Here is a 72,089-nt window from a genome sequence, read left to right as displayed (position 1 = left end):
GTTGAGACAAATTCCAGTAATGTTACATGAGAAAAAAGAAAACTCTTTGTTTAAGTCACTCTAGTAGAGGGTGCTGCTACTTGAAGCTAACAAAATTTCTAATTAATGCAACATGGATGCAACTAGAGATTATCATACTAAGTGAGGTAAGTCAGAAAGAGAAAGACAAATACCATATGATATCATGTATATGTGGAATCTAAAATATGACACAAATGAACCTATCTATGAAACAGGATCATGGACGCAGAGAACAGACTGGTGTTTGTTTCCCACTCAGCGATGGAGTGGGAGGTTGCAGTTAGCAGATGTAAGCTTTTATATATAAAATGGATAAACAACAAGGTCCTACTGTATAGCACAGAGAACTATATTCAATATCCTACAATAAACCATAGTGGAAAAGAATATAAAAAAAGAATGTAGATATATATATATATATATATATATGTATGTGTAACTGAATCACTTTACTGTACAGCAGTAATTAACACAATATTGTAAATCAACTACACTTGAAAAATGAATATTTGACATAGTAAACCCTACAAATATGTGCTAAGAACCAATGCAACAACAGAAAAGCCAAATTAACAAGTTATTCCAGACTCTTCCTAGATGCCTGTAGAACTCATATTCATAATTCCAGCCCCACTTCATTCTATTTCCTTGCAGGCTGAATGAATACATTCCTTGGGCAGGAACCACTAGCTCAAGCCAAACTCAGCTACCCAAGGTCCAATCCTAAGTTGATATATGTCAGCCTTACTTAATTTAGACCATTTTACTTGGTGTTCTGGGTGACATGAGCCTTTATGAACTAAGGAGGAAGCTTTCTAGAGTTGGTCCAAACAAATGAATTCCCTCTTCCTGAAAAAACCCAGGTTCACAACTTGTACAGGTTAGCAACTATATTATGAATAGTAAAAAAACAGGGAGACTTGTGCTTTCATTAGCCTGAATGAAAAGAGGTAAATAATCAAGACTTCCCCTAAGACTCCTAGTCTGTCCTGGGTATCCCAACGGGATTTCTGACCCCTTTCACTGGGCAGAGGATGGGATCTGTGACTCCGGGTTAATCAATGCCTGTTTCTAACAGCCGCCATTGTACTCAGTTGATTGAATCAAGATACTCATGTTCACAACTCCATGGGGGGTCCTGAGGCTGGTGGGGAGGGAAGGCACTGTGCTTATTCATATTTGTGTTGTAGCACTTAGCCCAGAATCTGGTACTCCATAGAAGTTTGCTAAATACTGAATAAATGGTGTCATTTCTATTAACAGTGAGTTGGTAATTCAGATCTCATTGCTGTACTCTAACTGTATTATACTTGCAGAAAATCATCTTAGTGACTAATGATTTAGGTTATATAAACATTCAATAGTGCAGTCCCCTATAATTATGTTTATCTTTGATTAGGACAGCTTCAATTTGTGCCTGCCCATTTAATTTGTTTTAGTAGAATACATATTACGAGTAAACTTGGAATGTCATCCCAGTTAAAACAATTTTCTTATTGAGTTTTAGAATCTGTTTTTCTAGTGGAAACCGGATAATGCAGCCCAAAAGGTTTCAGGTCTCTTTTCTCTGTTTGACAATTTTTATATTCTATTTCACAGAAATAAAACTCTGAATCATAACTCCTCATTGTATACATACATAGCACTATTTTTCTTCACTTACAATGATACTGGCGATCATTTAAAGAATGTTCCAGAGTGTGCTACAGAAAATAAAACTTAGAGCCCTTGGTGACCCAAGTGGAAGTGAACAGATTCTTTAAAATACATGTTTATAAATTGAACAACTGATTTATCAAGCACCTACAATACACCTGGCATTGGGGTTGTTGCTGTACAAAATTTACTTAAGCCTCATATAGACATTGAAGGGGATCAGGATATGCCATCCCCAAATATGCCCTCTGACATAAGGATCACTTTGAACTGAAGGCAATTAAGAAACAACAGATACAAGAAGAGTTCTTTGCCCTTTTCTTATCTGCCTAAAAACAGGGCGTAAATTTCCCCTTTTCCTGCACTAGGAAGAGAGCTGGCACTGAGATGAGTCTCCACAAACAAATCTTACTAAAATAACCCTTATCTTCCATTAATTCCCCTAGATGTTTCCTAGTTACTTCTCTGCAGTTTTTCATTTCTTGAAGCCCAAACCCTCTTTCCTGTGTTAAAAAGGATATATAAGCTCCTGAGTCTTAACCACTTCGAGTTTCACTTTTTTTCTGTGAACTCCCATGCATGAAAAATATTAATACATTTATATTTCTTTTCTCCTGTCAATCAGTCTTTTGTCAGTTGAATTTACACGCCCCAGGAAAGAACCTAAGAGGGTAGAGGGAAAGGTTTTACTCCCCAACAGCATTATTACCCCTCTCTTAGATAACCAAGGAATATGAGGCTCAGAGAGATGAAGTACCTTATTTTTGGTTCCCTGACCTGTAAGAGGTAGTACCTGGAGGCAAACCCAGCCCTCATGTTCCCCCGAGCCATGGTGCCTGGAGTGTTATGAGGAAGCCTCTCCACCAGGCACTGCTCTGCATTTTGAGGATGAGAGATCCTGATTCCGAAGAGCAGTGGTATGGAAAATCTACCCCCGTGGAGCAGAAACGTCAGGAGAGTGCCCTTATATCACAAGAGGAGCTAGACAGGGTTCCCTTAGAAACATTTTGCTGTATTCATAAATTATTTCTTCCGCAGAGTTACTTCATATTCTCTTTTTGTCAGGAACACAGTTAATGTGAGATATTCAGAGGGAACATAGCACTCACCAGGGAATTTTATAAAAATTCTTTTCACTGGGCAATTATAGTTCATGTGATAAGGCCAAAAGACTCCTTATCCTGTTTTATTTTTAAAACTTAAGCAAAAACTTATTTCTTTTTAAAAATAAGATGTCTTTATGGAAAGTTTTTACTAGATTACATGCACATGGCTCAGAAATAAAACGTCTGGACAAGTTAACATGAAATCACTATGCTCCTACTGAGGAGATCACAGCAAGTTTTAGTCACTTGTCTATCCTTTCTGAGATGTCAGAGCATAACCAAGTAAATACAAGTGCATGTACACACACACACACATATTCCTTAACCCCCTTTAGAATACATTATAGCACACAATACACTTTATTCTTCACCTTGCTTCCCCCCCGCCCCTCAGTTGCTTTGTACTCTACTGCATATATGTACTGTCGTTTAACTGGCCCCAAATTTGATGGACATTTAGTTTCTAATTTTTTGCTGCAATGAATAACCTTGTACATACATTTTATACACTTCCACGCACATCTGTAAGTTCAATTCCTAGAACTTCAATTACTGGGTTAAAAGATGTGTGCATTTGCAAGCTTTTAGATATTGCTATGTTTCATTCATTGAAATTTAAGCAAATCTGTTCTTCATAAGCTACACATTAAAGTCTATTTCTCCATGGCCTCACCAACACAATGGGTTATTAGGGTTTTGAAGTTTTTCTAATCTGATAGGTGAAAATGGCATCTCAGTGCAATTTGAATTTTCATTTTTCTTTTTATGAATGAGGTTGAAAGTCTTTTCATTTAAGCCAGCTGTAATTTCTTTTTGTGATGTATTTTTTCATATCTTTTGCCTGTTTTCCTTCTGATTTATTTTTCTTTATTGATTTCTAGGAGCTCTTTATATAATTGATAAGTTTAGCCCTTTGTCTGTGATGTGAGTTACAAATATTTCCCCGGTTTGTTGTTTGTTTTTGATTTTGCTTTAAATGTTTTTTTGCAGCTTAGAAGTTTTTTGAATTTTATACATTTGAAGATACAAATTTTTTATTTTATTGCACTTTGATTTTAAGTCACAAATGAGAAGGCCTTTTTTACTCTGACATTATATAAAAATTCTTTTGGCATTTTCTTGTATTTTCATGGCCTCATTCATTTTTTTTTTAACATCTTTATTGGAGTGTAATTGCTTTACAATGGTGTGTTAGTATCTGCTGTATAACAAAGTGAATCAGCTATACATATACATACATCCTCATATCTCCTCCCTCTTGCGTCTCCCTCCCACCCTCCCTATCCCACCCCTCTAGGTGGTCACAAAGCACCGAGCTGATCTCCCTATGCTATGTGGCTGCTTCCCACTAGCTATCTATTTTGCATTTGGTAGTGTATATATGTCCATGCATGGCCTCATTCTTTAATTTCTAATTTATTGTCCTGTATGGTGTGACATGTGAGTCAAATTTTGTTTTTGTTTTCCAATTGCACTCAGTTGTTCCAACACCACTGATTGACTAGTCCACCCCCACTGATTTGCAATATACCTTGATCATATACAAAAATTCCATCTATATCAAGGTCTATTTCTAGACTTTTCTCTCGATTACATTGGTCGGATTGCTTATTCATGCACCAGTGCCACACCATTCTACTTGTTAAGGCTTTATAATGTTATAAAATCTAGTGGAGGCTAGTTCCCCATCAGTGATCATTCTCAAAACTTGACTGACTATTCTTGCTTGTCTATTTTTTCATTTCAACCTAATTACATTATCTAGTTCAAAAAGGAGGGGGAGCTCTTAATACCTTTATTTATTATGGTTGGGCTAAATTTACAAAATGACTTAGGGAGAGTTGGCACCTTTGTGATGTTTGTTCCCACCTACAACTTGGTCATTTGTACAAATAAATATGTACAAATAACTATGTCTATTTTAATATTACATAAAACTCTTCCCCATCTCCAATTGCTTAGCAAAATTATACTTCCAGGGAGATTCCTACCAGTCACATTCTGGATCGTCCCTGGAAGTATGCAAACCTTCGTTATAGAAGTTCAAGTTCTAAGGGCTGTGTTTAAGATGGAAAATATTTTCTCCTCACAATATAATTGGTTCACAATATGAACCATGATCATTTAAACTGCAGATTAGCTGTGTCTTTCAAGTTGCTCAATGACCTTCTTCATCTCTTTCTTGTGACCTTCCACTTCCCCTAGGCCCATATACTACAGCTGTAGATGCTCAGTGACCATTTTATAAACATTCCTTTGCCCTGGCCTCAGTGACTGGCCTTGAGAAAATCTGAGACCTGTATCTAGAAATTTAAGGTTGGGATTGAGAGAGACCAATTTCATTTCTTTTGGTGGCTGGCCTGTTACCTGTTGGTAGCTAAGTTCTGCTATGTGACTAAGGAGGAAATGAAGCTGGTTTAGCAAGAAAAGGAGGAAGCAGATGCACAGAGAACGAGATGAGAATCACAGAGTGGTCCCTGGCTCTAGGCCTTTCCAGGCTGCATTCCCATCCTTGAATTTTATAAAACATCACTGTATCTTTATAATAATCCAATTTGCTTAAGCAAGATGAAGGTGGTTTTTGTTTCTTGCAATCAAAAGTAAACTAATACAGTCAGTGCTTCTGTATGAAATGATCTATATTAATTCCACAATAATATGAAAAAAACCCCCCCAAATATTCCAAATTTCATAGAGAACAGACTTGTGGTTGCCAAGGGGAAAGGGTTGGGGGAGGATGGAGTGGGAGGTTGAGGTTAGCAGATGTGAGCTTTTATATATAAAATGGATAAACAACAAGGTCCTACTGTATAGCACAGGGAACTATATTCAGTATCCTGTGATAAGCCACAATGAAAAAGAATATTAAAGAAAGAATGTATATATATATATATATATATATATATATATATATATAACTGAATCACTTTGCTGGACAGCAGGAATTAACACAACTTTGTAAATCAACTATACTTCATTAAAAAAATAAATTAAAAATATCTTCCAAATTAAAAAATGCTCTTAGGGCTTCCCTAGTGGCGCAGTGGTTGAGAGTCCGCCTGCCGATGCAGGGAATATGGGTTCGTGCCCCGGTCCGGGAAGATCCCACATGCCGCGGAGCGGCTGGGCCCGTGAGCCATGGCCGCTGAGCCTGCGCGTCCGGAGCCTGTGCTCCACAACGGGAGAGGCCACAACAGTGAGAGGACTGCGTACCGCAAAAAAAAAAAAAGAAAAAAATGCTCTTAAATACCTAACAATAGCAATAATGAACATGAATTACATGCTTACCAGGTATTGAGTTTAAGGGCTTTACATACTCTCTCATTTGATCCCTACAAAAAGCCAATCCTGTTTTACAGAGGTGGATACTACCCAGGTATGTTAAGTAAAATGCCTGCTCACAGATTTGAGAAAGTCAAGATTTAAAGCCAGAGTCAGAGGTCTCACCTGTGAGTTATGCTGTTTCAAACACTGACTTTGCCTCACAAAAAGCAATGGGAAAGTTTAAGCCAACTCACTCTCGAAGCTGGCCCTGGCTTTCCTCAACTGAGGCTGCAACGCTTACCCGGCAGTTCTCTGACAGAAGCGTTCAGGGTGGAAGACTTGGCCTGAGTAGAAGAACATGTGGTTCTGGAAGAGGCCACGGGCACTGGAGTGCCTACTCGTTTCCCTGGCTGGATGAGAAGGGAAACGAGCTGGATGGACCCAGATTGGAAATGTGCTCTAAACCTGGACACCAGGTACCATGTTCCACCGGAGAACTGCTTATTGGGAATTGGCTTAAGTATTGAGAAATGGGGCCATTTGAAAAAGAAAACTATTTCAAACTACTGAACTTTAATTAAATATAGAAGTTAATACTAGTAGGAGAGCTTTTGGGGGTCTGTTCTCCCTTCAAATCAATATCTCATTCAATGTTTTTTTCAGGTGTGTACACATTTACCTGGAAATAAAGTGGAGTTAATTCGCAAAACATATGCTAAAAATAAATTTTGTGAAAACAAGCATTTTGGAAAAGAAGCCTTTGCTGTACCTTTGGGACTTCTCAGCGATGGGGTGCTCTGGCATGTTCCCTCTGCTGAGTACCATAGGTTGAGGGATGTTTCTGTGCCACCGCTCGTGCTTCAAATGCTAATTCTATCACTAATCTATCAAGTCTGGATTATATGCACACCAGCCACCCCGGCGCAGTTTTGCTCGTAATTCATTTTTGTGCCTTGCTTTTTGAAAAGAGGAGTACTGGGGCTGCTCTGTCGGGGTAAAAGCAGCAAAGCAGAGCCTGCCTTCGCACGCGCAGTGCAGTAGGGAGAATCCAGATTATCCTGATGCAACAGAAAAACCTGGGTGCTTGCCTCTTTGTTATGGTAGGAATGTTTTTATAGTGAGAGCAGAGCAGACGCAAGTTCTGGGAACTGTAGAGGGGTGGTGGGGAGGGGAGAGGCCATGGGGTAACGGATGAGTAGCTCAGTGGTCTGAAACACTCAGTATACATCAAAACCACGTGGGAGCGTTTTAAAAAATACCAATAACTGGAGGGTTTTGTTTGTTTGTTTTTTGCTTTTTGATTGATCTGGTGTGACTTGGGCCCTCCTGTAATTTAAAACTCTTCCAGGTGATTCTTCTGTTCAGCAGGGGTTGGGAAACCACTGGGCGAGTTGATGGACACTTGGTAGGCCGGGAGGGTGGAGGAGTGTCCGTAGAAGCAGCAGCAGGCATTGACCGGGGAGGAGAGTCTGAGCACAGCCCTGAGCAGGGCTCCAAGGACTAAGGACAAAGTCATTCCTCCTGCTGGATGTCACGCACTGCAGATATCAAGGAGCCTTTCTACCGAGAAAATTGAGTCTTGACCATAAGAAAGCACTCAGCTTGGCAGATGAAGAAAATGCCACTACCCAGTTCTATTCATACTATTCTAGATGTTGCTTTCCCAAGAGTGGGCACGGATGCCGCCAGTTCACCCATACTTTGTGTGTGTATGTGTGAGTGTTTCTGTGTGTGTGTCTGCTTTCTCATCACCCAATACTATTGATATACCTGCGTTATGCGCAGTGTGAAAAAAGAGATTTCTTGGGAACAGCTGGGTTAAAGAGAGTTAGTAAAGGACTCTCACATTGCTGGCAGTTTGAACCTGGGTTGGTGTGTGAGCAGGAGCTCTAGGTGACAGTATAGGGAAGACAAGTGAAGTTTGCACCTACAACTGTGGGATTGACCATTCTACAGACACAGGTGCCCGAGCCTATTAGAAAGACTCAGAAATGGCAATTGTAACTTAGGACTGCATCAGTGAAATATTTGGTGATGAAGGAGAAACTTGATAGTTAGTATTTTGACTAATCTGTGAAATCAATGACAAGTTACTTTGACTCCTATCAATTAAAAAATGGGAAATGTTTTATCAGTGGCTACAGTCTCCTAGTACAGGTAACACTCAGCAAAGAACTAGTAGCTGACATCCATTAATGGTGCTTGGATTTGAACTACATTCGCTTATAAGAGCTCATTAGCAGATTTCTCAGGGTTTCTCTGGGATAAGATCATAGTTCAATAGCTACCCAGGAAAATTCTGCAATTTTACAAGTAGTGGAGCATTCCTTTGTGAATGGGCTCTGCGTTGGCATTTTTACAAGCTATACACTGAAGAGAGAGCCCCTTGCTGGATTTTGTTCAGGTGGATTTTGAATCTAAGTTTAAACAAAAATAGAGTTTTCAGCCTTGGTTGTCCATTAGAATCATCTGGGGAGCTTTCAAAAGGCCCAGGCTGTGTCCCAGGACAAACAGCTGAATACTTCCAGGTGTGGGGTCCAGCATCAGTAGTTTGTAAAGCACTCCCGGTGAGTCCATCGTGTGACCAGGGTCAAGCACTACTGACCTAGCGCTCTACATGGGGCACTCAGTGTCTCCCACTGTTCCTGCTTTACCCTGGCGATGGCAAGATACATGTAAAAATTTCTAGGAACTTTTCCAGAAACTCTATCCAGAAGAATCATAATGTATATGATAATCATGATGTATATAAGGTATACAGAACGTATATGATTCCATATATAGCAAACCCTGTAGCAGTAGCAGCAGCAGGAGTTAAGAAAACAACAATAATAACGAATATTATGGATTATCTCAATCCTAAGAAAAACTATGTGAGGTAGGTACTATTGTTACCTTCATTTTAAAAGTAAGAAAACTGAGGCTATGGAAGGCTCAGAGAAAATTTTGTTTACCATGTCCCTTTTTTATTTCCTGTGTGGGAACTTGGTAGAGAAGGAGTCAGAAGGAGATGAGGCCAGGGGAGCTGCCCTCCAGCAGACAGAGCCAGGTGAAGAAGTCAGGGCTCCACCAACAGAAGAGATCTGGTGGGCAAATGCCTCCCTGATGAGCCAGTTTTATCAGAAGTTTAGACATCAGATTCTTGCGGGCATTCATGCCCCCCTCTGCAGAGTAAAGACCAACCTGAGTTTATGTGAAAAAAAAAACATCTAAATCAAAAGACCTTATAAGCAAATAAACTCAAAAAAAAAAAAAACCTTGGTTAAATATCGCTGAAGTTGGACTGAAAAGGGGGTAAGCTTTTAACTTCATGAAACGAAAGAAAAGTCACTGCGTATTACAAGATTTTTAAAACAACCGCTCGAGAGAGAGTTGCTGGGCTATAGTTAGATAATCTTTTAGCATTCAGAATGCCAGCTGGTGAAGAGGAAACCTCCAGAGCTGAGACTTCCACCGGGTGTCTTATAATCAGGTGTGGCAGCGGGTGGAAGCAGGATGCTCCCCAGACCTCTCTTATCACGCCCTGCGTGGGAGACTGGGGGACCAGGTTATGGGGAAGAATGTGGGAGGGGGTAAAAAGTGGTTTTTATTTCCACACGGAGGGGAAAAAAACCCTCTACCTATGACTAACAAGAAGGAGGAGAAAGAGAGAAACTTCACAAACGAGAGGCTTCATTTTGTAAACATGAGATGTACTGTGCTCTGAAAATTGAAGCGAGCAGTAAAACAAAATTTTACAGTTGGAAACATTTTTATTTATGTTTGTTCTCTACCATATTTATTCCTGAACAACCAGATTCCTCTAGGGGAGGAATAGAAAATAAACCAATCTGTGAAACTTGTAAGTTATGGGCCAGTAGAAAATCTCAGTGTGAAGCAATTTAAATATGGCTCCCAAGGAATCTTTAAGAGAAACACCAAAAGATTTATTATTCTTAGTGTCTATTTTGTTATGTCTGGTTACAAAACTTGGGTTGTTTTTCATCATTTACGTATTACTTCAAAAACATTGCCTAATGAGGTGCAGAGAACAGAAAACCATCACTTTCATAAGGAGATCTTTTTTTTCTATGCCTGTAAATACTAATAATTTAAAAGTTCTTAGATACACAATGTTATGGCAATTATATCTCAATAAAAAAGAAGTACAACATTAAAAAAAGAAAGTTCAGATAGAACCTAATCTTCTGAGGATGTGAATGAGTAGTCTTGCAAACATTTTATAATCTCTCCTATTTCTCCCTTCATACAAAGATTTTCCCAGTCAATTTTTTTTTTTTTTTTTTTTTTGCGGTACGCGGGCCTCTCACTGTCGTGGCCTCTCCCGTTGTGGAGCACAGGCTCCGGACGCGCAGGCTCAGCGGCCATGGCTCACGGGCCCAGCCGCTCCGCGGCAGACCGGGACACGAACCTGTGTCCCCTGCATCGGCAGGCCGACTCTCAACCACTGCGCCACCAGGGAAGCCCTTCCCACTCAATTTAAGAAGGAATTTGTCACTGAAACCACAGGTCAGAGCACATCAGCAAAATAGAGTGACTGGTCACCAGAGAAAACCCTCTCATCTTTTACTTAAAAGAAACAGCCAAGAAAGAGAGGTATCCACTTGAATACTACCCTTTCCCCAGAAGAAATCAGTTCTGATTTTCAAGTTTACCTCAAATGAAAATGGACCAAATGAAGGATACTTACTGAGAGGTAATTACTGCACAAGCAATTAGGTGGATCCTCCTTCATAACAAAATTAGCTCATTCGTGTGTCCTCTCTACATAACTCACTGACCATGTTATGTTCTCCATGGTGCATTAAGGGAGGGAGTCACAATGGTCCCATTCAAGTGGAGCTACTCGTGTTTCTAATTTAACTCATTGGCTGATGATCTAAAGCCTGGTCTTGCCAGCTTTCTCTATCTTGTGCATTGCTGGTGATCAAAAATAATGTCTGGCTTATTTTGACATTCACACTTTTATTACTTTTGCTATTTCTCAAGATATTTGGCATCCCACTTGGAAATAAGATAGACGGGCTAGGAAAAAGTGTGGCACCAAAACACAGCGAACACACTTACTTATTCCCTGTCCTACACTCAGCCCAGTGTGCCTTATCTTTGCTCCTCCACCCACAGGATATGTTCACTTAGGAAAAGAAGACCTGTCTTTAATATGAGTCAACCTAAGGAAGTATCATATAAGGGGCAAATACGCTTCTAAAATCATGTAATATGGTCCAAGACCAAACATAAATGTTTCCCCCATCCCTCAGAGGTAACCCCTTTCAACTCTTTGAGCTGTTTCTTCTTGCATTAACTTCCATGTTTCTAAGTATATACACATCCTGCTACCTCTTAACACATCTGCTTTAGACACTGACTATTGAAAAAGGCTTAATTTCCTCTGTGATAGGTAAATATTCTTCCCCCTCTCCCAATATAATTATGGTTAGGTCCACACGTATTCAGTGTTTTCATTATGTTTATGTAAGCATTGTTCACTGCCGAACCAGAAAGTTAATATGATTCCATTTCCTTTCTAGAATTACATTTTATTGTTGATATAGCTAATAATGCCCTTTCTTTTTTTAAACTTAAAAAACAATTTTATTTATATTTCGCTGTGTTGGGTCTTCGTTGCTGTGTGCGGGCTTTCTGTAGTTGCCGTTAGTGAGGCTACTCTTCATTGCAGTGCGCGGGCTTCTCATTGCGGTGGCTTCTCTTGTGGAGCACGGGCTCTAGGCGCGTAGGCTTCAGTAGTTGCAGCATACAGGCTCAGTAGTTGTGGCTCGTGGGCTCTAGAGTGCAGGCTCAGTAGTTGTGGCATGCAGGCTCTAGGGAACAGGGCTTCAGTAGTTGCGGCTCGAGGGCTCAGTAGTTGTGGCTTGTGGGCTCTAGAACGCAGGCTCAGTAGTTGTGGCGCATGGGCTTAGTTGCTCTGCGGCATGTGGGATTTTCCTGGACCAGGGGTCGAACCCGTGTCCCCTGCATTGGCAGGTGGATTCTTAACCACTGCGCCACCAGGGAAGTTCTAATTCCCTTTTTTATTGACTCATTTTGCGGGGAACATCTGATTGTTTCCCACAACCTCCAACAGCTCTATAAAATGCCTCTCAGTATGATTTTCAATGTGGTCAAATTTGTCATTAATTTACTGGTCCATCTCTCTCCTGAAGACATACCTCCTAGGGTCCTCTAGTTTCCTGCTCCAGTCTTGGCTGGCTGTGCTCTGGCCTGGAACAGAGATGGCATGCTGGGACTTCCTTTCACTCTCATACGGGAGGTGTCCTTCATCTCTTTCCTGTATTGATCTCTACTTGTCTTCCTCCTTCTTGTTCACTCCCCTTGCTTTTGTGGAATACATACTGCAGTAACTTCTTGAGTAATGGTGCAGAGAGACAAATTTTTTGTGTGTGTGCTTGCATGTCTAAAAATGTATTTTTTCTTCCTTTCTGTTTACATGATAGACTGGCTGGATGTAGAATTCTCAGTTAAAGATCATTTTCTTTCAGTATCTTGAAGGCATTTCTCTATTGTCTTCCAGCTTCCAGTGTTTCTGTGGTTACCTCCTGCTTGAATGCTTGTTTTCCTCCTCAGAACCAGTCCTGTTTCTGTTGTATATGTGACATTGAGGCAATGCACATGGTCCAGTTTATACATTTCCTACTTAAGAGTAGTGGTCAGAAATAAACCCCATCCCAATGTAGCATCAACACTGTGTCAAGCTGAAGAGTCAGCTAAATGTTACAGAGTAGGGGAAACCACGTTTAAGGGACAGTATGGCTGGGATACAGACTGGCTATAGCTACTATAAGTAGCTTCTTAAATAGTTTCCTCAACACCTTTTATGTATCAGTTGGAAAGTCTGAGTCACAAGCGGTGAGCTGGAACATAGCCACTCTATCAGCACTGAAGCCAGGCTTGGAGTAGCATCAGCTCTGCAGGGTTGGAAATGTACAAATGACAGATAACATAAGGCCTGCTTGCCAGATTCCACGTGGGGATGGAAAGGGCAGGCAAAAGAAATGTGGTGAAGACTTCTTGGGGAAGACCTAAGGTGCTGCTACCTACACTGTAAACACTGCAGAAGCTAATCAACCTGGCTTGTGGCCCTCAGAGGCAAAGTAAATCATTTTGAACTGTGGGACCACAAATTCTGGAGGGTAAATAAGCAGAATTGTGAACAGTGACAAAGCCAGCGACTAACTTTCCAGAATATGCAATAAGTAAGGAGCTGCTGATCCCTCATCAGTCTTTATCACCATGTGAAAGCACATGAGCCTCACTGATGTCACAGCATCCTTCTATGAATACAAAGTGCAGTGAGTGAGACAGGTCTAATATGTCAGCAGAAATAAGGGAGAACACTGACACTGCAAAGGAGAGAAGAACTTTTCCAGTCATCAGCAGGTAACACATATAAGATATTTTTGGTGGCTTAAATGGCAGTATTACAATTACACAAAAGGAATAAAATCCAAACAAAATTTAATTGACAGAAGGCAAGATGGTATTTTATTTAGCAATATTCTCAGACACTTAAGTAAAAACATTTTCAAGATATCTTAATATAACTGGTGCTGAGGACAGTCATTGATCCCATGAATTTGAGAAGTCTGCTTCATATCTGATATCAAGAAACATTCCCACTTAAGGTGTAGCCTCCCAAAATTGTGGCCTAAATGTACAAAGACACTGTTATTAATCAGTAAGAGTAGAACTGGGGTTAGTTCTTAATTTCTTTAAAAAGAACTAACCTTTAGTTAAAATTACATAGAAAAATCCGATAAAAATCATTCATTTAATTTCAACTGAAAAAGTCTAAATTTAGCTCTAGGGAATCTCAGTAATATGAGTCTCCCTTTCCCTCTCTCACTACACACACACACACACACACACACACACGCACACACACACACACACACGGCCACTTATTTCCAGTGATCAGAAAACACTGTCATTGGTTGCAATAATTTAGCAATTCTGCACATGCAGTGAGATCCTCGGCAATTTTCACCTGATGGAACCACAAGGGAAGATTTATTAACCAAATTTAATATTCTAGCATCACAATCTCAGAGTAAATATTATTTACATCATCACTGATATCTCCTCAAGAGATATTTTGTAAACATAAGAAGATCCTTCATACATCATCAGATTAAAAAAACCATTGAGTATTGGATTTTTGTTGTTTGTCAAATTCTGCAGCTTGATTTGCCAGTATCTGAGGATTATGTATTCCAGGGCAGTGCTGTTTTTTGGTTTCTGGTGCTTTATCTTAGCTGAATATGGCAGTGATTTAAGAAAGCCTTAGTCTAGGGTAGTAGCTGCAGCAATAAAGTACTGTCCTATTTAAAGCTTGCTCAGTAATGTACCTAATACAACATTACCTCCAATGAGGTTTCATACTCATGCGCAATTATCAGCATTGATATAGACAGGAGTGAGCCATGTGTATCTAATTTTCAATGGACAAGAGAACAGCTATCACTGTCATACACCTCAGACTTGTGCTTCCCTCTTTCTGCTCTACAAGCCCTTCCATCTAAGGCATTCAGGAGTTACCGTGACATTCAAGATTAAGGGCATTGCTTCCCTGACCCCAGAGGAATGTTAGAAACCTTGCCTACTCTGATGATTCAGGATGAAAAGGGTCATAAATTTACTACCTTTAATGGATTAGACATCTGGTTTGGATAATTCGTGGTTACAATTATTTCCTGATCTCCATTATTGCAAGAGCAACAGTCAACTGCAGAGCAAGAATATTAGATTTTTCAGTAACTCTCTCCCCACAACACCATATGAGGCAAAAGTGCTGTCTTTGGATTCTGCCTTGGAGGCAATATAGGCTGGCAGTTTGATTGTGGATCACATTTTAGAAATTCAGAGTTCTAATCTCAGATTCTCAACACAGAGCAGCTGAGGTATGCAAGGAACTGTCCTAGGTGCTGTACTCTTCCTAGTTTGTTATTCACAGGAACATTCAGTACAAATAATGAAAGGAATGGTATCTTCATGAAAGGCAAGCAAAATCAGGAGGTCTCTGCATTGGAAGAACTGGAGACCTAATTTTGTGGAGAAGCCTGCTCACCCCAGATCTGTCCAATATTACAATATTGTCTTCTAGTTCTTCCTGAAGATGTCCCTTCCTTTACCATAACGACCACAGTTTGGTTATAAAAGCAGCAGGAAGGGTGCTCCATCAACTAAATAATCTAGTTTCTGGATGTTCCCAACCAAGACATCCACGTACCTCATAATATCTCAAATTGTTTTGCATCCATGTCCAGCAATCCATATGTCAAAAACCCTAAATTACATAGACGTGCATACTAGATTGGGGACCCCAGATCACAGCAAAGAGGACCATAAAAAGAGGGATGGATGGGACATAAGTATTTTAAAGTGCCTAAATGAAAGGACAAAGAAAGGATATTATGCAAATCAGAGCAACTCAGCTTATTGTAGATTCCTATTTGGGAAACTGAAGAAACAGAATGCAAGTTTGGAACACAATGCTTACTATCTATAAACCATCTCAATGATTAACATCCCACCTGATCAGAAAGTTCAAGTTTATATGCCCGAACCCAGATTTATTCTCCTTTTGCTCTTTAATGAATCTCTGGAGATAAATGTCTCTCCTATATGATAAACTAAAGACACATCCAGCTTTTCCACTAGGGAAAGAAAGAAGGAAAGCACACCACTCATAAATCTCAACCTACCATTTTTGTGATGGTTCATTTTTTCTTGAGTTGAAGGGATACCACTAAATACTCTTTCAAAGAATATTATTTTTCCTTCTATCCATCCCCCTATCCATCTTTCTATCCATCTACCCATCCATCCATCTATCCATCCTTTCTTCCTTCCTTCCATCCATCCATCCATCCATCCACCCACCCTCTCTCTCTTCCTTCAAAATAACAATACTTCAAAATAATGACTCCCTTCTTTATTCCAATATTTAAGTAAAAAGAAGCAGAGCTGCTTTGGCTGAAGGGATGGTGATGAGGAGGCCCACCCACTGGCCTCATCCTCCTTTCTCACCCCTTCTTCCCCCTGGAAGTATAGCTGAAGCACCACCACACACCCTAGGGGAGTCTGTGGTACTCAGGAGGAAGATAAGTTCCAAGGAGATGAAGTGACTTACCCGTGACTGACTATTAGAATAGCTGAAATTCTATAGGAAGTCCTGATTTTCAGCAGGTCCTCCTTTATATACAAACAACAGGGGTTAATTAGAGGAAGCCTCTGATTTGCGATATTAGCTACTTAGCTAGTAGTTGGGTTGTTGAGCACAGCTACAGCTCCACAAACTGGATTCTGAATTGTTTTTAAAAGTGGATGCTCCACTTTCAGATGTGTGTAAAAGTCTCAGGATATTCGGTTTAAATTTAAAGTGATGTAGCATAAAGGCCTGAAAAACCTCTGGCATCAACAATATTCAAGACTTAGGGTCAAAATCATAACACCAAAAAAATCATCTTTTCTAAAGTAAGTTTCTTAAGTAAATATAACCTTTTATTTCTGAACTAAACACAGTCACTTCCCCAGTGTTTCAGTTATCTAATTTTGTGGAACAAACTATCTCAAAACTTAGTGGCTTAAAATAACATCATCTTATTTTCTCATGATTCTGAGTCAGGCATTTGGACAGGGCTCATCTGCATGGTTCTTCTGCTTCACATTGCATTGACTGGGGTGCTGGATTTCCCAGAAGGTCCAAAATGGCCTCATTCACATGGTTGGCAGTTTGTGCTGACTTTGGCTGGGAGCTCAGTTAGAGGTGTTGGCCAGAGGCCTCAGTTATACTTCATGTGGACCTCTCCGCATGGCTATTGGGCTTTCTCACAGCATGGCAGCTAGGTTCCCAGGGGAAGTTTTTCTAAATTTGAAGGCATAGTCTGAAGATCTTTTAAGATACAGACTCAGAAGATGCTCAGAGTCACTTCTGCCACCTATCAGTCAAATGAGCCAAAGAGTCAGCCCAGATTAAAAGAGGAACGTCAGTCACATTGCAAAAGAGCATGTGGGAAGAGAGAATATTTGTTAATCATATATATGATTTGTATCTAGAATATATAACAAACTCTTACAACTCAATAATAAAATCCAAATAACACAATTTTAAAAATGGGCAAAAGTATTTAAGTAGGCATTTCTCTAAAGAAGGTATATAAATGGCCCATAAACACATGAAAAGAAGCTCAGTGTTATTAGTCATCAAAGAAATGTAAATAAAAATCACAATGAGAGAATACCTCATACCTATTAGGATGGCTATAGTAAAAGAGACAGATAATAACAACTGTTGGTAAGGATGTGGAGAAATTGGAACACTCATTCAGTTCTGGTGGGAATATAAAACGCTGCAGCCACTTTGGAAAACAGTCTGTTAATTCCTCCAAACGTTAAACGTAAGAGTTACCATGTACTCCAGCAATTCTATTACTAGGTACATAACAAAGAGAAATGAAAACATATGCTCCCACAAAAACTTGTATATAATGTTCAGAGCAGCATTATTCATAACAGCAGAAAACAAAAGTGGAAACAACCCAAATGTCCACTAAATGCTGAATGGATACATAAAATGTGGTATATCCATACAATGTAATATTATTTGGCAATAAAAATAAAGTACTGATGCATGAAACAACATTCATTCACTTGAAGTGAAAGCAGTCCATCACTAAAGAACACATATTGTATGATTCCATTTTATATGAAATGTACAGAATAGGGAAACCTATAGAGACAGCAAGTAGATTAGTAGTTGCCTAGGGCTGTGGGGTATGAGGTTTTTGGGGGTGGTAATAAAAATGTTCTAAAATAAATTGTGGTGATAGTTGTTCACTTATGAATCTATTAAAAACCATAGAATTGTACACTGTAACTAGGTGAATTTTATGGTATGTAAACTATATCTCAATAAAGCTTTTAGTGGGATGAGGGATATTGTTTCAGCCGTCTTTGAAAACACAATCTACAACACTCAGAGGGATTCATTGTTTATGCCACAGTAAGTAGAAATAGAGGGAATTTAATAAATTGTAAACACATATGCTTTATTGTCTCAAGTGGAAGAGTATTTTTTCGTAGGTACGAGATGATGTTTTTGGTGTCAGCATGGGTTACTAAAAGACCAGAAGACTAGGCATGAGAGGTCTATTTAAAAAAAATTCTTTGGGGACCTAGAGTTCAAAATTGCTATAAAGCTAAAGTTTTGTGACCTCCATAAGTGGAGTGGTCCTCTCTTCCTGCCCTCCTTCCTTTTAACATTCTATGATAAAATAAGAGAACTGAAGTTGGAGTGTACATGCTGCCATCTCTTATCCTACTTACAGATGCAACTAAAAAGCCAGTTACAACCCCCTTGTGAGAGAGAGAACAATTCCCTAGTCTGTCATTATCTTCATAGCTGGCAGTAAGATTAAGTGATCTGCCAGCTTCATGGAGGGAAAGGTGTCAATGTCATCACCTCTGTATGGGAGTTCTAGGTGCCCCCTCTTGCCCAGCTCACTCTTCAGTGGTATTTGTCATTCATTACAGAAGCAGCTGCTTCTTTTAGTATGAATCTGATGGACTGGGCAGTAATTCAGTTTGCAAATGTGTTAACTCTGGGAAATCACATATTAGCATTGTGCTTTTAAGAAAGGCCACATACAAAAACATGAGCATACGTGAGTGGCAAACTCTTTCAGTGAAACATCTCTCGTGGAATATTACAGTTTTCTATTAATCCATCAAGAGAGAGAAAAACCCCAATTCAACGAAACCTCAAGAGCCCCCAAATTAGTTTTCAGGGCCAGATCTCATTTGACTTTTGCATGGGCAGGACAGGTGTCATGGGATTATGGGTAGGGTTGCAGACTGAAAATTGGGAGACCTGGGGATGGGTCCACAGATTTGGAAGATAAAGAAACTTGAAACCCTAGTCCTCATTTTGTCCCTTGGATTGCCTGTGTAAGAGAGGATATATAGGACAAATGCCTGAACAGAGCCAACTTCTGTGAGCAGAGGATGGGTTTTCCCTAAAGGGGGTAGAGATGTATACTGTAGAGGATTGAGGAAAGGGCTTTCTCTCTGAGGAAGGAAATGAGACAAGTTCCTGGACCTGAGGGCATTTGAAGGTCAACCTCAGTCACGATCGCTTTATATCTTTCTCTGTATCTGCTCTCTGGCTACAAAAAGTAGTCAGGTACGTCATTTAACCTTCTTGTTAATCATAAACCCCTAAGCTGGGCTCCTACACACAGGAAGTATTGCCATTTCAAGATCCTTGGTGATGAGTCTGGGCCATTATGCAACTAGAAGTGGAAAATCACTGCAGGGAAGAAAAAGTGCTACACTAAAGATGAAAGGTATTTCTATTTGGCTAGAGTTGCTGTGTGTAACAAAAGACCTAGTTGGAGGCGCAGGCAAGGGGTTAAAACTGATAAGGAGTCCCTGCAGAAATGAAATGAATGTTGATTTATGAACATATTCAAAGAATCACAGACTTGAAGGAAGAAAGCAGAGACTGTCACGCAGTGATAAATGCCAAAACTGGAAGCCAAAGTCGCACAATTTGACAATAAAGCAAAAGATGAGGTAGAAGCAAAAAATATGTAACACAATCTATATAGACAAAAGGGTTTATGCATAATTGTCCCATTTAAAGCTCTTAAACACTTTTATGAATCTATGATAGAGTGATAACTGTTTCTAATAACATGTCTAAAGCACTGTTAGATCCGAAAGTGTCCTCTGAATCTTCCAAGATCAAATTATATTTAACAAGATTTGCCTGCTTCTCTGATTTCCCAAGGCTGGGTCACAGGTTTGTCTGAAGGTCCCCTAAGAGCTGTGTTCTTACCCACACCATATGACACCTGACATATTGTATGATACTTGTCTAGCTCCCCAAGTAGACCACAAACTCCTTGGATAGTGACGCTATGACATTGTTATTTTCCCAGTATCTAGAACACTGTTTGATTCAGCTAATGTGAATTTTCTGATTAAAGGAATAAATTAATGAACATTAAGTGGTTAAGTATATTTAATTTGAACTATTTGAAAACTGATACCTCAGCCTATTGATTTAATAAATATGTAGCATTCTACGAACTAGAATAAATATGTATTATTCTATTAACCAGAATATCTCTCATTCAAATCATTCCAAATTAATAGAAACTTTAATTGAATTATAAAAGAAATATGACAAGCACAGGCAAAAAAATTCCGAAACAAGAACAAGGGCCTACAATTTGCAACCTGATACGTAACATTAAAATACCAATGGCATTACACTAGAAATTTTAGAAAAAGTCATGGTAAAAGGAGCACATGAAAAGTAGCAGAAGTACAGAGAAGGGATTTTTTTAAAAAGCAATGGAATTAATGATAAAACAGTTTTCACACTGTGGTCTAAAAATAGTATCAGAAATAAACATTAATACTGACAAAAGAGACTTGTAAGTTGTGACTACATATGAGAAACTGTGTACTATTTTTACTGAAGTCGTTCATATCTAAAAAAATCCCTTTGTACAGTCTTAAAAAGCCTCTCCAGTTTCCCACTCTCCATATATCACACACAGCATGCTGCCTCGTTTCTCCTGCAGCCCAAAGGGAGGGCGTTAAGCCTGAGCAATGCTCCTGATACAACCACAACTGACGGTTTCATCCCTCACTAGGTGGGGATGAATTGAGAAGCTACCAAGGGGCCTATTCTTTCAGCTGTCCTGAATTCTAGTGATCTACTCTGTTAGTGGAAAGGGGATTACACATCATTCTGAACTTGATGAAGATACCATCCCTAACCTCAGCAAAGTAGCTGGCAAGATATATGTGTACTAGTCCCAGCTCTACCATTAAGGGTTGTGGGACTTCGGCTATCATGTGACCTCTCTGAAGTTTCCCATTTGGATCAAATAATCTGAACCTAGTGATGTTTACATTACCCTTCCTTTTCAGAATCTAGTATAGAGCTTCTCCCCTGAAAACAAGAACCATTTTTTTAAAGAACTGGTATTGAAATGGAGCAGGACCCTATGGTCCTTGCCCCCCATGTCCTCAGCCTGACTTTTGTCTGTGGAAAAACTTTAGCCCAAGAATAAGTTTAATCAGAGAAGTGAGAAAATGCAGAAACAGAGGAAGACGGTCAAAGGAGACCAGATAATAATAGTTTAGTCATTAAGCATAGTCAAGGACCTTTAGTTCTTCCTTAAGGGCTATAAATAATATTCTGAGCCATATCCCGTGAGCTGTCTTATAGATACTGAAACCCCTAGCAGGTGGAAGAAGTTAACTACATGATGACCAGGCTGTAGCCATGATATAAGCTGCCACAGTTCCAAGAATAGGCCTCAAAGAAGTGGAAACAAACCAACCCTGGAATTGAAGATTAACTGCACCTAAAACAATTGAGATAATGCTGGTCGGACCACTGATGACCAATTTCAAGATGACTGTCAAAGCTGACTGAATTGTTTCTGCATGTAGCCCCCTCCCTCTGTCTATAAAAGCTCTTGCCCCCTGATTGTCGGGGGTGGGAGTCAGCCTTTGGACAGGCGTCCGCCATCCCCACCGGTTGCCAGCCTCCGAAATAAAGCAACCTTTCCTTTCCTACCAACACTTATCTCTCGAGAACTGGCTTTCGAGCAGCAAGCAGCCAGACCTGGGTTCGGTAACTGTATGTTCCTCTAGGTTATTTAGGTCTGTGACATAGCCCAAGTAAGTGTTTCATTAAGAAGTGGGAAGACAAGTAAAGCTGAGATGATCAAACAACATAAAATGAATTGGAAGAGGTAGGTTAAAAAGGAGGTAGATAGAGGCAGCCAAGCATGGTGTTTAAAAACGTGGAGTCCAGAGCCAGACTACCTGGGTTTGAATCCTGGTTCTGGCACTTGCCAGCCATGAAACTTGGGACAAAACACTTAACATCCTGAAACCTCAATCTCCTCATCTGTAAAATGGGGAGGATAATAATAGTACCTTCCCCATAGGGTTGTGATAAGCATTATATGAGCCTGTGTTGTAAAGCCCAGAGTAAACATTGCATAAAATGGGGTTGTTAAGCATCTGTTCATTGGAGCACTGATGGGTATTATTTTCTTTACTGCAGAATTTTTTGGGTCAATTTTTAAATTGACGTAGAGTTGATTTACAATGTTGTATTAGTTTCTGCTGTACAGCAAAGTGATTCAGTTACACATATGTGTGTGTGTGTGTGTGTGTGTGTGTGTGTGTGTGTATATATTATTTTTCATATTCTTTTCCATTATGGTTTATCACAGGATATTGAATATAGTTCCCCAAGCTATACAGTAGGACCTTGTTGTTTATCCATTCTATATATAATAGTTTGCATCTGCTAAGCCCAAACTCCCAGTCCATCCCTCCCCCAACCTCCTCCCCCTTGCCAACCACAAGTCTGTTCTCTACATTACAGAATTTCTTTATTCTTCACTTATTTTCATGTTTATAAAACATAATCTTTATCAAAGTACAGAAGCAGTTATTAAATATTATAGTAAGAAGCCAAGATGCAAAAAGTTTCTGGTTATAAAAAAAAAAAAGGAACAGCTATATTATGGAGCTAGTGTAGAAAGAGATTCTGGGAAAAAACCAGCAAACAAGGACTGAACATAATCCTTTATTTCAGTCATATCTGAGAGTCCTGTTGTGAATAAACATGTATTCAGTCAACAAATGTGTATTGAAAGCCTACTTTTGTTTTTTCTTTATTTATGGCTATGTTGGGTCTTCATTTCTGTGCGAGGGCTTTCTCTAGTTGTGGCAAGCGGGGGCCACTCTTCATCGTGGTGCATGGGCCTCTCACTATCGCGGCCTCTCTTGTTGCGGAGCACAGGCTCCAGAAGCGCAGGCTCAGTAATTGTGGCTCACAGGCCCAGTTGCTCCACGGCATGTGGGATCTTCCCAGACCAGGGCTCGAACCCGTGTCCCCTGCATTGGCAGGCAGACTCCCAACCACAGCGCCACCAGGGAAGCCCTGAAAGCCTACTCTGTGCCAGACATTGTTCTAGGTTCTGTGATATAACGGTGAATAAAATGGGTAACACAGAAGAAAATAATGGAATTGCTCATGACGTTGGAGGGAAGGTGTTGGGAAAATGGAACCCCTGTTAAAACAACAGTACCGCCACTACCAAACCACTGAACAATGGTGCAAGCTGCTAACGTCAATTTCAGGATGTGTTATTCGTTTCTGCATGTATCAAGTATTTTGGCAGCACAGGCATGACTTTTACCTACACACATTTCTGGGCAGAGTGTTTATGGAGGGGCTCGCTTTTCACTACTTAAGTTTTCATAACATAAAGTTGCCATTCGCAGAGCCCCATTCCTCAGAAGCAGGCAGGTGCTCCAATGAGGTGTCCATCCTCACCATTCTACCAAAAGAGACTCCTCTTGTCAAAGTCACCAATGATCTCCATGTTGCCAAGTCCAATGGTCAGTATCCAAACCTGGCCCTATTCCCCTGAGGCTGGTCCCTGGACAATCCTCATCTCAGTTAATGGTGATCCTGTCCTCCTGGTTGCTCAGCCCAAAGTCTCTGGAATCATCCTTGACTCTCTTTATTTCTCACATGCCATGTCCAATCCTCCATCAGCAAATGTGTCCAGAATGCCACCACTTCTCTCCTCCTCCAGTAATACCCTGGCCCAGGCCTTCATCATCTCACACCTCAATACGGCAATGGTTTCTTCAGAGTGTTCCTCTGTCGGCCTTGCCCACTTATTGTCTATTTTCTAAAAATGTTAAGTCATATCACATCACTCCTCTGTTCAAACCCTCCAATGTCTTCTCATCTCACTCAGAAGTACATCCCAACTCTCTGCTCAGATGATACCTTATCAGTGAGGTCCTCCCCAAATGCCCTATATAGTACAGCAATATCTCCCACCTTCTACCCAGACAGGCACCTATACACACACTGCCCTCAGAACCAGAAATTCCCCAGCCCCTTTACCTTCCTTTTCTCCCTCTGAGGCACTTATCTCCTTGACTACTTGTTTTTTGTTTTGCTTCTGTTTTAATTTTTATATATCTCCTGCCTTTAGACCATAAGCTTAATGTGGGCAGGGCTTAATCTGTTTTGCTCACTGCTCTATCCCTTGTCTCTAAAGTAGGCACTCAGAAAATAGGTGCATATGAATAGGGATGTCAGAATACCCAAAGCCATTCCCTCCTTCCTTGCTGGCAGAATCTGGACATCCAATTAGGGGAAATCCTGGTTATTCATTCTTCCATAGTCTCATTCTTCTTGCCAGTGACTAGTTTAGGCCTGCACAAATGATCAGATAATATGATGTAATGTGAAAGATTGTTGTGAAAAGTTCCTTGGCTGATAAAAAGGGACATGTAGGAAAAGATGTCCCTTCTCCCTCAACACAGTATCTGGATTTGCGGCAGTTTTGGGTCCTGAGGACAAGGAGAACACCTGGAAGAACGTGAACAATGGACAGCAATGATGTTGTTACGCTGCAGATTCAACGTGTCTGGATCCGCCTCACCTATGAGTTCTTGTTCAGTGAGATAATTTGACTCCTTACTGTCAAAGCTTAAGGCCTAAGTTATTTTGAGTTCATTCTCTGTTGCTTGGCAGGAAAAGTATTGTAACTGACACGGGATGTGAAGACGGCCAATTTTCTCTACATGCACAGACATTGGCTCGGATTTTGTCTTCAGCAAAATATGGGATTACTATTGTCATGAATCTGTTAAAGAAAACCTTAAAACGCTAAAATGTCAGCTTGAAATCATTACTGAAGCCACAGAGTAGTAAGTCTGGGGGTTACTTGAAGTTAGAACATTTGGATGAAAGGCAAGCCATTCATCGAATTATTTCTTGACATCTATGTGTCCCTGTGATTCAGGTATCGGGAAATATCTGGATAGTAGATATTATCTAGAAAAAATCATAAAGCTATTAACTGGATTGTTTTCTTTGCATTCAGGTGTTTCAGCATTATGTAAACATGAATTATATCTAGGAAGAACAAAAGAAATGTAAGATGTCATTATTAGAACTCTTCCAAGTCTGAAGCTTTGGAAGGAACCAATTAAATATGTAAAGCAGTAATTACCTTTTGTTGTCTTTACAATGCCACCACAGGATAGTCCTGGCAGAAGTGAAAGCCTGTATTTTGTGTTATGATTTAAGAACGCTGTTGTTGGCCTTCCCTGGTGGCGCAGTGCTTGAGAGTCCGCCTGCCAATGCAGGGGACGCGGGTTCGTGCCCTGGTCTGGGAAGATCCCGCATGCCGCGGAGCGGCTGCGCCCGTGAGCCATGGCCGCTGAGCCTGTGCGTCTGGAGTCTGTGCTCCGCAACGGGAGAGGCCACAACAGTGAGAGGCCCGTGTACCGCCAAAAAAAAAAAAAAAAAAAAGAACTCTTCTTAAGCTTGTAAATTCACAAACTTTTAGAAGCCCAAACAAGTAGTTGTAACTGGAGAAACTACTATGAAAGTGCCATGAAAGCATATAACAGACAGAAGGACCCTGACCAAGATGTTTCTAATGTTCCCCTAACTTGACTAAACTTTAGACAGGTTGCTTCCTGACTATAGGTCCCAGATCACCCTTTTCTTAGAGATTTACATCAGAAAACTTGTAACTGTAAATTCTTTTTCTGCCACTTGGAGGTGTAGATCTTCTCCCAACCTCTTGCCAGTTTTATAACCTAAGAACATCTTTCTGAAGGACCTAGGAGCCATCCCTTTGAAGTGTAATCATCAAGAAAGATAGCTCACCTATCTCCCAGTTTGGGTGGTGAGGGGGTATAGAAGCCTAACTTAAGTGCCAATTAGCAAACACAGATGGTCTAATCACATTCACCAACCTTTTTCTAGCTCTCTCCAGTGCTTGAAACCTCTCCCACCTTTTCTCTTAACAGAGCTGAGCTCAATCTCTCTCCTACTGCAATAGTCTTGAATAAAGTTTTCCCTGCCAGTTCAACTTGTCTGGTGCAATTTTTCTTTGACAACCTAATCTAGTTTGAGTGGCAGAGTGGCTGGGGACACTTCACAAAGGAAGTGATGATTAAGACAGGTCTGAAAGTTGGAGTTATCTAGGCAAATGCTGATGGGGGATGAGTGGAGGGTAGGTGGTGTTGAGGATGGGATAGGTATGCAAGGCAACAAGGGATAAATTATTCTTTATCACCACCTTTTATCAACCTTGGCCACTTTCAGCCTTCCTATGGGTTCTGAAGAGGTAATTTCAAAAGCATGATCATTTTCTAAAACCTGGATCCCTTTCTTTGACAGCAGCAATTAAAGGGCATTGAGGTTCATTTGTAGTTACACAGGAAAACAATTCTAGGATTCAAGGCAATAGAGTTTTTATTCTCAAAAATTCTTAAATAGCTCAAGTTGCCTTTAAATTAGATCTGCCCTAAGCTGATCTTTGAAGTTTCCAACTGGGCACTGAGCTTTTAAAAAGTTCTGGACCTCTGGCATCATTGAGTACTGACTCCACCCCAGCCCCGCTTTATTGGGGTATGATTGACAAACAAAAATTGTACGTGTTCAAGGTATACAACATGTTTTGACATACATATACATTGTGAAATGATTACCACAAATCAAGCTAATTTACATGTCCACCACCTCACATAGTTACCTTGTGTGTGTGCGTGTGTGTGTGTGTGTGTGTGGTGAGAAGATATGACACCTACATCCTCAGCAAGTATTAAGTATACAATACATTATTATGAACTATAGGCACCATGTTGTGTACTAGGTCTCCAGAACTTATTCATCTCATAACTAAAGTTTGTATGCTTTGACCAACATTTCCGCATTCACTCTACCCCCAGCTCCTGGTAACCACCATTCTATTCTCTGTTATGAGTTTGACGTTTTTGGATTCCACATATGAGGAGTTTTCATTACAAGCACTATGATTGTTAAATACATTTCTTTGCATATTTGTCTCCTAATGAATTACTCCAATTCCACCTCTCAGTCATAAACACTGAGAGCTGAGCGTGGTATGGGAAAACACTGAGATGAAAAATTCAGGAACAGAGAAGCTATGATTAATGCCACAGTTTAATTCACAACATTTGGGTTCTCAAAGCTAGCCTATGGAGGAGGAAGAGAATCACTGGGCAAGGCAGTCAGGAAAATGAAATGTCAGTCTCTCTAAGCAAAGCAGCGTCATCATCCTTCACAGCCCTCCACCTCCCTGTATTGGCCCAAAACTACACGATTAATCAGTTGAGAGGCAGGAAGGTTTAGATCTCAGCACAGGTGCCTGTGGGGCTTTCATCGAGAACTCTTTTTAAGCGTTTTAATTAAGAGACACATTTTAGAAGCCCAAACACACTGTGTGGGCATTCAACTACTTCTAAAACTACTAGCAGCTATTAGCGAGGGATTTCTCTTTATTCTAAACTTTGCTGTTTGTAAGTGCACTCATTTCTTTTTAAGGCATTCGTTGTTTTGTTTTGTTTTGCTTCTTGGCTATCGATCCATCCATCAGTCCATCCATCCATCCAGCATCACTACTGAAGCATCAGGATAATACTTGACACATTTTATTCAATCCTCAACAACCTGGGAGTTGGCTAAAATCAGCACTAGTCCACATATGTGGAAACTGAGGCTCAGAGGGATTAAATAACATATTTAAAGTCCTAGAGCTAAAAGGCAGAGGAGCTGGGATTAAAAACCTGGTTCGATTACAAAGTCTATATTCTTAATCTCTGGTCTTGAATTTCCAAACCTACTTAAGTAATTAAGTTCCCTAATGTTTCTGACACCATGTAACTCCAAAAGAAGAACAAAATAGGCCTAATGACGGAACAGTAGTTGTTGTGATAATTATCCAATTCAATGTCTTAGAGTGATAATATTTTACTGAATACTTACTGTAGGCAAATTGCTATCTCAGAAGCTGATGTTAGTTGTAGATGACATGCTCCCGAAGAGCCTACACACCGGCCTGAAGTGTACAAGGCAGCCCAGGACTGCATTACCTACTGTACAAAGCTCAGCACTTTTGTATTCTTTCTTTCAAATCATCTAAATTGGGATTTAATTCATATTCTTATAACTACTCTTATTCTATTATTACCCCTACCCACAAACCCATCTAAATTTTTTTTCTAATATATTCTGCCTTTTAGTCAACTATCTCGTTTTGACCCCATGTTTCTTTCTTCTCCTCTATAATTAATTTCAAGTTTGGGAATGGGGTGATTGAGCAAAGATGATTCTATTTCTCTTTTACCCTTTCCCTTTTTTTTCTTTTGCTGCAATCAACTATCCTCACTGCCGACTTCTCTGAGTTGAGCTAAACATCAGAGACTACTCTTCCTTGTTTGCCTTTTAATTCAGACACTCTGAAGTGTTCTAACAAATATACCCTTCCTCTAACTAGCTAAGGCAAAACTGTGCAGAGGATGATGTGTGCCCTGGAGTATTTTCTGCCTGGATTTCTCCCCGTGCAGCCTGTATTGCTTGGTACTGATGTCTCCTTCCAGCAGTATCACATGGTGGGTTGGAATTCCAGCTCTGTAACTGACCTGTGACTTTGGATCTAACCTCCAGAAGTCTCAGTTTCCTTATTTGTAAACTGGAGACAGTAATAGTACATGTCTCATATGGTTGCTCTGATGATTAAATAAAATTAGTGTTATGTTACCTTCCTAATTCATTATGATCATTTAATAAATTTTATCTGCTATCCTCACCACCACTGCTACCATCACCCAACACTTAAAATCATCATCCTAGGTTTTTCCCAACTCCTTTATCAGCCTATGTCTACCTTTCCTGGTCCATACATCTCAGAGCTGCTTTATTTTCTCACCCTTCCTGTCCCCCTGCATTTTAAAATTACCAGTCCAGCCTCTCATTGCTTCATAGGACTCAACTGATTCATGCCACTCTGCGAATGAAAAGATGGTTAGAAGGTTGTTCCAGACAACCAGAAATGGCATTTAAACTGAGTGTGTGTTTGAGAGAGACGCTCTACTTTTTCTCATCCACCTATGTGATGGTTAATTTTATGTGTCAACTTGACTGGGTCATGTAATGCCCAGATATTTGGTTAAACATTATTTCCAGGTGTGTCTGTCAGGGTGTTTCTAGATGGAACTGACATCTGAATCGGTAGACTGAATAAAGCAGCTCATCCTCCCCGGTGTGAGCGGGTATCATCCAGCCCGCTGAAGGCCTGTGTAAAATAAAAGGCTGAGGAATAAAGAATTCTCTCTCTCAGTCTGACTGTCTGTAAGCTGCGACATAAGCCTTCCCCTGCCCTGGAACTCAGACTCGGAATGGAACTTACATCATCATTTCTCTTGATTCTCAGGCCCTCGGCCTCAGACAGGGACTATATCACTGAGTCTTCTGGGTCTCCTCTTGCCAACTGCAAATCTTGTACAGTTGACCCTTGAACAATGTGTGGGGATTAGGGGCACCGACCCTCCACGCAGTCGAAAATCCACGTGTAATTTAGTCAGCCCTTTGTATCAGAGTTTTCTCCATAACCGCGGTTCTGAATCTGCAGGTTCAATCAACCTTGGATCATGTAGTACCGTAGTACTTACTATGGAAAAAAAATCTGCGTGCCAGTGGATCACACAGTTCAAACTCATGTTGTTCAAGTGTTCAAGGATTCAAGGTTTACCTGTACTTCTCAGCCTCCATAATTATGTGAGCTGATTCCTTATAATAAATTTTATATATATATATAAATTCTTACTTACGCAGCCTTTTTTTTAACACGGGCCTTCAATGCGCTGGATGAAACCCACTCACATTGGAGAGGACTGTATATATATATAATTGGTTCTGCTTCTCTAGAGAACCCAGACTAATACAGACTAAGAGTGGTTCCAGAGGAGAAGAATTTTAAGGAAGAGTTTTCTGAATTCCTACTGGGATTTCGGGAATTGGCTTTTTAATCTGATTAGATTTAAAGATGCTAATGACTTATTTCCAGTAGTAACAAGGTTACTGATAGTCCACGGTGTGACCTGACAAAAGAGGTGTGCAAAATATCTCCACTGGGTACCCCTAATCAAATCACTTATAAGAAGTAAGAAGCTAAGTGACTCTGTATTTGATACCTCTGAATATTTTTGGAAATCTAATTAGTATGAGGTTGGCTAGTTGCTCCTAATGTGTCTTGACAAATGGGTGAAAGAAAAGGATGAGCTCACGAATTGAAATTCCCAGCTCCAATTTATGCCACATAAAATGACGGAAAGCTTCCACGGGTGCCCTGAAGGAAACCCTTCTCCTGCAGCCCCAGGGCTGAGACTGCTGAAAATCAAATGCAGAATCTCATTTTGCAATTGGTTGAATTACAATGCAAGTTAAACTCCCAGCCTACTGTTAAAGTGGGGGCATTGACTGAGGAAGAATGAGATCCTATAAGTTGGAATGGGGGCATGTGGGAAGACCCTTTTGAAGCTGGGGACATTGCACTGATGGGTCTTCTTTGCCAGTGGAAGAGGCTTCTCTACTCCCAATGCAAACAGCCTCCTAATCCCCAGTGGTACCAGCCTTTTCATCCCCTTCTGAGGGGATTAACCTTAGGTTTCCTGAGGGAACTGTAATGACGTCCCCTGAGGTAGTTATCATGCAAGACAACGCTGATTCTCCTTAGGACCCATCTTTACCACTCTTTGCTTCTAGACCAAGTCCCAGCAGGCACCTAAAGGTGAGGTATGAAGTGTGCTCCATGAGGAGTGTGCCAAAAGAATTACTTGAGTTTTCTAATTTATATAGACAGAAATCTGGGGAACACGTGTGGGAATGAATGTTGAGGTGTAGGATAATGGTGAAAGGAACATAAAGCTGGATCAGACAGAATTTATTGATAGGAGCTCACTAAGGAGAGTTTCTGCATTTAATGTTGCAGCTTGGGTAGTGAGAAAGAATTCTGTTTGGTTGGCTGAAACATGGATCAAAAGGTGACTCACAGTGTGCAAACCGGTTTAATGTAGAGGAAAGGATTCATAAGCTTAGGGAGATTGGAACGTTAGAGTTGATTTGTTGTTTAAGACCTACTCACCCACCCTGGGAGGGTCCAAAAGACATATCTTTTACCACTACCGTGAAAAATAAACTTGTGAGGGGTGCTCCAGCATCCTTGAAGAGCTCTGTGATTGCTCTTCAATGTAGGCCAGACTTTACAGTGGGGACTGCAGTCCCTGAATTCAGTAACCTAAATGTAGTGGGAGTTGCTAGATTCCAGGGTGGCAGGGGCCAAGCGGCAGCATTAACCGCCAAAGGCAAGGTAGGTGTGGTTATCATCATGGACAACAGAGTCAAGGCAGCAGTCATAACAGTCGGGTTCTGCAAACCTGCAGTGTTGGTTAGTTGTTCACGGTATTCACAGAAGTGAAATAGATAGGACTCTACTAAATACTTGGATTTTAGAAGCAGAAAAGTTCTAGGTCAAGTGGACAAAAGTCCAACCTAAATCATAAAAAAAAATTATGGCACCTCAGTCAATTCCCAGATTTGAGCCAGTTTACAGATCTAGAATCCCCTGAATGAAGGAGAGGCTGGGCCCCCTTGAGGAAGGACCCTGGCGTACTGCCCAAATTTGGACTATTAATCTTCCTTTTAGTCTTCCCCAGAGGAACCTATGGCCTTTTACCAACGTAACTATGCATTGGGAAAAAAGAAATAAACTTTTCGGGGGCTACAGGACATTGGTTCTGAACTGACACTAATTCTAGGAGATCCAAAATGTCACTGTGGTCCACCAGTCGGAGGAGGGGTTTATGGAGTGATCAATGAGGTGATCAATGGATTTTCAGCAAAGGTTTATCTCACAGTGGACCCAGTGGGTCCCCAAATCCATCTCATGGTTGTTTCCCCCACTTTAGAATGCGTCATTGGAACGAATATACTCGGCAGCTGGCAGAATCCACACATTGACTTCCTGACGTATGGAATGAGGAATATTATGGTGGAAAAGGCCAAGTGGAAGCCGGGAGTACTGCCTCTACCCAGGAAAATAGTAAATAAAAAGCAATACTGCATTCCTGGAGGGATTGCCTAGATTAGCACCACCGTCAAGCATTTGAAAGATGCAGGGATGGTGATTCTCACCACATCCCATTCAACTCACCTATTTGGTCTATGCAGAAAACAGACGGATCTTGGAGAATGACAGTGGATTACTGTAAGCCTGATCAAGTGGTGACTCAAACTGCAGCTGCTGTACCAGATGTGGTTTTATGGCTTGAGTAAATTAACACGTTCTCTGGGACCTGGTATGTAGCTAGCACTCTGGCAAATGCTATTTTTCGTGATAAGTGCTGGTAAAGACCACAAAAAGCAGTTTGCTTTCACCTGAAAGGTCAGCAATATACCTTCACTGCCTGCTTTCGGTGTATGTCAACTCTCCAGCCCTCTGTCTTAATTTAGTTGGCAGGAATGTAAATTGCCTTTTCCTTCAATAAGATGCCACATTGGTCCATTACACTGATGAAAATATGCTGCTTGGATGTCGTGAGCAAGAAGTAGAAACCACTCTAGACTTATTATCAAGACATTTGGGTGACGGGGGGAGAAATAAATCTGACAAAAATTCAGAGGCCTTCTACCCTGTTGACATTTCTAGGGGTCCAGTGGTGAGGCACATGTTGGGATGCCCCCTCACTTTTTAAGGTGAAGCATAAGTTGTTGCTTCTGCCCCCTTCTACAATCAAGGCAACAAATTCCTCATTTAAGTGTGTTACTCTGGATCATTTACTGAGTGATCCAAAAAGTTGCTAGTTTTAAGTGGGGCTGAGAACAAAAAAAGCTTTGCAACAGGTCCAGGCTGCTGTGCAAACTGCTCTCCTGCTTGGCCATATGATGCAGCAGAACCAATGGCGTGTGAAGTGGCAGTGGCAGGTAGGGGTGCTGTTAGGAGCCTTTGGCAGGTCCCTATGGGTGAACTGCAGTGCAGGCCTTTAGGATTTTGGAGCAAAGCAACGACAGTTGACCCTTGAACAATGCAGGGGTTAAGGGTGTTGATCCTCTGCACAGTTGAAGACCCCTGTGTATCTTTACAGTTGGCTCTGTGTATCCATGGATCTGCATGGATTCAACTAACATCTGCATCGTGGACTCAGATAACCACAGATCATGTAGTACTGTAATACTGATATGTATGTATTGATAAAAGTAGACCCAAGCAGTTCAAACCCATGTTGTTCTAGAGTTAACTGCACTCTCCTTTTGAGGAAGAGCCCTTGGCTGGCTACTGGACCTGAGTGGAGGCTGAACCATGGGCCACCAAGTTCCCATGCAACCTGAGCTGTCCATCATGAACTGGGTGTTATCTGTCCCACCAAGTCATGAAGGTGGGTGTGCACAGCAACACTCCATCATCAAATAGAAGTGGAATATATGTGATTGGGCTTCAGCAGTTCCTGAAAGGACAAGTGAATTACACGAAGAATTGACCCAAACGCCCATGGTCCCCACACCTGCTACACTGCCCTCTCTCTCCAGCCTGTACCTATGACTATATGGGGAGCTCCCTCTGATCAGCTGACAGAGAGAGAGGACTGGAGCCTGGTTTAGAGATGGCTCTGCAAGTTATGTAGGCACCATCTGAAAGTGGAGAGCTATAACACTATAGCCCCTTTCTGGGACATCCCTGAAGGAGTGTGAATTCCTTATAGTAAATCTCTTAATGTGTTTGGGGGGTGTGTGTCTCCAATTGGTTCTGGAGAACCCAAACTAATATAGACCCCATAGGAGTGAGTTGCAATTAGATTTCCAATTGACCAACAGGGGAATTGGCAAGTTGATGAGAAAAATGTTATCAAGTAAGTAGGATCTCTATGGTCCTTTAAATCATACCACCTAACGTAGAGGGTTGGGCTTGCTTTAGTCAATTAAAAAAAAACACTGACTAATTCAATCAAAGATGCCCAGATATTTAGTGAGTCTTTCAGAAGATTCAGGATACAAGGAGGATTTCTTATTTACAACTCAGAATCTAACATTTACTCCCAAGTTTTAATTTGTTGTATTGTATCTCTAGTCACAGAAAATAGTTATACAGCCAACTGGAATCAGTACTAGAATGGGGATCAGCTAACGAAATTAGATACAATTTTGGTTTTAGCAATAATTCTGTGAAGGAATTAAGGCAAAATGTTGATGTCTTTAATTTTAGTGGTCAGAAAAATGTGTCCTATATTATTTTTCATACCTCTGTTAGTTTGAATAGTTTCATTATGAAAAATTAAAGAAGAAATAATTATGTTTCCCTCACAAGCCCTAAATGTCTCCACTGGCAATGTCTGAGAATGCAATATCGTGTCTTCCCAGAATAGTCTCTTCCTTTTATCCTCAGAATTGCATTATTTAATTACTGTATTTTTTAACTAAAATATTTAAAAACTAATTAGACACTGTTTTAACTATTTTTCCAGATGTCTTCCTTGCTTACCAGCCAAATTTAGGAAGTGATGGCAAACAAGCTTGGCAGGAGCTGCATGTGTAACTGTTTTCTGGGCACTGTGTAATACCAATATTGTCATTTTAAATGTACTTTACTGTTCTCCTGGGTTTTTACACCCTCTGTGCCTTTTCCATTACTGGCGATTCTGTGCCTCTTCCTACTCTTTTAAGCTGAGACCCCTTAATGTGCCCAACCTCTTAAACCAAAGAGAATATTTATTTTGAATATTATTTACTTAGATAAAGAAATATCTACTTATGTATCTCAAGATATATCTCAATTACTGAAAAAGTTCTCCACTTGCAGAAGATGAGTAGTTGCTTACATTTATGTTATAGATGGACCAACAGAAGTATAGGAGTTTAAATCCCAATTAAGATAATAAAAAAAACTAATTGTAGCTAACATTTATTGAAAACTCACTATGTTGCTTAGCTAAGTGCTTTTTTATTTAATCCTTTTAACAACCCCATTAGATGTGCATTATTACTATCTCCATTTCACAGATGATAAGACCAAGGCACAGGGAGGTTACATAACTTGCTCACATAGTTACGTGGATCAAGCAGAATTCACTTTTTAAATTCTGTTCTGCATGAGACTGACTTAACCACCATGCCTAGACTTGAATGCATTTGCTTAAAAGGTTAGATTACTGCCAGAGGTTCCTAACTCTTCCTACAGGACTGACACAGTGTCTAGAACAGCATCAGTATTTTTACTCTTCATGCTCACTTCAAGGAAATGTGGGTGTGCTTCTAAATGCCAGACATCATGCTTTTGGTCTCAGGCTTGGCCCCCTGTGGGTGCTGACCCTCTGCCATGAGCCTTCAATCTTCAGTCTTGCTGGACCTAGCCATGGTGGTTTATAGAGCGGACGTCACACAGGGAGCTTTGCAAAGCCTTTCACAGACATACAAGTGACTCTGATCTGAATACCACTTTTGCATGTAGTTAAGAGTCAGGGATTTCTTGGTTCATTTCAGGCAGACAACTCTCCTGAGACCATTAGAACGAAACCATACATTTGTGCAGTGCTTTGTGATTTTCAAAGTCCCTTATTGTATAGAATCTCACTTGACTCTCTTAGGCAGGCAGGAGCAGTATTATCATTAACTCCATTTTTTACATTTTTACAGAAACCTGAGGTTCAAAGAGGACACGTGATTTTCCAAGCTCACAAAGATGGAGGATTTCAAATACAGAGTCAAAGCAAGTCAGCCCTAGACACCTGTTAGCCTGTTTAAAACAACAAAGCTAGTTGTCGTCTGTAGACATGACCAAATGATGAATTTGAAAAAAGAAAACAAAAAAAAAAAAAACCCAAACCATGATAAAAGCAATACTGCTTTCCGACATCTCTGTTTGTCTTCCTACTTCCAAATCTCACTCACTACCATCTGGTCAAAAGCCAACCATGGGATTTCCCTGGTGGCGCAGTGGTTAAGAATCCGCCTGCTAATGCAGGGGACACGGGTTCTAGACCTGGTCCAGGAAGATCCCACATGCCGCAGAGCAACTAGGTCCGTGCACCGCAACTACTGAGCCTGTGCTCTAGAGCCCGTGAGCCATAACTACTGAAGCCAGCATGCCTGGAGCCTGTGCTCCACAACAAGAGAAGCCACTGAAATGAGAAGCACACACACTGCAGCGAAGAGTAGGCCCCGCTCGCCGCAACTAGAGAAAGCCTGCATGCAGCAACGAAGACCCAATGCAGCCAAAAATAAATAAATAAATTTATATATATTAAGAAAAAGCCAACCATGCTGAAGGAACCCAATCAGTAAAGGTGGATAATTATGATGGGGGTGTGGTTCATACCACATGTTTCCAGTCCCTATGAGCCCCTAAATTCTGTCATCTAAACGTGTTCTTGGTTCCCTCTAACACCTTTATGTTTAAAAGTAAGAGCCTGTAAAAATCTGTGGTAGATTTTTAATATTTTTTATGATGTTTCTTTCTAGTAACTGTCATTTGTATTTTGACCAGCTTCAAAAACGACTTGAGTTTTCTGCTCTTTTAATATGAAAGTAAGCCTAGTGTTTTTTTCTGTAGTTGTAGCAATAATGGTAAACATTGCTTTATGCGTCAGGGATGTTCTTGAAAGTTATCTGTAAACTGAAACACCAAAAATGTGATTTGAGGCTCTTAAAGTGAAAATTTCTTTTATATGAAATATCACTTACTGATGTTTGTGAGTTTATAATTTCACAGTCAGTTTTATCAAATCAGAGTAGACCTTGGAATTTCTGTGTGTATGAGAGTGTGTGTGTGTGTGTGCATGTGTAATTTGTAAGTACATATCAATAAAATATTTTTCACTCATTACTCTGTGGCCAGCATTCTTAAGTTGTAAGTTTGTACTACTGCAGTAGTTATAATATGAATGAGCATGATTTTAAGAGACTTAACCAAAAACAGCTCGGACAGCCATTAAGAAAATTAATATACATGCTTATCACTGTCACTGGAATCAGAGGAACTGACCATTTTTCTCACTTGCCTTAACAGGACAAACCTTTTCATTTCTCTTTATTCCATTACTAAGAAGGTAATTCTTTGGAAAGTCGGATTATTAGAAAGGCGAGGGAGGTAAAATGATTGTCCTTATGAAACAAAGTGAAAGCCATTATTTTGATTGAGAATTGTCAGTCAAAGGTTTAAGAACCTTATTTGATAGGGTAGAATTTTTCTTATGGATTAAAAAAAAAGGACAGTTTCTGCATTTACATTGCCAAAACCCAGGTTATTTGAGTATTTAGTTATTGATAATTTGTACAGATAGCTGAAAATAACAGAATTATGTTTACTGAGAGACGTTTCAGAACCTTGAAGGATGAAGGAGGTGGCTGGCAAATCCCAGTAGGAAAATAATTATTTCCCCCCAGTAAAGTCCATTTAATTCTTAGGGTCATTTGTGACCATTTTGAAATCATTCACAGGCTCCCTGGAGACTGACAATCCTGATAGCTTCAACTGGCAGTGGAACAGTCTTGAAACCAGTTCTGCATGGCCCAGCAGCTTCGACAGCTGAATAATTGAGTGGAAAAATCCATTATTGGAGGAATTTGATCTTCCTGCTACTTGCTTTTCCGAGAAGTTAAAAAAATATATACCATAGTGACAGACACAGTTTTTTTCTGTTATCCTGGTGGAGCTTATTTCAGAGCTCCTGCCAACTTAGGTAGATTCAAATTAGACATTTAAGCATTTTAAGTCATAAAAACCTTAAAATTAAATCATCAGGACTTACACAGATTTCAAAAATGGTAACTGTCATATTTAAGTATGTATTTAAAAATCTATGAGAGGTAAGCTGATCAATAGAGTACATGCTAATGAATACTTGCTGAAGGAATGAATAAACTGATTTAGCGTCCAAGTCCCACTTGAGAAGCTTATCTTAGAAATTCAGAATTTTGTCCAAATGCATCAATGCAAAAAATGAGGAAATGTCTAAGGGTCTGAATACAAGAAATTTTACTCAACAAATCTTCAGCATCTATGTACAAGGCACTGTGGGGCTATGAAGGTGAAAGATATCTGTCTGTCTTCACATTGAGATGGGAGAGACAACCCAAATTACAAGTAATTTCAATGCAATGCGGAGGTCCCGCTGTAGACACAGCAAGTATCATGGAATGGTAGGGGTGTGTTAATTCTAACTTGGGGTCATCAGCGAAGGTTGTGCAGATCCTGAGCTTGGCCTGACAGCTTCTACGAGTTATAATTTATTTAAAGGTTGGCTTTGTGAAAAACTCTCCTCAAGTAAGTTCCAGAACTTGCTTTCTGCTCCAACACAGACCATGAGTAGCAGAGCTGAGTATAATGACTATTGTCAAAGGAGTCATATCCCCAGGATATGTTTCACAGTTTTTTACAAGGAGAGAATGGAATAATTTGAAAAATCTCCCCAAAGGTCATCAACTCCTTTACCCCATCCCCGACCTTTTATGTTATAGTTTAAAGTTTATTTTTCACTTTTATACAAACATAAACTTGGTTTCCATTCACTGTAAGTCCTAGACGAATGTATTTCAGTGATTGGTTTGTATGAAACACTTCTACTGACATCATTCTGAAGGCACCATTGCTTCTGTGTCCTTGAGATTTAATTATGCAGAACTTCACCACTCAGCCTTCCTCTGTAATAAAAACCGAATAGAAACATAGTTGCCAGTCGAGTTATATGTAAAAATTACAGGACACTGGGTATAGACATGTCAAGCAAGGACTCATGAGCCAAGTTGCTTTCCAGAATCTTCTAGTTCCCACCGGCTCCACTAGCTGCCTTGTCTCCTGCTCATATATTAAGTTCCATTCAGAGGACAAGGAAAGAAAAGAATCTGGGTCCTTAACAAAGACAAACTGCTTACAGAAGAATAAACCTCCGATGTGAATGTTTTTCAGTTTCTAAAAAACTGACATTTTGAAAGTCAGCTATCATGTGAGTCAGGGGCTCTCTCTGTGTAGGTTCCCACCCTTGTTGAAGATGGAATGAGCTCTCCTATGGTAGGGGGAGCCATGGAACCAAGTGCAGGGCAGTCATGATTCCAGGTCATGTGGACCAGAGCCAGCTCCAGGCTTTGGCATAGAGAATGCCTTGTGACAACCAGCCTTGCCGGGTGCTCTTGGCATTCTGGCCCGAGCTGGGAGTTGAGTAGTCTGAGCTCATGCTTGATGCCTTTGTGGGATGAGGGAGAGCAGTGCCAGTGCCAGCTGTAGGCAAGAAAATGCCCAAGACCCGACTCTAGCTCTCCGCGTGGGGTGGCTGCTTTTTGCCATTCATTCCTGGCCTTCATACCACTCAGAGAAGATTTCTTGACCACCCTATCCAGCAGTCACTCTCTCTCCTCGATGTCTATCTCATCATACTGTTTAATTTCATTCAGAGAACTTGTCACTGTCTGGAATATATGCTTCATGAGTGTAGGGGCCGCATAGATTTTGTTCACTGCTGTATTTTCAGTACCTAGAGCACACTTGGCACACGTTAAGTACTCAATAAATTTGTGTCGAAAGGACAAAATTAAGTTGGATCTTAAAAAAAAAAAGACTATAGGGCTTCCCTGGTGGTGCAGTGGTTGAGAGTCTGCCTGCCAATGCAGGGGACACGGGTTCGTGCCCCGGTCCGGGAAGATCCCACATGCCGCAGAGCGGCTGGGCCTGTGAGCCATGGCCGCTGAGCCTGCGCGTCCGGAGCCTGTGCTCCGCAATGGGAGAGGCCACAACAGTGAGAGGCCCGCGTACCGCAAAAAAAAAAAAAAAAAAAAAAAAAGACTATAACAAGAGTTAAGAGATACAGTTTAGTTGCTAATGTGGAAGGGAAGAGTCTTAAACCACCCTTTCTCCTGAATGCCCCTCTCCTCACCACCTGCTTTTACCAAGAGTTTCTGATATATCTCCTAGGGGACCAAATCCTTTATGAAAAATCTCTGTGGTGTAAGAAGAGAGATTATCAATGAGCATGTGCTCTGCTTGTAAATGGACTGGAGATGGAAAAAAAATGAGAACCTCTGGCTTAATGGAAAGAACATTAGAAAAGGAATTTCAGAACTGACTCTACAGCCGGTAAACGGAGACCTGGGTAATTAATTGGTTTACTCTTCCAGCAAATACGGATAGTGGTCCCTACCTCACAGACTGTTATGATTTAGATAAGACATTATATATGAATACACTCAGCACAGTGCCTGGTCCAAACTAGCTGCGTGATACCTCTTAGCTGGAGGTGAATATGCATGAACTTGGGTAGCTACATCCCCTCTTATGTACCTCAGTTTCCTTATCTGTAAAAGAATAGTAACTGCCACTCACGGGGAAACTGTGAAGAATGAATGAAATAACAATACAGCCCCTTATGAACTATAGAGTATGTTCAGGCAGGAGGCTCTCTATTCCTGGTTTCACCATGAGCTAAGTGACTACATCAGTCTTTGGTACCTCTAAATCTTTATCAGTAAAAAGAGGATTTTATGTGTATTATCTACTTCTTCACTGTGAGGATAAAATGAGATAATAGTTTGGAAAATGGTAAAAGTGAAAAGCATTATGAAATATGAGTTTTTTGTCATCACCACCATCAAAATCAAAGTGATGCCTTCAATGGCTCTGGTAACAGCGTGATTGAACAATAAAGGTCCTATTAGAACCTGCTGAAAGAATAATCTTCCAGTCATAGATCAGCTTGGTGACATGGAAAGTGTACAGAATGAAAGACAGTTCCTCATGCTTTCGAGTGTTTGTACTCCCCACAGAACAGAGCTCAATATCTCAATAAATATTTGTTGAATGGAAAGAATGAGGGTTTAATTCTCAAAAGTAGCCAGCTCAGAGAGCATTCAAATAGTGAAGGAATGGTATGGTGATAAAATCTACTGAACAGTTCTTCTTCTGTGAATTCAGATACCTTCCTCTTCCCTCACTCCCCAACAGTAACTGTGAGTCAGTGGGCCAGGAGTTACAATTACAAGGGTTAAACACAAAATAAAAGAGTGGAGAGGAAGAATGGGTTCATCACCCTACACAGACATCAGGCCAAGGGCAAAGACGCGTAAGTCCTTATCTGAGGCTCCTGGCATAGGATAAGGAGTCTACAAACCTGGCCGGGGTCAGAGCCAAAGGGCCAATGCCACAGTGCTCCCTGGGGCTGTAGTTTTAGGGCCAGGGAAGCTCTGGGTGGTGTCTGGGTTTAAGAGGTCTAGGGCTTCTTACAAAACTTGAAGCTAGCGCAGCTCAGGACTGCCTGCAGAGCTAGACTTTGGTTATCCAGTGGCCTCACATCAGCCATTGCTGATGTTTGGTTGACTGAATGGCAAAACAAGAGACCAGGTCCCTGGCCCTTCCACACTACTGCTGCAAGGAAGAGAAGCCTGGTGTAGGTCCTCTGTGATGTTTCCTTAATACCTGGTGCACATTTGCATCACAGACCTTCTTCAGTGTACTCAAGTATTAAATTTCTGACATCTCCCTCATTAGACAGTGATATGTGCTTGGTCCATCCTCATATCCCCAGTGCTGTACATAGTCTCTGGCATAGAAAAGGTTCTTTACTGGTTGAATGAATGAGGAAGGGAATGGATAAAACATGTGATGGGTTCTTTTACTCTCAAAGCCTAATGCTGCTCTCCCTCTAAAGAGAGGACAGAGGATTCATTGACCAATTAAGGACCATCTAACATCATTACTCTGTCCTACTACTTCTACCTCCATTACAGCCAGTCCAAGAACTTCAGTTACACTTACAAGAAACAGTGTATTTCCAAAATAGAACTTGAAAGCCAAGTTTTATTCCAAAGAAAATGAAAAGAAAGTAAATATAAAACACTTCTGTGACAGAAACCAACTATTAGTGGTGATAACAGTGATTCTACATGTATGGGTTTGACAAGCACATAAACTACAAGAAATCTACAGAAATCACTCTCACTTACTGGGTGGCTAATTCTCAACTTGTGATCACTCCAATGGGAGCAAGAGCAAAGTTTTCTCTTCTACTATCTTTAAAAATAATAAGTGGACACAGGTGGGAGAATACTTATCTATTAAAGAAAAGCACAGCCTTCAAGTCCTTTAGAAGCATTCACATACATGCAAAAGGGGCAGTCACAATGCTAGCGGAAGCCAGTATTGTCAACATACAAAGCAATTTTATATATTGATGGAAAGAGGACAAATTCTAGTCAGAATTTTAGCAAAGATAATGCCAGTTCCTTAAAAATTCAGTCTATTTCAGACTTTAATTAATTAAGATTGTATTTCCTCTGAATTAATGCAAGTAAGTAACCACATTTTATTTTCTTCCACATATCTCAATACAGGCAGGCTCAACTTGTCTATTTATATAGTGAAGTAAAGTAGAGTAGACTTGAATAATCTAATGAGAAAAATAAGCATTTAATTTCTTCTGGTACGACTATTATCGGAAGCCTGCAAACTACCTTTAATCAAGGGAGATGAATTTAAAGATGCATCTGCAAGTCTTAACTAAAGTGTTTTACGATTCAGGTGTATCGAAGCTTGAAATGTAAAGAGTGGAAGTGGAAACTTCATTTTGCAGTTAACTCTAAAGGCAGCTTTAATGAATATTCACAAAAAGAATGAGTTGAATTAAATAGTTAAAAGAAAGAACAATTACTCAAAAAGAAGTTTAAATGGAAAGAAATGCCTTAACATGCTAAATATATAAATTAATAAAAGAATGTTACTCCCATTAAGCAAAGTATTACTGGCTGTGACATCTTATATATCCATTTATCATGCTATAGCTTTGTGACTTAGACACTGCATGAATTTAGGTGGGCAGATGACTATAGCTGCTTTCAGGAAGAATAGAAGAGATAGTGTTTGTGAGTTCCTATAATTCAACCAACGTTGTTATTCAGCACTCAGATATGGGTTAGACATTGGGATTGATGTTGGGGATAAAGTACATGAACAAGATAGGGTCACTAATTCCCTCAATGAGCTTATGGACACTTGGGGAGGATGGACATAAAAAAAAAAAAAACAATTTAGAGCTCATTAGTCACTCCAATAAAGAGTACAAAGGCCTAGCCACTCATCTTCTGGCAATGAATGTGGGATGCTATTAGGAGGAAGGCTGGCCAAGTCTACAAGTGTAAGTCTTAATGTATCATTAGGTATCTGAATGCAACCTCCGCTCTACAAGAGTAGATCCTATGATTACCAAGGCAGGTATGAAGTACACTGAGAAGCTTTATGTCACTAGCTGTTTTGTTACTCATGTGTCTTTAATCTGTCTTGAAACAAACAGATCTGAACAGAATGATTTTTATTTCCTAACCTTTGATAAGATTCAAAACGATGCAGGATTACTATCATTATTTCTACTTCACGTTGGACAAAGAAACCTGAAAAGTGCTCACTTAGACTTGTAGCCACCCACCAATCATATTGAGATTTAAATTACAAATGGAGGAAACTACTACTTCATGAAGATGCTGTTGCTTCTGAGGAGAACCTGTGTGATCTGTCTCAACCAATCAGTTCTAAGTATTTAAATGTGTCATGGGCTCACCTTGGGACTGGAGTTCACAGTGGAGGTCTTCATTGGCACCTCTCAACTAAACATATGTTTATGAGCCCTGATAAGGTCCTAGGCAGGGAGACTGCATCCCATGTGATGAAAATTAAAGAAGCAATTTGAAGTTTGGGCACTGCCACCAAAGCTGGATAGAGAGCTCTTGCCTGCAGCAACAGGGGAGCCTAGGAAAGGCTTGCTGCAGACCATCCTCAGAAGCACCACGTAAATAACTGTCCTCATGTCTGATGTTATCTCCATGCGTGCTTGCAGAGGATGTTTGAAGCAGATTCCACAAGAGGAAAGGGCATTTGGCGGGAGTATTCCATCCAAAAACTATTAGAAAACGTCAGGTTCTATCAAAGCAGTTCGTTATCACTCCGCATTCAGCAATCCTGACTGTTTACACAATAGAGAGTCATACGATGTACCTCGGGACTCCCTGCTACTTATTCTAATACTCCTAGTTGGAATATTGTAATCACAATATTATAAATACAACTGAATTAAAAAATAAAATTTTCATTTTCACTCTTTATACTTTATTATTCCTACTTATGTCCTAACCAGATCCTAGTAAGTGTAAAAATAAGAAAGGATTCCCATTAACACAAGCTTAGAGTCTGGGGGGGAAGATGGGTTTCCCCTCCCTTCAAACTACAGAAAAAATTTCAAAATTTTAACGGTGCTCAATGTTTTTAAGGAGAGTTGTGGAGGGTTATAAGAGCATCCATCAGGAATCCTAACTTCGTCAAGAGGATTGAGGGAAGTTTTCCCTGATGTTTAGGTAGAGACCTGGAGAATGACTAGATGGAGGTGGGGCTGGGTGTCCAGGCACAGAAAACAGCCCATGGAAGAGTGCCTGTCACACAGTAGGCTCTCAATAAACATTTGTTTAATTAACGATGGAACAGCATAGGCTGTTTAGCCCTTTGCCAAAGCGGACAAGGTTACCATGAAACCTTCAAGGTTATGATTATGAGTTTTCATTGCTGGAAGCTATGGTGTGAGGTCCACGGCAGCTTCAAAGAGAAGTTTCCATTTATTATAAAGCACGACATGGAAGTCCTTTAGGAACTGTTTCACACTGCTAAGAATCAGTTTCCAAGAAATTCATGCCACTAGAACAACTTGACCCCAGGAAGTTGGCCAAGAGATTTCTGAAGATGTTCTCCACAAACTGAGAGCACTCAAGGGGAAGCTACACCACTGAGTGTGAACTTAGTCATATGTACTGCAGATTACAACAGTCTGAAACTGTGGCAAATGATCCATGTTCAAGGTAGTCCAAAACATAAGATTCCCTTCTCTCCACGTACAGCACAACTTTTTCTACAGTTTAATTTACCAAACCACGTAGGAAAGATTTGTCAGGATATCAGATATCTTACTCAAGTGGGCTTTCTGCACCAGCCTGTTATCTTATGATAACAAGGGTCAAAATAGAAAAAACATTATAAAATAATATTTCTTTTCATTTAGTGACTCTTCTTACCCTCACACCACATTTTTTAAAAGCATCTTTATTGGAGTATAATTGCTTTACAATGGTGTGTTAGTTTCTGCTTTATAATAAAGTGAATCAGCTATACATATAAATATATCCCCATATCTCCTCCCTCTTGCTTCTCCCTCCCACCCTCCCTATCCCACCCCTCTAGGTGGTCACAGAGCACTGAGCTGATCTCCCTGTGCTATGCGGCTGCTTCCCACTAGCTATCTACTTTATTTTTGGTAGTACATATAAGTCCATGCCACTCTCTCACTTCGTCCCAGCTTACCCTTCCCCCTCCCTGTGTCCTCAAGTCTGTTCTCTATGTCTGTGTCTTTATTGCTGTCCTGCCCCTAGGTTCTTCAGAACACTTTTTTTTTTTTTTTAGATTCCATATATATGTGTTAGCATACGGTATTTGTTTTTCTCTTTCTGACTTACTTCACTCTGTATGACAGACTCTAGGTCCATCCACCTCACTACAAATAACTCAATTTCATTTCATTTTATGGCTGAGTAATATTCCACTGTATATATGTGCCACACCTTCTTTATCCATTCATCTGTTGATGGACACTTTGGTTCCATGTCCTGGCTATTGTAAACAGAGCTGCAATGAATGTTGTGGTACACGACTCTTTTTGAATTATGGTTTTCTCAGGGTATATGCCCAGTAGTGGGATTGCTGGGTCCTATGGTAGTTCTATTTTTAGTTTCTTAAGGAACCTCCAAACTGTTCTCCATAGTGGCTGTACCAATTTACATTCCCACCAACAGTGCAAGAGTGTTCCCTTTTCTCCACACCCTCTCCAGCATTTATTGTTTCTAGATTTTTTCATGATGGCCATTCTGACCGGTGTGAGGTGATACCTCATTGTAGTTTTGATGTGCATTTCTCTAATGATTAGTGATGTTGAGCATCCTTTCATGTGTTTGTTGGCAATCTGTAGATCTTCTTTGGAGAAATGTCTGTTTAGGTCTTCTGCCCATTTTTGGATTGGGTTGTTTGGTTATTTTTGATATTGACCTGCATGAGCTGCTTGTATATTCTGGAGATTAATCCTTTGTCAGTTGCTTCGTTTGCAAATATTTTCTTCCATTCTTAGGGTTGTCTTTTCATCTTGTTTATGGTTCCCTGTGCTGTGCAAAAGCTTTTAAGTTTCATTAGGTCCTATTTGTTTATTTTTGTTCTTATTTCTATTTCTCTAGGTGCTGCGTCAAAAAGGATCTTGCTGTGATTTATGTCATAGAGTGTTCTGCCTATGTTTTCCTCTAAGAGTTTGATAGTGTCTGGCCTTACATTTAGGTCTTTAATCCATTTTGAGTTTATTTTTGTGTATGGTGTTAGGGAGTGTTCTAATTTCGTTCTTTTACATGTAGCTGTCCAGTTTTCCCAGCACCACTTATTGAAGAGGCTGTCTTTTCTCCATTGTATAGTCTTGCATCCTTTATCAAAGATAAGGTGACCATATGTGTGTGGGTTTATCTCTGGACTTTCTATCCTGTTCCATTGACCTATATTTCTGTTTTTGTGCCAATATCATACTGTCTTGATTACTGTAGCTTTGTAGTATAGTCTGAAGTCCAGGAGCCTGACTCCTCCAGCTCCGTTTTTCGTTCTCAAGATTGCTTTGGCTATTCGGGGTCTTTTCTGTTTCCATACAAATTGTGACATTTTTTGTTCTAGTTCTGTGAAAAATGCCATTGGTAGTTAGATAGGCATTGTATTGAATCTGTAGATTGCTTTGGGTAGTAGAGTCATTTTCACAATGTTGATTCTTCCAATCCAAGAACATGGTATATCTCTCCATCTATCTGTATCACTTTTAATTTCTTTCATCAGTGTCTTATAATTTTCTGCATACATGTCTTTTGTCTCCTTAGGTAGGTTTATTCCCAGGTATTTTATTATTTTTGTTGCAATGGTAAATGGGAGTGTTTTCTTAATTTCACTTTCAGATTTTTCATCATTAGTGTATAGGAATGCAAGAGATTTCTGTGCATTAATTTTGTATCCTGCTACTTTACCAAATCCATTGATTAGCTCTAGTAGTTTTCTGGTAGCATCTTTAGGATTCTCTATGTATAGTATCATGTCATCTGCAAACAGTGACAGCTTTACCACTTCTTCTCCGATTTGGATTCCTTTTATTTCTTTTTCTTCTCTGACTGCTGTGGCTAAAACTTCCAAAACTATGTTGAATAATAGTGGTGAGAGTGGACAACCTTGTCTTCTTCCTGATCTTAGTGGAATTGGTTTCAGTTTTTCACCATTGAGAACAATGTTGGCTGTGGGTTTGTCACATACAGCCTTTATTATGTTGAGCTAAGTTCCCTCTATGCCTACTTTCTGGAGGGTTTTTATTATAAATGGGCCTCACACCATATTTTATGAGTTTTACCTTTCTCGAATACTAAGTGAGCCAGTGGCTTATGTAATCAAGTCTGTGCTCTGAGCTTTGCTTGAGGGGATGGTTTTTCTACCTACCGAAACAATAATTAATATGTTAACCTAAAAGTCCATTATGGGCTTCTGAAGGTTTTGAATCCTTGAGTGACAGAGTGATACACAGAACTTTTTGCAAATTGAATCTTGTGAAAAACAGAGTCACCTTTTAAACTGGTGTATGAGGCTCTGGCTCACTAGTAGACCATTAGGAGTCCTTTTATTCAACCCTCTTACCCTTCCCTTCATGGCAACTCTCTCTCTATTTTAAAAAAATTGAAGTATAGTTGATTTATAATGTTGTGTTCGTTTCAGGTGTACAGCAAAGTGATTCAGTTATACATATATTATCTATTCTTTTTCAGATTCTTTTCCCTATGGGTTATTACAAAATAGTGTGTATTAATTCCCTGTTCTACACAGTAGGTCTTGTTGGTTATCTATTTTGAATATCATATTGTGTATATGTTAATGGCAACTCTCAAAATGGAACTGGTCACTGTGGCTATTCCCAGTGCATCTTTTCACTTTTCAGTTGGCACACGAAGATGATGTTGCAACAAATGAGCCTGACTTGGGGAAGGTGGAGGGAAAGGTCAGGCGTGGCTACATGAGAAAGAGTGAGATTACAACTCTTCATGGACCATGTCTGGCTCCAGAGGGACATTTGGGGATGGCCCCAGTGAACATCCTGAGGGCAGGGACCATAAGCTATTTTTGTCTCACTATCTCCAGGGCCTATCGTAGGGCCTGGCACATGAGTACTCACTGAATAAATGAATACATTCGTTGAGCAGGGTGGTGGTGGAGAAGCAACAGGAAGTGAGGCAGCCTCAGAGCTCCCAGGGGAAGGTGATAGAACCAGCAGGAAGCAAGGCCTCTGTGGCCTGTGGTGAGTGTTGTGACCTGCCCTCCATGTCACCCATATGACTTTTGCAATACAATTGCTGAATGTTTAATTTCTGGTAAAAATAAATATTTTTAAACATTTTCCCTTATATTTAAGTCCTCCTTCATACCACCAAAGTAATCTTCATAACTATCAACTCTAATTTTATTACTCCTGCTTAATACCTTCCCAGATGCCTACCAGATAAAGTCCGCACCCTTGACAGAGTTGAAGAGAGCTTTCATAATTTGGAACATACCTGGTTCTCCAACTTGTCAACCCCCTAGAGACTCGACTCTTTGATTCAACTTAGCTGCTCGTAATTTCCACAAGTGTGCCATTTCATGGGGCCCCAGGCTGCTTTTGTACCTGTCTCCTCTGCCTTCTTCCCTTTGCCAAGCAGTCGAACATCCACTCATCTTGTAAGACTCAACTCTGAACACATCTCTGATCTCATCTTTCTGGATGCCCTTCTATACCCTTCTATCATGGCACCTATAATGTGTCACTGCATTTGTTGGTTAACATAGATATCTCTGGATTCTAGACAGAGGCCTCCTGTCTGGGGCCACCTTCATATTCATTTCTGTACCTCAAGTGCATATCATAGTGCCTGTACCATGGTAAGTGCTAAATACAAGCAGACTAAATGAATGAATGAATAGCTCAATGAGCATTTCTCTCTGTATTATTTTTGGCATCACAATAGGAACAATCTCTGCCTCTTTGTTTCATACTCATACATACTAACCTCCTAATTTTATGTCTCTGAACCGGAAAAGAGCATGGATATCATCTTTCAACAGGGTACATTTGAAAGAAGGGTCTGTTCGACATTTCACATACTCCCAGACGGGCCTACCAGCTCTTCCAGTAGCTTTCCAGTGGACTCATCAGGGGCCTACAGATTGGGTTAGGGTGCTCTGCCAGAAGAGGTTTTTATAAAACACCCCTATATTGCCTGACATATAACACAGGAGACCCACATCTGTTTACTGAACCAATCACTTTTTTAAAAGTTACTATACCATCTGTTCTGACTGCCTTCTATAAAAATGAAATGAGTAGATAATGCTAATTCTAAAATGTTTAAGATGTTTACACCCATTGGAAATTTTAATAAAATATTTAAATTAAATTCCCTTAAAAAAACATACCTTTCCAACTTTTAAGAAAGGGATTCTGGGTAAGGCGAGATGAAGAAAACATAATTTAAGTCATCTCAACTTTCTACTTTGTAATACTTTGTACGATCAATTATTTTTTGAGCAGGAACAATAATTTATATGCCGTGTTATCTCTTCTCTTCAATATACAGAGGAGAAAGAAAAGATGTGTGTAAAGATGAAACCAGGGAGGAGAAACTTGTGGGTGGAAGTAGTAGGTGAATTATAAAAGCTGTTGTCAGCACTCTAAAAGATGGAAGAAGCAGATGTGAGAAGAAATAATGTTCAATATTCTCTAAGTTGCTTTCCCACCAACCTTAACTCCTCTTTCTCTTTCCCCATTAGAACTGTCCAATTCTTAAAGTTTCCCTAAGTTCAAATTCTAACACACCTTCTTTTATTTCCTCCTTCCAAATGAACATAAATGAAGTTTATTTTCATGGTTCAACTTCCCCACAATTTATGCATGTTCTGATATCCTAATTCAGATTTTCATTCTATTCATTTTTTAACATCTTCATTGGAGTATAATTGCTTCACAATGGTGTGTTAGTTTCTGCTTTATAACAAATTGAATCAGCCATACGTATACAGATTGCCAACAAACACATGAAAGGATGCTCAACATCACTAATCATTAGAGAAATGCAAATCAAAACTACAATGAGGTATCATCTCACACCAGTCAGAATGGCCATAATCAAAAAATCTACAAACAGTAAATGCTGGAGAGGGTGTGGAGAAAAGGGAACCCTCTTGCACTGTTGGTGGGAATGTAAATTGATACAGCCACTATGGAGAACAGTTTGGAAACTAAAAATAGGGCTTTCCTGGTGGCGCAGTGGTTGAGAGTCCGCCTGCCAATGCAGGGGACATGGGTTCGTGCCCCGGTCTGGGAAGATCCCACATGCCGCGGAGCGGCTGGGCCCGTAAGCCATGGCCGCTGAGCCTGCGCGTCCGGAGCCTGTGCTCCACAGCGGGAGAGGCCGCAACAGTGAGAGGCCCACGTACCAAAAAGAAAAATAAAAAAACAAATACAAAAAACTAAAAATAGAACTACCATATGACCCAGCAATCTCATTCTATTCATTTTTCACATTAATTCTCAACTGACTGGCCCTCTTCATTGGTAATTATTACTGTGACGGTTTTGAATACCATTAAACTCTTCTCACTGGCTGCATTAACTTTAAGATAATTTGATTAATTCAGCAAGCCACTGGTAGATGCAGATTTAATACCTCGTAGAATTTGTGTGTTATCAGTATTTTGCAGCAACTAGATCTGAAAGATAAATGAAATCCTTTGGGACAAGATTTTAAAAAGGCTGGTTGTTTCCCTGCAAGATTTTAAGTAATTTTGTTAAGCCTTAAAAAGTGCATTCTAAATTGTTTCCCCCAGAATTACAAACAGAACATTCCTCTGCATTCCCCTGCAGTCTTGGTTTAATAACTTTTCATTTCTGTGGTGCACGTATATTTCCAGGGCTCAGCCAAAGGTTCTTCACTTGGGAGAACACAATGACTTTGAGGCAGCAAAAGTTATCAGCTGATAAACTGTAGAATAATGTAACTTGCCAAAACCCTCCACATGCAAAGGCTTCTGCTCTCTTCATCCCTTATCAGAGACAAAGCCAGGTTAGCGTATGTGTATGTGTGTGTGTGTGTGTGTGTGTGTGTGTGTGTGTGTGTGTGTCGTTTTCTCCCCAGTGCCTTATTCTATTTCCAGCATTAGCTGCATCATATTCAAATACAGTGGCTATGGATTAAAATGATGAGGGAGGTGATGGAGAATGCTGAAGAGCCCCATGAAGATCTTGACAAAAGTAAGACCTGTTCCTGGTAAATGTTAACATCTTCTTTTAGAGGAACCAAGAGTTGGTTAAAACATTTTCTTGGGTAGAATCCTTTTAGTCTTAGATATCCCCTCAGGCAAAGTAGTCCCTGTGGGAGTCACCAGGTGCCACAAGAATCTGTGACAGGCCCATGGTACAGGGGAGACAGAGGGCAGATAATAAAAAGAGGAAAGGAAGGACAGGTAGAAGATGACACAAGATTGTTAGTAGTAGAGAGAAGGAGAGAGCATGTGAGAGAGGAAAAAGTGCCAATCATGGCAAATGCCTCTGAGGCTCAGGAGCCACTGAGGGACCACAGTGTGATGGAACACTTCATGTATGTGCATAAGGCTTTAGTATAAACATAAAACATAAAACCAAAATAAAATCCAAAAGATGCCACCTACGTTGGTAAGCCTACTCCACATTTCTTAGTTGATTTAGATTTGTTGAATTCACTGAGCTACTATGCTGACTTATGTTTATTCTGTGGACCACTATGACCAGTGAGTTTCTCCTCTTAAGTACTACTATCTAGTGATTCTTTCTTATTTTGATGACTTATGAGTTTTACTCTTTGTTTGAAGTGATAATATAAGCATACACCTTTTAGGAAAATATTCAAGATTCCATATTAAGAACTCAATGAGACTTTCTTACCTTGGTTAGTCTTCTAATTTGATAAATAACAACTGAACTCTACTACTGTATAATGGCCTACCAGTTGGTTTACATTTAGATGGTATTTTAGTTAATTGCTAGGAAACAAAATAAAATCATTTCAAAACTTTATTAATAAAGATTTAGTCAATGATCTCTATTTTCTACATAGCTACTTGACTAAAGGGGGGAAAATGAATGCTTGCAATGTTTCGGTTTGGACCAGTCTATATTGGCAGTACTTTAAAACCTCACCTATCCATATACTCTCTGAAATGGCTCCAGGAGTGCCAGACCACCTACTCAATGATTTTAAGTTTTTTACCTGGTTTTATTAAAAAATAATATATAATAAATGCAAAAATCCTTAGCAAAATTATCAATCAATGTAATTCACCATATTACAGGCCAAAAATAGACATATACGATAATCTCAATAGGTACAAAGAAGCATTTGACAAAATTCAGCACCCATTCATAATAAATATTAGCAAAATAAGAATAGAAGAAAACTTTTTTAATCCAGTAAAGAGTATCTATGAAAGAACTACAGATAACATCATATGCAGTGGAGAAATGTAGAATACATTCCCTATGATCAGGAACAAAGCACAGCTGTCTATTGTCACTGCTTATATTTTTCTGGAGACTTGCCAGTGCAATAAGGCAAGAAAAATAAATGAAAGGCTTATAGACTGAAAAGAAAGTTTTTTAAAAAGCCTGTTTGTATTTACAAATGGCATAATTATTTAAGTAGAAGATATTAACTAATTTAAAAAATAATTAAACAACGAATGGATCACTGAAGAAATCAAAGAGGAAATCAAAAAATACCTGCAGATAAATGAAAATGAAAAAACAACAATCCCAAATTTATGGTATACAGCAAAAGCAGTTCTAAGTGGGAAGTTTCTCGTGATACAAGCTTTCCTCAGCAAACAAGAAAAGTCTAAAATAACAAACTTACCTTATACCTAAAGAAGCTAGAAAAAGAACAAAAACCCCTAAGGTCAGGAGGAAAGAAATCATAAATATCACAGCAGAAATAAATGAAATAAAGATTAAAAAATAGAAAAGATCAATGAAACTAAGAGCTGGTTCCTTAAAAAGATAAACAAAATTAATAAACCTTTAGCCAGACTAATCAAGAAAAAAAGAGAGAGGGCCCAAATGAATAAAACAGAAATGAAAAAAGAGAAGTTACAACTGACACCACAGAAATACAAAGAATAAGAGACTACTAAGAACAACTATATGCCAATAAAATGGACAACCTAGAAGAAATGGACAAATTTGTAGAAAAGTACAATCTTGTGAAACTGAACAAGGAAAAAATAGAAAATATGAACAAATTATCAGTAATTAAATTGAATCAATAATGAAAAAAACTTCCAAAAAACAAAAGTCCAGGACCAGATGACTTCACAGCTGAATTCTACTGAACATTTAGAGAAGAGTTAACACCTATCTTTCTAAAACTATTCCAAAAAATTGCAGAGAAAGGAATGCTTTTGAATTCATTCTAGGAGGCCAGGATCACCCTGATACCAAAAACAGACAAAAATATTATCATATTAAAAAAAAGAAAATTACAGTCCAATATCACTGATGAACATAGATGCAAAAATCCTCAACAAAATGTTAGCAAACTGAATCCAACAATACATCAAAAGGATCATACACAATGATCAAGTGGGATTTATCCCAGGGATGCAAGGATTCTTCAATATATGCAAATCAATCAATGTGATGCACCATATTAACAAATTGAAGAATACAAATCATATGATCATCTCAACAGATGCAGAAAAAGCTTTTGACAAAATTCAACATCCATTTATGATAAAAACTCTCCAGAAAGTGGGTATAGAGAAAATATACCTCAACATAATAAAGGCTATATAAGACAAGCCCACAGTGACCATTGTACTCAATGGTGAAAAGCTGAAATCATTTCCTCTAAGATCAGGAACAAGACAAGGATGCCCAATCTTATCACTTTTACTCAACACAGTATTGGAAGTCCTAGCCACAGCAATCAGAGAAGAAAAAATAGTAATAAAAGGAATCCAAATAGGAAAGGAAGAAGTAAAACTATCACTGTTAGCAGATGATATATTTTACATAGAAAATCCTAAAGACCCCATCAAAATGACTACTAGAGCTCATCAATGAATTTGGTAAAGTTGCAGGATACAAAATTAATACACAGAAATCTGCTGCATTTCTATACACCAACAATGAACTATAAGAAAGAGAAATTAAGGAAACAATTTACATTTGTTTGAAATTACATTTGATTGAAACCATTTACCATCACTCAAAAAGAATAAAATACCTAGAAATAAATCTACCTAAGGAGGCAAAAGACCTGTACTCTGAAAACTATAAGACACTGATGAAAAAAATTGAAGACAACAAAAACAGATGAAAGATATACTATGTTCATGGATTGGAAGACTTAATATTGTTAAAATGATAATACTACCCAAGACAATCTACAGACTTAATGTAATCCCTATCAAAATACCAAGGTCACTTTTCACAGGACTAAAACAAATAATTTTAAATTTTATATGGAGATACAAAGGGCTCTGAACAGCCAAAACAATCTTGAGAAATAAGAATGGAACTGGAGAAATCACACTCCCTGACTTCATGATATACCACAAAGCTACAGTAATCAAAACAGTATGGCACTGGCACAAAAACAGACACATCGATCAATGGAACAGAATAGAAAGCCCAGAAATAAACCTATACACTTACGGCCAATTAATATATGATGAAGGAGGTAAGAATATACAATGGAGAAAAGACAGTCTCTTCAATAAATGGTGCTGGGAAAACTGGACAGCTACATGTAAAACAGTGAAATTAGAACATTCTCTAACACCACATTCAAAAACAAACTCAAAATGGATTAAAGACCTAAATGTAAGATTGTAAACCATAAAACGCCCAGAAGAAAACATAGGTGGAACACTCTTTAACATAAATCACAGCAATATTTTTTTGGATCTGTTTTCTAAAGAAAAGGAAATAAAAGCAAAAATAAACAAATGGGGCCTAATTAAACTTAAAAGCTTTTGCACAGCAAAGGAAATCATTGACAAAATGAAAAGACAACCTACTGAATGGGAGAAAATATCTGCAAATTATATGACCGACAAGGGGTTAAGATTCAAAATATATAAACAGCTCATACAATTCAACAGCAAAAAACAAACAAACTGATTAAAAAATGGGCAGAGGAACTGAATAGACACGTTTCCAAAGAAGACATACAGATGGCCAACAGGCACATGAAAAGATGCTCAACACCGCTAATCATCAGAGAAATGCAAATTAAAACCACAACTAGATATCACCTCACACCTGTCAGGATGGCTATCATCAAAAAGAACACAAATAACAAATGTTGCTGAGAATGTGGAGGAAAGGGAACACTTGCACACTGTTGGTGAGAATGTAAACTGGTGCAGCCACTAGGAAAAACAGTATGGAAGTTTCTTTAAAAAACATAAAATAGAACTACCATATGACCCAGCAATTCCACTACTGGGTATTTAACTGAGAAAACGAAAACACTAATTAGAAAAGATACATGCAACCCAATGTTTATAGCAGCATTATTTACAACTGCCAAGATATGGAAGCAACCTAAGTGTCAATCAACAGATGAATGGATAAAAAAGTTGTGGTATATATGCACAACAAAATACTACTCAGCCATAAAAAAGAATGAAATTTTGCCATTGCAACAACATGGATGGACTTGGAGGGTATTACACTAAGTGAAATAGGTCAGACGGAGAAAGACAAATACTGTATGATATCACTTATATATGGAATCTAAAAAATAAAATGAACTAGTGAATATAACAAAAAAAAACCTGACTCATAAATATAGAGAACTAGTGATTACCAGTGGAGGGTGTAAAGTAGGGGTAGGGTATTAACAAGTACAAACCACTATTTATAAAATAAATAAACTACTAGGAGACATTGTACAACACAGGGAATATAGCCAATATTTTAGAATAACTACAAATGAAATAGAAACTTTAAAAACTGTGAATCATTATGTTGTACACCCTAAGCTATAATATTGTACATTAACTATACCTCAAAAAATAAAATATTATTAGAATTAATAAGAACTTAGTAAGTTAGTTATAAGGCCAACATACAAAATCCAATAACACTTCTATATATTAGCAATGAAAAATGAAATCAAATAACATTTCTATTAACATTAGTGTCAAAAAACACAAAATAAATTTTAAAAAAGGATCTGAAAAGAGGAATAAATTTTTAAAAGACGTACAAACCTCTCTAGTAAAAACTACAAGGCACTATCAAGAGAAATTAAAGAAGACTAAACAAATGGGGAGACATACTATGTGTTTGGATTGGAAGACTCAGTGTAGTTAAGATACCAATTTCCTGAAACTGGTTATAGATTTAATGTAGTTCTGATAATAATCCCATCAAGGCCTTCTTTGGTAAAAATGAACATGATAATTTAAAATTTTACATGGACATGAAAAGTATCTAGAACATCGAAAGCAATCTGAAAAAGAGGAATAAAGTTAAAGGACGTCAATACTCTACTTTAAAACCTACTATGCTACATTAATCAAGACAGTGTAGCAATTGGCATCAGAATAGACAAATAGATCAATGAAACAGAATACAGAGCCCATATACAGACCCACACCTATATGGTTATTTGCTTTTTGATAAATGTACCAAGATTATTCAATAAGAAAAAGAAAGTCTTTTTAACAAATGAGGCTGGAACAACTGGATATCTATATGGAAAAAGTAAACTTCATCATACACAGAAATTAATTTGAGATCGATCATAGACTCAAATATAAAAGCTAAAACTATAACTTCAAACATAAAAGCTAAAACTATAAAACTTCTAGAAGGAGAGATAGGAGAATATCTTTATAAGCTGAAGGTAGGAAAGGTTTCTTAGACAGGACACAGCAAATATGCATGAAATTTAAAAAACTGATAAATTCATTTTCATCAAAATTAAAAACTTCTGTTCATCAAAAGACACTGTTAAGAAAATGAAGATGCCAGCCACACAATGGGAGAAAATATTTATAAAACATGTGTAAGGCAAAGAACTTACACCTAGATCATAAAAAAATCTTCTACTCAAAAATAAATGGCAAACAATTCAATAAAAATGGGAAAATATTTGAATGAAAACTTCACTAAGGAAGATATAAGAATGGCCAATAAGCACATGAAAAAGTGCTCAACATCATCAGGCTTTGGGGATTTGCAAACTAAACCACAGTAAGGTATCACTACACATCCCTCAGAATGGCTAAAACTAAAAAGACTGATGACTTCAAATATCAGTAAAGATGTAGAGCTCTCATACTTTGCTGATGGGAGTGTGCAATGGTCCAACAACTCTGGAAAACATTCTGGCAGTTTCTTATAAAACTAAACATGCACCTACCCTGTGACCCAGCAATTCCATTCTTAGTTTCTTACACAAGGGAAATGAAATATCCACAAAAAGATGTACAAGAACATTCATCACAGCTTTATTTGTAATGCTCATTCACTGGAAATAACTGAAATGTCCATGAGCAGGAGAGTGGGTAAACAAACATTCATACATAGGAATGCTACTCAACATAAAAAGAACTAGGGTACGTGCAACAACATGAATGGATCTCAAAAATATTATGCTGAGTGAAAGAAGCCTTACACAAAAGAGTTCATTCAATTTATATGAAGATTTAAACAGGCAAAATTAATCTGTTGTGGAAAAAATCAGAACAGTGGATGCTCTGGACGATAGAAGTTAGGACTGACTGGGAAGAGTATGGGTGAACTTTCTGGGGTGATAGGAATGTTCTACATTTTTATAGGTGTTCGAGTTACAGGGGGCATGCATTTGAATGATATGCTTAAGATTTGTACTTTATAATGAAATATTGAACTCTAGTTAATGATAAGCATGGGGAACTGTGTAGGTGTTAAAGTCACTGATGCTTGCAACTCACCTTGAAATATCTAAAAAGTAAGATGGATTGATGGATGGGTAGATGGAAAGATATACGATAAAGCACAAACTTATTAACAATTCTAGAATATAGGTGGCAAGTACATGGGTGATTACTGCACAATTCTTCCAACTTTTCTTATGTTTGAAAATTTTCATAATAACATGTTTGGGAAAAAGAAAAAAATAAGATATACTGCAGTTGTCACCTGTGACAGACTGTGCTCCTGGGCTTCACAAAATAGTCACCGATAATTTGCATATGTCAGCACTTCAGAGGGAACATGACTGGTCAGCTGAAAGAAGTTTAATAAGCATGAAAAGATGCTCAGAATTTATTTTGACTAAAGATGAGTGAGTGTTTTAATTTCTATAAATCTTCTGGGAGTCTTTGTCAGTATATCCCTGGGTGTCTCACCTTTCAATTTAGGACTGAACGTTGAAAGGTCTTATAGCACAGAATCTAACATCAACAGTTAACTATTTAAGTAAGTACCTCATTACAAAAAGCTGAGTTTTGAGTTGAAAATCTTGCAAGTAAATAGTAAAAAGACTTAATTCTGAACGCCCAAGAGCTATAACATGCCCTGTAAGCAAGCTCTAGCTCTAACTTTAGTTACACAATCAGCTTCAGGAGGCTGAAAACACTGTCTTAACTCCCTACTGGGTCCCCATTGTGAGCAGAGTTCCCTGCTCATGGTAGGTGTTCAGTAAGCATTTATTGTATTGAATGGGTGGATAATATTATGGGTTGGCCTCATCTTTTTCACTGGCATTCTAATCTGGTCTAATTCGGTAGTAACTACTGAATGGAGTAATTTAGATATCTATAAAATACTAAAAGCAAGTGCACAATAATGACAACAGGGCTAAAGTTGACTGGCTGACTTACTTGGGCCTCTAGAATATGGGGAAGAGATAAGCATAAGCTAAGATCAGGCAACGTAGCTCAGCCCAGTAGACCTCTCAAATGCTTCTAAAATGCATTATTACATGCTCAAATAGTTGGCCCAAAAAAGAGGATGCTTCAGGACACTGGTGGCAGGGCTCTAAATTCAAATTAGGAGACTCAAAATGTAAATCTGCTTTAAGCTCAGGAGTAGCCAAGTATGGTCTTTGAGTGACCACTCTTAGCTGTATCTCAGTTTGTCTTTGACTTTATCTGCTGATCTGCCCATCTATCAATTCTAAATCTTTTCAGGGACATACCTAAGTGTGGAGTGAGAAGGGTAAGGTATAGAGTGGTCCCTACTGATGGTACTGCCAAGCAGCAGCATCATGCCAGAGGTGGGGGTACTGATGGGCAGGGTCCAAAAATATATGCTAAGGACTGGACACCAGGAGAGCTGAAGCAAGGTTAGCAGTGCAAAATGGGAGATTATAATACAATATGATTTGGTATGATATAATGTAATATAATACAATATCAACTTTTAAGGCTTTAAAATATTTTCAGATGCTTTATTTGATCCTCAGAACATTTTTTCCTGGATGCGTTGAGGCCTGGAACCCACAGGTAAAGGCAGAGGCTATCCCTGGCTGGAGAGCGGGAGTGTGGATATGGTGACCAACGGCAGAATCGGTCTGTGAAAGATGAGAAATCCCAGTGTTCAGATGTCTCATGAAGTGGGATGGAAAGTGACAAGGATTGTAACTGAAGCGGGCTCATCACAAGGCAGCTCCATGGAGGCCTCTCAGTAGGGGGGCTCACTAGGAGTTATCCGTGCCCGGAGGAAGCCTTTTGAGAACAAGTCTATAACACTGTGAATCTTCAAACATAAATCACAGCGACTCTTTCTGAAACCTCTTTCCTGGAAAAGCTAGCTGCCTTAACTTTTCTTGACACCTGAGACACAAACAACCAATATTAAGCGACTTAGAAAAATTCCTTAAATAATTGTCCTTTATTGCATTTATTTATCTGAGGTACCATTCTTCCTGACATTCTATATATGCCACATAGAAGATGATAAGCCGACAGAATTTCCTTCCAGAATTTCTTTTTGTTTTTCCATAAAGAAACAGACCCAAATGTATTTTTCTAACTTCACCATGGTTGAGAGGAAAAAGAGAGTCTGTATTACTGTGGAAAAGCTTTAAGTATTTATTAAAGATGTCAGAATGCATTAGGGGCCTTGGGACAGAACGGGCACAGTGATGGTTTTCTAGAAAATACAAGGTGATAATGAGAGTGACCACTCACAGAAACCACAGCTCAGTATGCCTCACATTATGCTGAATAAACTCCATCTCCAACTTCCCATTAGCATTTTTTTTTTTTGTGGTACGCGGGCCTCTCACTGTTGTGGCCTCTCCCGTTGCGGAGCACAGGCTCCAGATGCGCAGGCCCAGCGGCCGTGGCTCACCGGCTCAGCCGCTCCGCGGCATGTGGGATCCTCCCGGACCGGGGCACAAACCCGTGTCCCCTGCATCGGCAGGCGGACTCTCAACCATTGCGCCACCAGGGAAGCCCCTGATGCCTGAATTTTAACTGTTAGAGTTCAAACACTTTCTTGGACATCAAATACTTTTCTTTGACATCAGTTAAAATACAGCTGGCATTAGAACAAAATCGGTTTAAGCTCTTATTTTCACACTGCTGGGAGTTAAGAATCACAGAACAAATTTAGATCCAGGAGAAGGGGACTCAGGAGGAGCCAGGGAAAGAAGGGGTCTGAATAAAGACAGGAGGACCAGAAGCCTACAACATTAAACTCAACTGTTGGTTCTTCATTAATACAGACTCACACACACACATACACTGAGAGCAGATATTTGAAACATCACCATAAAAATAGGTCTAATTTGCCCACTGCAGCTTCAACTAAACTGCCCTCTCCTAGGGCATTAGCATTTTCAGAAACAAGGGAGAGTGATTCTCTCCTTCCTTCTTCATCCCAGCCCCTGCCTCCCACCCCATCACAGCTTCTCTGCTACCACCACCTACTGGGATGGCTTTGAAACTAGGACAACCACTCTGGCCCTTTATTTGCTAACTGGGCTCAGCATTAATATCCCTGCCTCCCAAGTGCCTACAAATGCCCAGAGAAGTATCTCCCATCAATCTCTTTACTTGTCTTCAGTCAACTCCTCTCTTTCCCCTCAAATGGAATCTCAGACTCACCTCACAAGGGGCCAGTGGGCATGATCTCATGCAACTTCCTGTTTCAGGTTCCCCTTAATTTCCCCCAAATTTATGTACATCCAACTCATCTTCATATGCATATGTAAGTTTCAGAGGATGAAATGGGTCAAGTCCAGTACTCTATCTGTGCCCTTGATCATACATTTTCCAGTAAATCTAGAACCATATTTTGTCCACCATTCCCTACCCCTTGCTCCTATCTTCAATCACTACCACTCTTCTTTTCTTTCCATTGGTTGTTTCCTTCTAGTTATAAGATTCATCTTTCTCTTCCCTTTTCATCCAGACTCTCAAATACACCCTTACTTCTTTCTTCCCATTCATATGCATGCCCACTGCAATCTGGCTTTTATCACACATAGCCCCACTTCCTACCCTATTAAATCCTCCTGCACTGGCTTGCAAAATCTAATGGGCACCTTTCAACCCTTAAAATACTGAACCTTCCTGTTGAATCTCAAGCTGGTGGTGATGTTCTCCTTTCCCAAACTCATTCCTCCTTTAAGTTAGCTTTCCCCCTTTCTTGTCTCCCCCGTTGCGGGTGTCACCATCTACCCAATCCTTATGCTAGAATTGGAGTCCTAATTTCACGACTGCTTATTTCTCATATATCCCAAGACCAGTTAATCACAACGTCTTGCTTATGTTGAGTCTTATATAGCTCTTACATTTTTCTTCTCCCTGGTCTAGTTCAGGCTCTTATAATTTTTTCTTCAGATTACAGCCACAGCCTCCTCACTTATCTCTCTAATTCCAGCTTTGCACATCTCATTATTTAGTGAGAGCGATCTTTCTAGACTATTCCCATGCTTGAAACTCTCCACTGACTGCCTAGCCACTCATGTCCTCTTAATACTTTATGCTCCCAAGCACTGAACTAGTTGAAATTCTCTATATTGTCTGTGCTGATTCTTACATTCAGGCCTTTGCTTATGCTGTTCTTTCTGCCTGGATACCTTTCTCTCGCTAATCATTATTTCATGCCTACTTACCCTTTAAGAATCAGATTACGAGTGACTTCTTCCAGGAAGCTCTCCCTGACACCCCCATGCTGCCACCTGCTTCTCTAACACTCCCATAGCTTCTCCTAGAGCTCGTTGCCTTTGATTATCTATTTAATACGTCTAGGTCTCGCATTTATAAAATATGTCCCTCTCCTGAGGGCAAGAACTGAATGTTTATATCCTTAGAACTGCAGTTCCTGATTCATGTTTAATGTTCAGCTAATGTGTATTTAATGAATAAATCAATGAACTGCTGGATCCTTTTCATGGAATACAGGAAAGCTAAGGCTATACAATTCAATTGATTTAGACGTGCTTCATAAAGGTAAGAGTCATCAGAAGGCAACCGATCAAACAGAAGATTAAGCTAAAGCCCAGGGCCCAAGGAATGTTAAGCAGAGAATCTTTGGAGACAGATTCTTTGTGGACAAGGACGCAGTAAGAGACTGTCAAGAGAGATTAATACAATAAAGACCCCTAGGAAGTGATGGCAGATAAGATTGATGGCTCTTGGAAATTTGGCACTAATCATTCTCCTTTTTAAGCCTTAGCCATGATGTGGATATAGCCATAACTTGTTTGTTTCTCAAGGAACCTGGAGGTCAAGGTATAAGATTGCTGACTAAGGGGCACTAGGGAATAAATGGTCCATGAAACAGTATAAGTCATGTCAAAAAGGACAGCAACTTTCTCCAACAGGACAGAGGATCCGCAGGTCTGCCCTGGGAGGAAGACCTATGTTTACAATGGTGGTGGGGTAGGGAAATCTATGCTTCGTTTAGACAGGAAGGCAATCTGGAAGCTTAAAAATTAATAGCAATGCCTAGCATTGGAGGGATACTGGTGGTACTTGAGCCTGCCTATAATCACCATCAGTTTTCTTCTTCAGACTACTCAAAATGAACATACAGTCTAAATATAAACAGTGTCTTTGCATTCTTGGCTGCAAGACAAATTACTTAACCACCCATTCCAAAAAGATGGCCTCCCTTAAACCCCTTCTATTTGGAAGTTTTGGAGACGATGCTTTCAAGAACAACACATCAAGAACAATACATCAAGAACAGTTGTGTGGGGCTTCCCTGGTGGTGCAGTGGTTAAGAATCCACCTGTCAACGCAGGGAACATGGGTTCGAGCCCTGGTCAGGGAAGATCCCACATGCCGTGGAGCAACTAAGCCCATGCGCCATGACTACTGAGCCTGCGCTCTAGAGCCCGTGAGCCACAACTACTGAGCCTGCGTGCTACAACTACTGAAGCCCGTGCTCCTAGAACCCATGCTCCGCAACAAGAGAAGCCACCAGAGTGAGAAGCCCGCGCATGACAACGAAGAGTAGCCCCTGCTTGCTGCAACTAGAGAAAGCCCATGCACAGCAACGAAGACCCAACTCAGCCAAAAATAAATAAATAAAATAAATAAATTTATATAAAAAAAAAGAGAACAGTTGTGTGTAGGGGGAGGTAGTTTCCCTCTTTGTGTTTCAAGGGTAACGTGAAGAAGCCTGCCATGGGGACCTAGGCAGCTTGCTTGCTTCTGTTTTTCCAAGGTCTGGGGGTACTGTATGCTATTTTATCATGCCCCCCATGTTAAAAATAGGCTTATTTGTCAATAATATATGAAAAATGCACATAACACTTTCAGTGAATTTTACAGTCAGAATCGTGTAGCTAGTCATACTCAATTTCTATTATTGTAGTCCTTAAATAACCTAATCTCCAAATTTCTTTTCAAGATTAATTTTTTTTCAAAGTAATTAGGGACATCTCATAGACTTCATGCAAACCCTTAAAGAGAATTCTTACAAGCAAGAGGAAAATGGTGTAGTGGAAACAGGAATAGTCTGAGAGGCAGAGGTCTTAATACTTAGTTCTGGCTTGGTGATTAACTGAGTTAGGCACAATTTCTCTGGGCTTTAGTTTTCTGATTTGCTGAACTGGGGAAACTGGATCCCCTCTAAGGCTACTTCCAACTCTCAAATTTAAAAAATTAGTAATAAGCAAAATATTCTTAGCCTCTTTTTAAGAGAAATCTTCTGTTGTATGTGTTCCGTTTCAGTTCTCTCAGAAACAAATGCATTATTTGTTTAGTATTTTTCTTTAAAATCAACTCATCTTTCTTCACTAAATGAACTCATTTAAAGGAAACCTCCTATACTAACTTTAATGGAAAATGAATTATCAATTGCCAAAAATATAATTACTATTAATGTAAATTAATAACTATTAATGTAAATACAATGAAAACAAAACAATGTCATTTAATTCTAGCTAAATCTTGTGGTTGGCCAAAAGCTGTGCTTGACAAGACCTGCTCTTTCTATTTAAAAGGAAACTCGTTAATGTTAGAGACCAACGTGAGACTTTGTTCTTCTATTAATTAATAGAATTAAAAGTAATTAAAGAAATACTTTTCTCACTTACGATTCAACGTATTCAATGTAGTCCCTAAAATGCCTGAAATCATCTGCTGAAACACCAGTGGTGAAGTTCCAGATCTAAGGAAAACACTGATCTACTTTAATCCCTGTACAAGATTAACCCTTAGAAGTAAAGCACTATTAGGAAATATGTGCTATTATGAGGTCACTAATTAGTAGAGCAGAAAGTATCTTTTTTGCTCTTTTGCAAAATTATCCAGCAGAAATATAAAACGTTAGATCACCTTTTCCAAAGAAAGACAGCAAATGTACTTGTGACAATGGGTTATATAAAAAGTGTTGGACAACATTATTATGAATGTTCTCAGTGTCTGAAGAAAAGAAAGTCTCCCTAAAAGGCTTGATTTTAGCACCCCCAGTTGAATCTATGAGGCTGTAAAATTCTTCTCTAGAATATTCTTTTGAGCTAAAACAGACTTGATCACTTGCCGAATCAAACTCCATATTTCTCTCTTGCTTCCAAAGCCACCTCTCTAATAGGTAGACCATAGATGAGCCTAAAATTATAATTGTGTGTTATTTTACAAACTTCTTAAAATAACAAAATATAGATTTAAATCTGTGAGGAAAATACTTGAAAATATCACCACATTTTTTTTATATGACAGATTCGTTTTTTTTCAAAACTCAAGTGGTACATCTCTTGAAAGGAATAGGATTACTCAGTTAAAATCAGTACTTTAAGCCAGACTGATAGCCCGAATATCCACCCATCCACCAAATGACTCAGAGTGGCTATCCCTGGGTGGGAGGAGTGTTCAAGATTTTAGGTTTTTATATTCTACTTTACATATGGCATATTGTTAGTTTTTTTTTTTTTTTAAATAAAAACACATACAATTTTTGAAAGATTTTTTAAAAACCAAAATAGAGTGCATCCAGAGAATCATCAGGATGGTCAATATAGTAAGCACCATTCCTCTGAGGAAGGAATGAGAGTATAAGCATATTTACCCTTGGGAAGACTTGGTTGTCTGCAGATAACTAAGCGTTCCTGGAGATGGGTGGTGAGTGGGAGAATATGGTGGGGTGGTGTTTCTTCTGAAGGCAGAATTCAGGTTAATTGGTGGAAACAACAGAGAAGCAGATTTTTGTTTCTATGCAAGGACCATTTTTCTTATAACCTGAGCCACTCCTCAGTGGATTTGGCTTCTTTCAAAGGAGTGAGCTCCTAATCACTAAATGTGTTTAAGGAAAGACTTGGGAACCATGCGCTGAGGACTTCAGAGATGAGGCATCTGCACTGTGAGGAAGCAAAGGATGGAGAATGGAGGAGCTTTGAGTCTCCTTCCAAACAGAAGATTCTCTGATTTGTGCTGAAACACATAACTTCATTCCATACCTCATCTTTTTCCATTGACTGAAGATTAAAAAAAACAGAGGAAAGAGTTTAGTTTAATGGAGAATCATTTATGGTCTCTTGACTGGATGAAATGACAAATTCTTAAATTTTTCATGGCCTTTTTATTATACAGTCTAAAGTAGACACAGGGCATCACGTAAAAATGAGAAGTATGAATTACTGACATCATAAACCATTTAGGATGAATTTGCTCAAGGAGTTCATAAGAGGTTTTTAATACTGAGGCAAGATGAATTTAAGCAGAGTATGAGTAAGAGTATGAAATATAATCAAATTAACGTTTTAATTCAGATGCTACTCTTATTTACATTTGCTGAGTTCTCCAAAAGAGCCCTTTTTACCAGGTGAACACTGAGGGCAGGATGTCTGAGTCATGTGAAAATGTCTGATTATTTACAAGGTAAGAACAGCCAATATTCCAGAATGATTATTAGAAGGAAAATCAGGGTTATTTGGGTAGGGTGTATATTTACATATAAGAGTTCATAAGAAAGCAGGAGAGTTTATTCCAAGCAGTTCTATTATCATCAGTGATATCTATTATCTATTAGATGGTGATATCTATTATCATCAGTGGAAACTGATAATAGAGACAGTGCAGCTGCTAGGCGTTCATTCTAGGATAAACAGGGACAGGTACTGGAAATAAATTTGCTTCAGATATAGCATCTGCCCATTTATCAAGGAGACTGAAATTCAAGAAAATTGCTCCATCGTTTTGGCTTGTGACAAAATAAAAAATGCAAATCATACCATCAGGCCCAAGTTCTGACTTGAACCCAGGTCTACCTAACATACTGGCTGAGTAGACAGTGGTGTCACTGGGGACATAGCCAGTTGAGCTCCTGAAATTCCACCATAGAAAATCCTTCTTTCGGGTGAAGCTTTCTTGTAATAAGGGTTTAACCGAAGTGTGGTACCATCACGAGGGGTGTGAGCAGTGCTGATGATGCTGAGTGCGGGGCAGGACTGACAAGAGCAGGCAGAAGGTAGAAATGGAAAGGCCTCAGCCAATCAATCAAAACTGATTGGGTATTTACTCTGTAATGATCAATTTTACCCATCCCACCATTTTCCAATGGCTTGTGGAAGGTAGAGCTCTCATAACACAGAAACAGTCTGATTTAATTTAAGCCAGCACTCTAAACATGTAAGAGCAAACACATTTTGGAGAAATCAACATTTTCATATAACACTCTTATGCTCCAAAACACAATGAGTCATGTCTCTGCTATAGCAAATATTTATGATTCTCATGAGTTTGTCTTAAGATTATCCTTGAAGATAATCAGGAAAATTGGGTGGTGGCAGGGGATGGAAGGCAGTAGAGCACAGTGCTTGAGAAGATAGTTTCTAGTTTCAGTTTCAAACAGAAACTAGAGTTTGTTCGAATCTTATTTCCATTATTTATAGGCTATGTGACCTGGGGCAAGTTACTCAACTTTCCTAAGCCTATTTTGTATCATGCATATAGGGGAAATAAAAGCATCTCCTTCATACGGCCTGTTGTCAGAATTAAATGACATAACATCCCAGACTAAGCGTTGTGCCTGGCACATAATAACCCCTCAGTAAACGTTAGATGTCGTTATGAATACTGCACTTACAATTGTTGCTATTAAGAGATGACTGAATGAGAAGTTGTGGACAATCATGTGTAATTCTTTCTACCTTTGCCATGAAAGTAAGACTATTTACCTTTAATTTGCAGGTCAAATGTCATTCATTCATTTGAATGTGTTTATTGTATATCAGCAAGATGCTGGTGATATTAAGATAGATAAGACATTTCTCTGTCCTCATGCTCCTTGGAGTCTAGCAGAGGACACAGTCATAAAAACAAATACTTGTAGTACAATGTCACGGGTGCTACACTGGGGATAAATGTAACAGATACCATGGCCCTAGGAAGGAAGGTAAGGACACAGGATGACTTCATCCTCTGAATCTCTGTTCTTCAATCACTATATTGTCTATAGCTGGACATCTATCCAGGGCCACAACATAAAAGATGAGTTAAAAACATAATTTAATAAAAATATGACATTAGAGGTATTGAAACTTTAAATGAAGGCTAATCACCAACTCTATTCATTCTCAGGGGGATCTTTTCTGTTGTTGTTCAAATATACTTACGTTAGCCTGTCACTTTCATGTATGTTGAATGTGTGCTTCAATATTCAGTCAAAACAAAGCTTCTTTCCCCATTAATTCAGATTAAAAAAAAGCCCACTAGTTTTTTTAATAACATTATGTTGTTTTACATCTCAAGGAATAGAGTCACGGAAAACTTAACAGCAATCCGAGGAACTGATTGAAAAGTTTACTTATTGATTCATAACGTTTTAGGAAATGAATTCTAGTTTCTCTGGCCTTCGGCAGGGAATCACCAGCGTGTTTTTGGGAGACAAGAATCTGCACCATATCATGGGTGGGAAGAAGACAGAAACAACCAGAAAAGAAAAGGAAGCTGCCAGATGGGCAGTATGATTTTTAGCATGTCATACAGGCTGCAGTCAGGGGTTAGTTAGGTCTACAAGAGAGAGGCCCTATAGATACTCTAAGGTTAGAGGGTAAATGTAAGATGTCAGTCCTGCAATAACAGAAAGAAGAGTGGACTGTGAGTAAGATGATCAGAGCCCTAGTGTTAACTGTGCAAGAAATTCATATGTGACCTTGGTTAAGTCATTTAACATTCACCAGCCTTGGCTTTCTCAGCTGAATAACTTCCCATCTCTTCTACAAATACTGAGTACTTACCATGGGATAAATAATAAGATTCAAAGAAGAATAGGACATGGTCCCTGCCTCCAGGGAGCTCACAGTTTGGTGAGGGAGATGAGCAAAACACAAGTACCTTTAGCACAAGAGGAAGAGTGCTACATGATATCAGATGCTTAACCAGGATTGCACACCAGAATTGCTTTGGGAGTTCCATCTTGCATCTACCAAGTCACTTGCTCTCCGTGGAGCCTGAGTTTGAAAAGTCTCCCCCGGTGAATCCCAGGGATTCACCTATTAGGGATCCTATTAGAAGCTATTTGTCTCCAGGGTTCCTTGAGGGTCCATATGACGGGTGTGGGGACTGAAGGGGAGGGTAATTTAAACAAGAGTATTAGCCTCGGGCCCCTTCCACCCTGACATATTTGAACCTACAGAAGAGCAAAGCATGGCTCCTGGGAAGGCATTGTTGGTACCTCGAGACCTGACTGAGAGAGCAGCAGACATGTATCAGGGTGCAGGGCTTAGAGGGACAGGAGGAAAAGTATCTCAGGTCTGGAAGGGGTGGGAGGGTCTACAGGAAAACACAGCTGGCATGACAATTAGTTCAACAGCTGGGCTTGTCTGTCTGTACTGAAGGTCTGTCCTCTACAGAATGAGGCAGGGATCCACAGGAGCATGTGGAAGGATGCACTAGGTCCGTGGGGCATCTTCACGATACAACCTAAAAGGAAAGAATCCCCCTTCCCTCACTACTAGCCCCAGTCACTTTCTTCACTGTGGGCTGGTCTCTGACAAAAGAGCTTTCTTATACTGTCTAAAAGGACTCTAGAGCCTCCCCCAAAAAAGAATGGACAAACATAGCTTTGCGACTAGAGGAATGCTTTTGTCCTAGCATCTGTTGCTTTTGACCTAAAACTTGTCCAGATCCTCATCTGATGCCATAGATGGGCTGACACACCAGCTTTGGGGATGTTAGTACATTCAGAGAGAAGAATGTAAGAATGCCTACATCTCCTGTTACAATGTGGGCATAACCAAGGAGAACGAAAGCTGCATTGGAAGCTCTTGAAGGCTCATCAAGTCAGTGGCGTCTCCTGAGAGTGACTGATTTATTTAGAGGGTCTAAAACGTTCCTATGATTAAACTGCTCTATTGCCTGGGCGTGCCTGTAGACATAATTACTGAGAAGAAGTCATTGAATTCATTGGTAAAGGAAAAATTACAGAATCTTCTAAAATATGCATGGTCTCTCAATCACTAGAAGTCACTTTAGAAACTCCGCTGTCACAAAAGTTAAGTGAAAGACTGTACTACCTAAAAACTTAGTTTGATATAAAGCTGACTGTTGCAGCTCAATAACAAAAAAACAAACAACCCAATCCAAAAATGGGCAGAAGACCTAAATAGACATTTCTCCAAAGAAGATACACAGACTGCCAACAAACACATGAAAGAATGCTCAACATCATTAATCATTAGAGAAATGCACATCAAAACTACAATGAGATATCATCTCACACCAGTCAGAATGGCCATCATCAAAAAATCTAGAAACAATAAATGCTGGAGAGCGTGTGGAGAAAAGGGAACACTCTTGCACTGCTGGTGGGAATGTGAATTGGTTCAGCCACTATGGAGAACAGTATGGAGGTTCCTTAAAAAACTACAAATAGAACTACCATATGACCCAGCAATCCCACTACTGGGCATATACCCTGAGAAAACCAAAATTCAAAGAGAGTCATGTACCAAAATGTTCATTGCAGCTCTATTTACAATAGCCCAGAGATGGAAACAACCTAAGTGCCCATCATCGGATGAATGGATAAAGAAGATGTGGCACATATATACAATGGAATATTACTCAGCCATAAAAAGAAACGAAATTGAGCTATTTGTAATGAGGTGGATAGACCTAGAGTCTGTCATACAGAGTGAAGTAGGTCAGAAAGAAAAAGACAAACACCGTATGCTAACACATATATACGGAATTTAAGAAAAAAAATGTCATGAAGAACCTAGGGGTAAGACAGGAATAAAGACACAGACCTACTGGAGAACGGACTTGAGGATATGGGGAGGGGGAAGGGTGAGCTGTGACAGGGCGAGAGAGAGTCATGGACTTATATACACTAACAAACGTAAGGTAGATAGCTAGTGGGAAGCAGCCGCATGGCACAGGGATATCGGCTCGGTGCTTTGTGACCGCCTGGAGGGGTGGCATAGGGAGGGTGGGAGGGAGGGAGACACAAGAGGGAAGAGATATGGGAACATACGTATATGTATAACTAATTCACTTTGTTATAAAGCAGAAACTAACACACCAATGTAAAGCAATTATACCCCAATAAAGATGTTAAAAAATAATAATGATAAATAAATAAAGCATCCCCACCCAACCCCATCATCCAACTACACCTTTGCCCCAGCCCCGAAAAGAAACGATCACTTTGGAAATTAATTCTTCTCCATAGACTTCATGTTCCAAATTCCTCTCCTGGGCAATCATGTAACATCTGGCCAGGAATTTATTATTTTTTTTTTAATTATAAGGAGAGGGTGACACTTCTATCAATAAAATTCTGCTTCAATTAGTAAAAAAAAAAAAAAAAGCTGACTGTTTTGTATACAAAATATAGAAATTACATAGCTGTTTGAGAGGAAGCAATGCAAATGAAACCAAGTTTGCTGAGAACTACGCCAGTCATTGGGGAATACTGGCACAAAAGTGTGTGAGGGATGAGCTACAAGCACATTACCTGGAGAAGAGAAATCCTAACAGAAGATCAAGGCGAATTTTTAGTTTCACTTGAAAGTTTTAACATTTTCTCCTTATGAAGTACCTCATACAACATAGTTATGAAATGGAAAATTGCATGTAAGAGATAAAGTTTTCCTTGGTGCTTGGATAAACGAAGAAACAAATGGCACAGAGGGGACTTGACTCCCTCTCATGTAGTATTTCCTCAAAACTTTTCCTTTTAAAAAATACAAATACAATTCTCATTAGATAAGGTGCACAACTGCCCTGCTGTCATCACTGGGGAAGAAAGGCACGACCTCCAGGGCCATCAGTTGACTAGTGGGAAAGAGATCAGAACGAAGCTTTGGGCCCTGTCATGGCCCTCTCCACATCTCTCAGTTTTAATAATATGCGTAATCTTTGGATCTTACTCAAAAATCCATCTTTTTTCCTCCTTAATATTAAAAAGAAACCCTGAAAGCTCTTGTATAAAGTGTATGATTGACAACTCAGTTTCTAAACATGAATAAAAAGACTTGTCATGACAAGTCAGGGTATTTTTATTTCCAGATGTGGAAGCTGAGGGTAGGTGTTAAGTGTAGGG

Source organism: Aethalodelphis obliquidens, unplaced genomic scaffold (genome assembly GCF_003676395.1).
Source record: "Aethalodelphis obliquidens isolate GAN/ISIS:26980383/991018 unplaced genomic scaffold, ASM367639v1 scaffold27, whole genome shotgun sequence".
Classification (NCBI taxonomy): Eukaryota; Metazoa; Chordata; class Mammalia; order Artiodactyla; family Delphinidae; genus Aethalodelphis; species Aethalodelphis obliquidens.
This window is presented reverse-complemented; position numbering follows the sequence as displayed.